The 72,089-nt window shown below is 48.1% G+C and overlaps 2 protein-coding genes and 1 pseudogene across 2 annotated transcripts; 1 reads left to right on the forward strand and 2 right to left on the reverse strand.

Moving 5' to 3' along the window:
• Nucleotides 1-27,465: 27,465 nt before the first annotated feature.
• On the forward strand, nucleotides 27,466-29,427 carry LOC124678507 (UPF0481 protein At3g47200-like). The gene has a single exon (XM_047214381.1). It carries the CDS (start codon nucleotides 27,541-27,543, stop codon nucleotides 29,197-29,199), a length of 1,659 nt encoding a protein of 552 aa, XP_047070337.1. The 5' UTR covers nucleotides 27,466-27,540; the 3' UTR covers nucleotides 29,200-29,427.
• Nucleotides 29,428-30,976: 1,549 nt separating this feature from the next.
• LOC124671746 lies at nucleotides 30,977-55,944 on the reverse strand (annotated as a pseudogene).
• A 7,968-nt stretch (nucleotides 55,945-63,912) lies between these two features.
• LOC124676983 (receptor kinase-like protein Xa21) lies at nucleotides 63,913-67,752 on the reverse strand. Its single transcript, XM_047212993.1, has 2 exons — nucleotides 64,501-67,752; nucleotides 63,913-64,401 (listed from the first exon to the last, which is right to left on the reverse strand). The coding sequence occupies exons 1-2, from the start codon at nucleotides 67,166-67,168 to the stop codon at nucleotides 64,040-64,042; spliced, it is 3,030 nt and encodes a 1,009-aa protein (XP_047068949.1). The 5' UTR covers nucleotides 67,169-67,752; the 3' UTR covers nucleotides 63,913-64,039.
• Between the last annotated feature and the right edge of the window lie 4,337 nt (nucleotides 67,753-72,089).

Raw genomic sequence — 72,089 nt, forward strand, 5'->3', positions numbered from 1 at the left:
CGACCCCTTCTACATGCGTGCCGTCCACTTGGCCAGCGCCGGTGACCGGAAAGTGGCGTCCGAGTACCTCAAAGGCTTCTTTCTAGCGAACCAGAAGAAGTACAACCTCCTCCTCGCTCTGTATTTCCCGAGTAAGTCATCCCCTCACCGGTCTTAACACGTGATTTTTTAAGATTTCCATCGTCCTGTTCTTAAACATTATGTGTTCTATACGCAGAGACAATACCTGCACACTCATCTCCATAACCCCGAAATATTCCACGGCCACATACTTTGATGCGGAGTGTAAGTCAAGAACGGACTACACGAATGTCAAGGCTGTACTTGATGATGCTCTCAATGGCTACGTTAGTCTCTCGTGAAGATCTACGAGTAAATGTTGAACAAATCATATGGCTCCCACGTCCTCCCACCCCTCTCCCTCCCTGCCGGTGATCTCCCTTCTCCGGCCGTTCTAGCCTCCACCTAGCCCATCACTCCTCTCTACATCCTCTGGATCTGCATCTGATGGCGGTCCGGACCTCCATCACCCTTGGTTTGGACTTCTCCCCTGGTCAGGCGTTTGCCGGGGAGATTTGGCGTTCATGGAAGTTGAAGGTTCATCCGACGTCTGGATATGGACATTTTACCATGGTGGTGTCCTTTGGTAGGTCTTCTTTTTGGCTTGATGAAGAATCTGTTGCTCTTGCTCTGGAGGCGGCGATTGGTGGTTTTTGTGGAGATCTGAAGGTGTCAGCCCTAAGGGATCGAGTTTTCTTGTTCACGATCTCTTCCATGAAGGTTAGTTTTTTGATCTATGATCGTAAGTTTTACAGCTGCCCGCATTTCAAATGTTACTATCATCTTTGGGGTTATGGGGGCCCCAATTGGGAAAGGGAGCTGGTTCTTTGGGAGAAGGAGTGTGCTGGAAAATGGATCTTAGCGGCTAGAAAGAAAAAAGCTTTTATGTCTCCTCCTCCACGTCGATCTCGTTGGCATCCACGAAGGGTCAATGTTGTTAGAGCTAGGCAGAGTTCCTTTGTCTCGCAGGGTGACAATCCTGGGGCGGCGCCGCCGTCTAGGGCCCCGGTGACCTCACCGACGGTAGCTCCGCAGTTTGAATTTGGTGGCATGCAATCTGGTTCCGCAGTTAGCGCTGTTTCCGCGTCTGTTTCGGATTGTTCCGTTGGATCTGAAGCTCTCCTAGCTTTGCGGGCTGCGGGATTGGCTTCTCCTGGCCCATCTTCTCCTCCAATTGCTGAAGCTGTGTTGGATTCTTCTCCTGGGCCTGCGGTGTCTCGGTCTGATTCCCTAGATGGCTTGGTGGGCCTAGTGGAAAAATGGGCTTTGGATGTTTGGAAATGTCGGAGTTGCCTGAGTATGTCTCATGACACAATTAAGTGTGTTAATAAAATCAGGTGTAAATCTTGTTATTCCTATGGTCATTTTGCTAAGAAGTGTTTAAACAGTAAGGCTTTAAAGGGAAAGAAATGGGTTCCGATATTAAAGGGATCGACTGCGGATATTTTGGCCGGTAGCGCTGCCCCCTCATCTTCCTCGGCAGTTCCACGAGTTAACCCTGCTGTTACGCCTCCCTCTGTTCCTCCTCTGCCGCCACGCGATTTCGAGACATCGGCTCTGCCGCCGCCACCACCTGACTCCATGGCCAATTTTGCGTTCGATCCGACGCCGTGGGTGCCTCCTGGTTTTCACATTATCGATGGCGGCCCTACTCATCTGCCTCGTACCTTTGTCACTCCTTCGGCTCCGATGGTGGATGCGCATGAAGGGTGGGCGGTGGCGATGGTCGATCCTCCTCCGCCTGAGCATCTGATGCAGCAAACTATGAATCAGGTTAGGGACTTACTACTGGATAGAGACATTGAGCTTGTCAATCATCTGCCTTGGTTTTGCGGGGTTGGTGCTTTTCAATTTCGCAATCCTGTTGTTCGTGCTGGTCTGGTAGATCATGGGGTTTGGCAGCTGGGAGAGTTTTCTCTGCGTTTCATCAAGCATAATGAGGGGCAGGGTTTTAGGGTGCAGCATGGTGCGTATACTGGTTGGCTTATGTTCATAGGCACGCCAATGGATTTTAGGAACACTGAAACAATTGCTGAAGCTATAAACACTTTTGGTGAGTTCTATTACTGGCAGCATAGAGATATCCAGAAGTGCAGAATTTTGGTGTATGCCACCTTTCCTTCGCCTGCCCTTGTCCCTCGTGATGTGGTTTTTCGTCAGCCAAAGGTGGCAAGGTTCTCCGGATTACGTCACTCATGGACTGCTCCTGTTTACATCCTCTCTGCTGTGCCAGGTGGTGTTCACCCTGCAGATGAAGACCAAATGCCATTGAATGGAAATCCGCATCCTATGCCTGGTAATCTTCACCCTGATAATCTGAATTTTGTGCAGCCTGAATATCCTGAAGTAGGTTGGAATGTTGCACCTGTTGAAGAGGTGCCTGCTTTTGTTCCCCCTGCTGACCCAATGCAGCATGGGCAAGTTGGTGTTTGGGATGTGCATGTGCAGGGATCAGATGTGAGTTCTGTGGTTTCGTCTGCTTCTGGTTCTGCTGACCCCCCCTGTGGTAGAAGTTATGGTGGCAGAGCCAGTGGATGTCCAAGCTCATGCTGTTGTGCAGGGTGGTGTTGAGATTCAGGTACCTGTGGGGCTACCTGTTGCTGCTGAGGAGCTACCTGTTGCTGATGTTGGTCTTGGTGCACAATTTGTTCTGGAACCTGTGCTTGGTGTTCACAATGTTTTGGATGAAGTGGTGGCTGTTGAAGAGGTACAAGATGTTCATGATGATGTGCATGCTGTTGCTCATCTGCTAGTGCAAGAGGTGGCTGCTGAAGAAATACAAGGTGGTCCTCGTGATATGGATGTTCATATCCCTGCTCATCTTGGGATACAGGAGCCTCTGGTTGCTCCTGATGTTGCTATCATGGATGGGGTGATGGAGGAGCAGGAGTTAGTTGCTGGGAATGTTCTTCATGACTTGGGAGTGGAGGATTCCCTAGCCTTGGTGCCTTTTGTGCCTAAGCGCTCTTGGGAGTCTGCTTTTGTTGATAATGCCCATTTGTCTGCTTTTGATGGATCTATGTCTGTTGCTGTTGAGCAGCGTAAACCTTGGGTACATGCCAGCTTAAAGAATATCAGGATTATTGATAGTGTGGGAGGGTCTGAGATGAACCCTGTGTTTGATGTTTCATCGGATAAGCGGTTGAGCCCTCCTATGGTTGCTCCTCGTCCTGTTGCTTCTGGCCCTTTTGCCATTGGGGTGTCGGCTGACAAGAAGCAGAGAGGGAAACAGAAGAAGCAAAAGACTGTGGTACAGGATGGCCCTAGGCGTTTCACTAGAAGTCAGCTGGTGCTCGATGGTCATAGGGCCCCAGTCACACCTGGACTGCAGACTCGTCCGAGGAAGAGAAGCAAGAAATCTGCTGTTGCACAGGGATCGTCTGTGGTTCCTGCCATTCCTAGTGAAATTCCTGAACAACATGTGCCTCCTCCTGTGCCTATCACGGTTTTACAGAAGATTGGGAGTATGTTGGAGATTGATGCCAACCTAATCTCGGCTGAGAAGCTTATGGCCTCAGGGGAAGCTGATGAAAACACCAAGTCCCCAAATGATAGTTGAAGACATTTACAGAGTGTGGGGTAGTGGTGTGGTGTTGGTCTTTATTTTTGTCAGTATGTCTTCGTTTGGGTGTGTTAGTGTTGTGTCTGTTAGTGTCAACTGCTGTCATTTTGTCTCCTTTGAGTATTATGCTCTGATGGTTGGTCTTGTTTCTAGTGGGTTATGCCTGCTAGTTGGTACTGGTTTATGTCAGTGTACTTATGGATTATAATATAAATATGCTGGTTTGGTAGATCCTTTGTTGGAATATCAGAGGATTGAATGCTCATGATAAACAGCTAGCTTTATTTAATAAGATTGTTGAGAGTGGTTGTTCTGTGGCATGTGTCCAAGAGACAAAAAAGGAGAATTTTGATAGAAACTTTATTAAGCAATGTTGCCCAAAGCAATTTGACACTTTTGCTTTTTCTCCCTCTGTGGGTGCCTATGGGGGCATTCTGGTTGTATGGAAATCTAGTGTTTTTAAGGGCTCATTAATTCAGACACAGAGGTTTGGGGTAATTGTTTAATTTGAATCTGTGCATACTAGGCAGAAGTGGAACCTGGTGGTTGTGTATGGACCATGTGAGGGGGAGCAGAGGGACCTGTTCGTGCAGTGGTTATATGATCTGAATATCCCTGATGATGAGTTGTGGTTGTTCATGGGTGATTTTAATTTTATTCGCTCACAGGATAATAGAAACAGACCAGGTGGCAATATTAATGACATGTTTCTTTTTAATGAATTGATTGGCCACTTGGGTCTGCTAGAGCTTCCTTTTAAAGGGAGAGCATATACATGGTCTAATATGCAGCAAGACCCCCCTTTTGGAGCAACTAGACTGGTTTTTCACAAGCAGTTCATGGATCTCTAGCTATCCTAATACAGTGGTCTCTCCTATGGCAAAACCCACTTCTGATCATATTCCTTGTCTTGTCAGTATTGACACAGTTATACCAAAAGCTCATCTATTCAGGTTTGAAAACTTTTGGGTACATCAGAGGTTTTTTTTTGAATGTGTCAAGGAAGTGTGGGAGCAGCCAATTCATGTTGGTTCTAGTGCTGCAATCCTAGCAAGGAAGTTAAAACTGTTAAGAGTGGCCCTCAAGCACTGGAAGATGTCTCTGTCGAAATTAAAGCTTCTCATTGACAAGTGCAACCTTGTGATTCTATTCTTTGATAACCTGGAGGAAGTTAGAACTCTATGCATTCATGAGTTTAATTTCAGGAAAATAGTGCAGCACCAGCTTCAGAGACTGCTTAAATCTTAGCATAATTACTGGAAGAAAAGATGTACTGTGAGATGGATAAAGATGGGGGAGGAAAACACAATTTTTTTCCATGCCATGGCTACAGAGAGGTATAGAAGGAACAATATCTCAAGCTTGAAGTTGTCGGATGGACACATTGTCACTGATCATGACCTCATGGCAGCTGAGGCATGGACTTGTTATAAAAACAGAATGGGTACTTCAGTGGGCATTCAGATGAGATTTGATTTACAGAGATTAATTCCCACTGTGGTTGGGCTCGAGGATTTGGTTGTTCCTTTCACTATTGAAGAAATGGATGCTGTGGTTAAGTCAATGCCCCCTGATAAAGCTCCTGGTCCAGATGGGTTTAATGGCTTTTTTATGAAGAAATGTTGGTCCATTATTAAGGAGGATTACTATACTTTAGCCAGGGATTTCCATCAACAGTGTACTTCTGTGGAGAATATTAATTCTTCCTATATCACTCTGGTTCCAAAAACTTCTTCTCCTGAGAAAATCAATGACTTCAGGCCCATCTCTTTGACAAATACTGGAGTTAAGTTTCTTTCCAAAATGGTTGCTGACAGGCTCCAAATTAAAATGGTTTCTTGTGTACATAAGAATCAGTATGGGTTTATTAAAGGCAGGACTATTCATGATTGCTTGGGGTGGTCCTTTGAGTATTTGCATCAATGTAAGATGTCCAAGAGGGAGATTGTGGTTCTTAAGTTAGATTTTGAGAAGGCTTTTGATTCTATTGAGCATGAGGCTTTATATATGGTGTTGAGGAAAATGGGGTTCCCTGAATTATTTATATCATGGGCCAAAAGTTTGCTTGAGACTGGCACCTCTGCTGTGCTTGTAAATGGTGTTCCTGGAAGAAATTTCAGATGTAAGAGAGGTGTCAGGCAGGGTGATCCTTTGTCTCCCCTACTTTTTGTGTTAGGGGCGGAGTTATTGCAGTATATAGTGAATGATCTTAAGGACCGAGGGATTTTACAGTTACCCATTCCTATTCATCAGCAGGATTTTCCTATAGTTCAATATGCGGATGACACTATACTGGTGCTTGATACGTCTGTTATCACCAGAATTTGACCGGATCAGAGGTGGGCCGCGATTGGAGATGGGCTTGGAGAATATACATAGAATGAATACGTGAATCGGCCTTGTATACCAAGTTTGGGCTAGTCTGCCCGTGTATCTGTAACATAGTAGGATACGTGTCGTTTAGAAGTTAGAGTTTAACCCGTGCACGGTTAGGTGCACGCCTGAATTAGAAAGTCCCCCGGACTATAAATATGTATCTAGGGTTTATGAAATAAACAACAATCAACGTTCACCACAAACCAATCTCGGCGCATCGCCAACTTCCCCGTCTCGAGGGTTTCTTCCGGGTAAGCACCATGCTGCCTAGATCGCATCTTGCGATCTAGGCGGCTACACGTTTATTCGTCGTCCATGCGTTGCTCGTGCTTGAAGCCTTTTGATGGCGAGCAACGTAGTTATCATAGATGTCTTAGGGTTAGCATTGTTCTTCGTATCATATGCTATCGTCGTGCAACCCTTAGGCATCTAGCCGCCTCTACGCCTACCACGGGTGTAAGGGCGGCACCCGCTTGATCATTGTTTAGTAGATCCGATCCGTTATGATTGCTCCTTGTTCTTCAAGGATTAGTTTAATATCTGCATTGTTAGGCCTTACAAACGGGTCGAAGGATCCGGTGGCGCGTAGGGTGTAGTTTGCTAGCCCTAGACAGGGATGTTCGAGGATCAACTTCGTGTTGGTTTTTAGGCCTTGTCTAGGGTCGGTTTACGATCACCGTGCGTGGCCGCGAGGCTCGATCACGAGTAGGATGTTCCGATTATGCGGTGAAAACCCCAAATCGTAGTAGGTCGCTTTAGCTTTATCTTGATCAAGCGGGACCACCATCCGATCGTACACCTCGTACGTATCATGGGTGGATCGGCTCCTTGAGCCTATTCACGGGACAACTCGAGAGCCGATCGAGGCTCGTATTTAACGTTTACGTGTATGCCATGCAGGAAACTAAGCGAGGCATCATCCAACACCTTCCCGACCAGGTATAGGTCGGGTGGCACGCCCTTGCATCGGCATCGGACGTGTGCGCGAAGGCTTTGCGGGCCGTCGCTCGGAGGGACCGGGGCCAGCCCGCGGTCCTGGGAGATTCCCGGCTCTACGGTGTTGCCCGTCGCTGCCCGCCGGTGGGTTTCTGACCGCAACACATTCTCGGCACGCCCGGTGGGACAATCTTCGACATCCACCGCATCGCCATCTACATCCGAGATGGCGGAAGGCACTCCGGTCAAGTACGAGGATCTGACTGAGGAGCTCAAGAAGAAGCATGACGAGATCAAAGCAGTCCTCGAAGCCGACCTCATCGGCTCTTTTCATAGAACCCGCTCACATGGCATCAGGTGGAAGGGGTTCTCACCTGAAGGCGCGCTCGATGGAGTGGACCTGTCCTCCCCGTCAGAAGAACGCACCAGGTCGCTGCGTCAGGAGATCGACTTCATGATGGCTCATTCGCTGCACCGCCATTCTGAGAGCCTGGTAAACACTTTAAAGCGTGTCACTCTGCGCGTGATCCAGGAAATCATGAGCCATCAGTATTCTCCGACAGGACCGGCTCTGGGGACTCACCGTGGAGAAAGGCTACTCCAGTCCCGTCAACCGCTGCCGTTCGCGTTGGCAGCACCAGAAGTGCCGATTTCACCGGCATCCGTCGTTAACATGGTGGAGCGCACTTACCCTGGAGGGTGCCTGCCAAGATTCTCGTTCGACATCAACATGATAGGGCTCGGGCACCACCCTGGTAAGGACAGAGATGAGGGCAGCTGCTCTCACAGCGAGGGCAAGGAGGAAGCTGTTCCACGCGATCGGCCCCAACACCTCCAAAAAGTCCTGGTTGCAATCAAGATGAAGGCCGATTCCAGCGATCAGCCCGCATTATACATGCTCTCCCTGTAGGTGGTGTCGACCCCACAGGTGACGGAAAGCTAGGACAGGGGTTCACGTCGGCTGATGAGCTGGAAGAAGTCAACACTGGTCCTAACAAAGCCGACGTTCACATGTGGTACCTTGGCTAACCATAGAGCCGATATCAGCAGATACCTGGCAGAATCGGCTCGGGGGGCACCTAGTCAGATGAACGTGGGCGACACCGATACATGTGCGGAGAAATATTTGGGGCCGATAGGGAAATCGGCCAGTAAAAAAAAATCGGTACATGCAACCAGAGCCGATGCACAGACATTGACTTCAGAATGTTAAGAAAGCCGATGCACGGCAGTCAACTTTAGACAAGTGCAGCGAAACAAGTTCAGCAAAACATGCATCAGTTTACACAAAGAGGCCCTACTGAAGAAAAGCGTTAAGGGCGTGAAGAGCATCGGCATGGATCCGATCCACCTCGGCGATCTCGGCCTCGTCGTCCTCGTCTTTCCCCATCACCAGCTGACTGCTCAGGGCACGAATTTCAGCCAGGTCGGTCTTCAGATCAGCTGTGAGACCTTTTGCTTCCTCTTGGGAGCGAGAAATGAGGGTTTCCTTGTCTTGGATAAGTTGTTTGGTCTCCCTGACCCTCTTTTCAAGGTCCTCCAGTTCCTTGCGCAAGGTCTCGAGTTCGACACTATGGGTAGAAGTGGCGGTCTTGGCATCTAAAGCTGCTTTCTTCTCGTTGAGCCGTTGACATTTGTCTGCAATATCGGCTCTCAACGGGAGTTGGGCGCGGCGAAGAGTAATCCTTTGACGAGCCGACTTGCACCCTTGACCCGAAAACCGACAAAGTCACTGCCGGCCAAAGCTTAACCTGCAGCGTCACTGGGAGACGGGGCTGGATGTCTTCGAGGATGCCCTTGATTGCCTCGGGGTTCTCGACCAGGGTTTCGACCGAGGAGGAGAGCAAAACTTTGAGACGCTGGAGCGGGCCATGGACCACGCTAGGGTCTGGCTCTTCACCTGCTTTGGAAGTAGCTGGCTCGATGGAGTCGGGGTCGAACGTCAGCAAGCTTGAAGGATCACACCCCTGACAGATTAACAAGAGCAGCATGAGCATACGACAAAGGAAAAAGGGTAGGCCCGAGAGATTGGAGCGTACCTCTCCCAAGAAAGGAAGGGCAGCCGATGTTGCGACAATCGGCTTTGCGGTAGACTGGGCCAGGTTAGCCACTTGGTCAGCCACGCTCGGCGAGTTGGATAGGCCGAGTGTAGCAGATGGCATCGGTACCTCTTCAACGTCCCCGCTAGAGGTCCCATTAGTCTGCAAAGGAAAGGGTGAGTCAATCCAATTAGTAACGGGACGGTGTGGAATATGAGCTGTTGAGGTAATTACATTTGAAACTTCCTGGCTCGGCGAGGAAACTTGTGGGCCTTTGCGAGCCCGTTTGACGCATCGACGCTTCATACGTGACCCCGTTTTGATCGGAGCTTGAAGGTCGGCAGGCTCGGGAGTCGACCTTTTCCTGGAAGCCGACGTTGGCGAGTCCGTCTGGCTCTGTGTGGTAGATCTCTCTGTATCGCCCGGGGAAGAGTCCCTTGGACTGGACTGTGCTCCCTCACTGGAGTTCTCCTCAGTGGAAGTCTGAAAGAAGAAGTACAACCACGTTACAAAGGTTGGAAAGGCAAATGTGTTCGGTCAAGACACGAGTCAGCTTACATGCGAGTTTGCTTGGACAGGAGCTTTGCGCTTCAGGGTTTTTCTGACAGCTACTTTCCTCACTGCCTTTCTCGCCTGGGTTGAGGCTCGGGGGGGGGCAACGGGCCCGGAGGATGCTTTACTCTTGGGAGCCGATTTCGGTGAAATCGGTTGGCTCTGCATGATGACCTTTTTTAAGGGCGGCGAGCTCTGACAGAAGAGAACTACCGGGGCTGGTGGGAGGAACTTGAATGGGGAACCGTCGGCTTGTGTGGGCTCTGGGCCATCCTGTTGCTGCCAAGGAATAAAATCAGGTTACAGATAATCATCATGAGCCATTGCAGGTAATTTATATGTAATGGTACCTGGTGTGCAGGGACGTCATATTCAGCATCAAGTTGCTTCAGCAACGGTCCTAGAACTCTCATGAAGGCGTGAGTCTTCCACATCGACCACCAGGTCTCGAAGCCATCGGTAGTAGTGGTAAAACGGAGGTTATGAGGAATTGGAATGGCCAGAGCGTCGAAGAAGGTATAACACCTTTGGCCAGTAATAATGTCGGGCAACTCAGCCATGCTTGCTATCAGGTGGTGGAGAAAGAAGTGTGGGGGCACTTGCCCGAGGCCAAGCTGCCGGGCTACTACCACCGGTTGGTAAGACTCGTAACCAGGCTTTATTATCCTGTTCGAGGTACTCATGCCAACTGGGAGAAAGCAAGGACGGATCATGATGGAGTACAGGGTCTCGGAGTGCTTGGCGTCATCGGCAAGACTGTCTAATCGGAAGGAAACTGGGTTCTCAAAGATTTCCGATTCATTATAGGTAAAGAACAGGGGGTTGTCCAGGCCTTGGAAAAAAATCTTGAACCACTCTGCTGCTTCTTTGGGGATCAGCCTGCTGCCTGGGAGACTGTACAGAGCTTGGCCATAGCTAGTGCATCGGATTTCCTTCCCGTTTGCGTCTAGGAAGGTGCAGGTGGCCAAAGGTGGGAAATTTGGGATTCGATTTTGAAAGTACAATTGAGCCCATAACTGAATAAACCACCAGGGGCCTCCTGTTTTGACTGTCCTTTGGGAGAACAGTTTGACAGACATCAGTTGAAGAGATCGATAGACTTCTCCAAGGAGCAGTTTTCCGAGGCCAAGTTGAGTACCTTTGGCGAGTTCATAGGCCAGGGAGAGGTAGTTCTTGGTTGGGGCGAGTGAAGGACCACAAAATATGAAGTGCTCCAACCAGAAGTTCAAGAAAGCCGTGTGCTCTCTTTCTGTCACAGGGCCTTTGGTTTTCATATAACGCCTGAGGTAGGCACCCCAACTTGTGCACTCTGTTTTGGAGGAAACGGTGAAAGGGACCTTTGGCAGTTTAAAGGCAGAGGGGCTTGGGGATGAAATGTCTAGGCCTGTGATCATGGCCACATCCAGCAGAGTTGGTGTCATGGGGCCATGGCCGAACATGAAGCAGTTCAGTGCATCATACCAAAAGTAGCCGATGGTTTTCAAGATGTTCTCGTTCTTTTCGAGAGGAGACAGTGATAATGATAAGGCATCGGCTATCCCTATCGAGTCCCAGGTAGCATAGTGTGCTTTGGACACTCTATTGTACCATGCCACCCAACCTTCGGGAGGATTAGGCCAGGCTCGCAGGCAGTCGGCCCAGGAAGTCAGATCTAGATTCTGATTCACGAAGGGGATCCTATTGGCCTCGCATGAGATTAGGTGAGCGGGACTCTCGGAAGAACGGGGGCCAAGACACATAGAGTTTGGGGGAGAAGGATGCGGCAGCAGGATGTCTGAAACCTAGAATTGATAATGGGATAGAACATTAATTTAGGTGTTTTCTGTTTACTCCTAACATTGATTCGCATGATGAGGAGGCGGTTGAGGATTACCTTCAGACCGGAGACCATGGCGTTGGCACTGGATGATTCCGCCATTTGGTGCGCTGAGGATTTGGGGCGGCGCGGTTGAGATCTGAGAATCGTGGAGCTTCTTGGGCGGCGATTTGGGGATCTGAGTTTACTTTCTCAGACGGAGGGAGAAGGTTACCGTTTAGAGGAGCAGTTAGGTTGGCCTTACTCTTGTTTTATCATAAAGGCTGATGTGAGACCATCGGCTCTTTTGGGGAGTGCTTGACTCTGACTATCGGCAAAGTTAAGTGAAGACATTCCTTCATTTTAAGATGGATTTTTTAGATTGGTGATAAAAGTTAAAGAGGCAAGACGCCACGACATGACCCGACGAAGAAAAAGCAGAGTGATTTTGGAAATGTCATTTCCAAAACCAGGGGGCATGTGTTATCACCGTAATTTGACCGGATCAGAGGTGGGCCGCGATTGGAGATGGGCTTGGAGAATATACATAGAAGGAATACGTGAATCGGCCTTGTATACCAAGTTTGGGCTAGTTTGCCCGTGTATCTGTAACATAGTAGGATACGTGTCGTTTAGAAGTTAGAGTTTAACCCGTGCACGGTTAGGTGCACGCTCTGAATTAGAAAGTCCCCGGACTATAAATATGTATCTAGGGTTTATGAAATAAACAACAATCAACGTTCACCACAAACCAATCTCGGCGCATCGCCAACTTCCCCGTCTCGAGGGTTTCTTCCGGGTAAGCACCATGCTGCCTAGATCGCATCTTGCGATCTAGGCAGCACACGTTTATTCGTCGTCCATGCGTTGCTCGTGCTGAAGCCTTTTTGATGGCGAGCAACGTAGTTATCATAGATGTCTTAGGGTTAGCATTGTTCTTCGTATCATATGCTATCGTCGTGCAACCCTTAGGCATCTAGCCGCCCTTACGCCTACCACGGGTGTAAGGGCGGCACCCCGCTTGATCATTGTTTAGTAGATCCGATCCGTTATGATTGCTCCTTGTTCTTCAAGGATTAGTTTAATATCTGCATTGTTAGGCCTTACAAACGGGTCGAAGGATCCAGTGGCGCGTAGGGTGTAGTTTGCTAGCCCTAGACAGGATGTTCCGAGGATCAACTTCGTGTTGGTTTTTAGGCCTTATCTAGGGTCGGTTTACGATCACCGTGCGTGGCCGCGAGGCTCGATCACGAGTAGGATGTTCCGATTATGCGGTGAAAACCCCAAATCGTAGTAGGTCGCTTTAGCTTTATCTTGATCAAGCAGGACCACCATCCGATCGTACACCTCGTACGTATCATGGGTGGATCGGCTCCTTGAGCCGATTCACGGGACAACCTGAGAGCCGATCGAGGCTCGTATTTAACGTTTACGTGTATGCCATGCAGGAAACTAAGCGAGGCATCATCCAACACCTTCCTGACCAGGTATAGGTCAGGTGGCACGCCCTTGCATCAGCATCGGACGTGTGCGCAGAAGGCTTTGCGGGCCGTCGCTCGGAGGGACCAGAGCCAGCCGCAGTCCTGGGAGATTCCCGGCTCTACGGTGTTGCCCGTCGCTGCCCGCCGGTGGGTTTCTGACCGCAACAACGTCCCAAACGTATCTATAATTTCTTATGTTCCATGCTACTTTATTGATGATACTCACATGTTTTATACACATTACATGTCATTATTATGCATTTTCTGGCACTAACCTATTGACAAGATGCCGAAGAGCCGATTGTCTGTTTTACGCTATTTTTGGTTTCAGAAATCCTAGTAAGGAAATATTCTCGGAATTGGACGAAATCAACGCCCAGGGGCCTATTTTTCCACGAAGCTTCCAGAAGACCGAGGGAGATACGAAGTGGGGCCACGAGGTGGCGACACACTAGGGCGGCGCGGCCCAGGCCCTGGCCGCGCGGCCCTAGCGAAACCCCCAGTACCGAGAGCCACGATACGGAAAACCTTACAGAGACGCCGCCGCCGCCAATCCCATCTCGGGGGATTCAGGAGATCGCCTTCGGCACCCTGCCGGAGAGGGGAATCATCTCTCGGAGGTCTCTTCATCGCCATGATCGCCTCCGGATCGATGTGTGAGTAGTCCACCCCTGGACTATGGGTCCATAGCAGTAGCTAGATGGTTGTCTTCTCCTCATTGTGCTATCATGTTAGATCTTATGAGCTGCCTATCATGATCAAGATCATCTATTTGTAATCCTACATGTTGTGTTTGTTGGGATCCGATGAATATTGAATACTATGTCAAGTTGATTATCAATCTATCATATATATTGTTTATGTTCTTGCATGCTCTCCGTTGCTAGTAGAGGCTCGGCCAAGTTGATACTTGTGACTCCAAGAGGGAGTATTTATGCTCGATAGTGGGTTCATGCCTCCATTAAATCTGGGACGAGTGACGTAAAGTTCTAAGTTTGTGGATGTGCTCGTTGCCACTAGGGATAAAACATCGATGCTTTGTCTAAGGATATTTGTGTTGATTACATTACGCACCATACTTAATGCAATTGTCTCGTTGTTTGCAACTTAATACCGGAGGGGTTCGGATGATAACCTCGAAGGTGGACTTTTTAGGCATAGATGCATGCTCGGATAGCGGTCTATGTACTTTGTCGTAATGCCCCGATTAAATCTCATAGTACTCATCATGATATATGTATGTGCATTGTTATGCCTTCTTTATTTGTCAATTGCCCAACCTGTAATTTGTTCACCCAACATCTGTTTATCTTATGGGAGAGACACCACTAGTGAACCGTGGACCCCGGTCCAATTCTTTACATCTGAAATACAATCTATCGCAATTGTTCTTTACCTGTTCTTCGCAAACAAACATCATCATCCACACTATACATCTAATCCTTTGTTTACGACAAGCCGGTGAGATTGACAACCTCACCGTTACGTTTGGGCAAAGTACTTTGATTGTGTTGTGCAGGTTCCACGTTGGCGCCGGAATCCTCGGTGTTGCGCCGCACTACACTCCGTCACCAACAACCTTCACGTGCTTCCTTGACTCCTACTGGTTCGATAACCTTGGTTTCTTACTGAGGGAAACTTACTGCTGTGCGCATCACACCTTCCTCTTGGGGTTCCCAACGGATGTGTGTCAACTGCACGCCATCAAGTAAATTTCTAGCGCCGTTGCCGGGGAACTGAAGAAAAGTTACACCATAAAGATTTCTAACTCCCACGTCAACTACGCGCCAGCATAAATTTCTGGCGTTGCCGGGGAGATCAAGACACGCTGCAAGGGGAGTCTCCCACATCCAATCTCTTTACTTTGTTTTTGTCTTGCTTTACTTTACTTTATTTTACTGCTTTGTTTGCTCTCTATATCAAAAACACAAAAAAATTAGTTGCTAGTTTTACTTTATTTACTGTCTTGTTCTCTATATTAAAAACACAAAAAAATTAATTACTTGCATTTACTTTATTTAGTTTGCTTTATTTACTACTGCTAAAATGGGTACTGTTGAGAATACTAAGTTGTGTGACTTCACTAGCACAAATAATAATGATTTCCTATTCACACCTATTGCTCCACCTGCTAGTACAATGAGAATTCTTTGAAATTAAACCTCGCTTTATCGAATCTTGTTATGAGAGAGCAATTTTCTCGGTGTTAGTTCCGATGATGCTACCGCCCATCTTAATAATTTTGTTGAACTATGTGAAATGCAAAAGTATAAGGATGTAGATGGTGACATTATAAAATTAAAATTGTTTCCTTTCTCCTTAAGAGGAAGAGCTAAAGATTGGTTGCTATCTCTCGCCTAGAAATAGTATTGATTCATGGACTAAATGTAAGGATGCTTTTATTGGTAGATATTATCCTCCCGCTAAAATTATATCTTTGAGAAGTAGCATAATGAATTTCAAGCAATTAGATAATGAACATGTTGCTCAGGCATGGGAGAGAATGAAATCTTTGGTGAAGAATTTCCCTACCCATGGACTAACTACTTGGATGATCATCCAAACCTTTTATGCAGGATTGAATTTTTCTTCACGGAACCTATTGGATTCAGCTGCTGGAGGTACCATTATGTCCATCACTTTGGGGGCGGCAACAAAGCTTCTTGATGATATGATGACAAATTACTCTGAATGGCACACGGAAAGAACTCCACAAGGTAAGAAGGTAAATTCTGTTGAAGAAACCTCTTCCTTGAGTGATAAGATTGATGCTATTATGTCTATGCTTGTGAATGGTAGATCTAATGTTGATCCTAATAATGTTCCTTTAGCTTCATTGGTTGCCCAAGAAGAACATGTTGATGTAAACTTCATTAAAAGTAATAATTTCAACAACAATGCTTATAGGAATAATTCTGGTAACAACTATAGGCCATATCCTTCTAATGGTAATGGTTATGGTAATTCTTATGGGAATTATTACAACAATAATAGGAGTGTACCCCCTGGTCTTGAAGCCATGCTTAAAGAATTTATTAGTACACAAACTGCTTTTAACAAATCTGTTGAAGAAAAGCTTGATAAAATTGATATTCTTGCTTCTAAGGTTGATAGACTTGCCTCTGATGTTGATCTTTTGAAATTGAAATTATTCCTAATAAGGATAATGAAAAAAAATTGTTACTACAGCAAATGCCATCCAAGTTCGAATTAATGAAAATATTAGATTGATGGTTGAATTGCATGCTAGGTGGGAAAGAGAAGAAAACGAAAAACTAGCTAAAGAGAATAATGTAACTAAAGTTTGGACTATTACCACCACTAGTAATGATAATGCTTCACATGTTGCTACACCTCCTACTATCAATGGTAAAATAATTGGTGTTGGCAATGTTTCTACTCCTAGTGCAAAGCGTGCAAAATTGCCCGAAACTGCTAAAACTGCTGAAACTGATAAAACTGCTGAAATTTTTCAAAATATTGGGGATAATGATCCCATTGTTGTAGATCATAATGGTTTAGATTTTGATGATTGTTACATCTCTGAAGTTATAAAGTTCTTACAAAAACTTGCTAAAAGTCCCAATGCTAGTGCTATAAATTTGGCCTTTACAAAACATATTACAAATGCTCTCATAAAAGCTAGAGAAGAGAAACTAAAACTTGAAACTTCTATTCCTAGGAAGTTAGAAGATGGTTGGGAGCCCATCATTAAGATAAGGGTCAATGATTTTGATTGTAATGCTTTATGTGATCTTGGTGCAAGTATTTACGTTATGCCTAAGAAAATTTATGATATGCTTGACTTGCCACCATTGAAAAATTGTTATTTGGACGTTAATCTTGCTGATAATGCTATAAAGAAACCTTTGGGGAGGATTGATAATGTTCGCATTATGGTTAACAATAACCTTGTCCCCGTTAATTTTGTTGTCTTGGATATTGAATGCAATGCATCTTGTCCCATTATATTGGGAAGACCTTTTCTTCGAACCTGTTGGTGCTACCATTGATATGAAGGAAGGTAATATTAAATATCAATTTCCTCTCAAGAAAGGTATGGAACACTTCCCTAGAAATAGAATGAAGTTACCTTATGATTCTATTATTAGAACAAATTATGATGTTGATGCTTCGTCTCTTGATAATACTTGATTCACACTTTCTGCGCCTAGCTGAAAGGCGTTAAAGAAAAGCGCTTATGGGAGACAACCCATTATTTTACTTCTGCACTTTATTTTATATTTGAGTCTTGGAAGTTGTTATTACTGTAGCAACCTCTCCTTATCTTTATTTTATTGCATTGTTGTGCCAAGTAAAGTCTTTGATAGTAAAGTCAATACTAGATTTGGATTGCTCGCGCGAAACAGATTTCTGTCGTCACGAATTTGAGCAGTAGTCTCTGTAGGTAACTCAGAAAAATCTGCCAATTTACGTGCTTGATCCTCAGATATGTACGCAACTTTCATTCAATTTTGGCATTTTCATCTGAGCAAGTCTGGTGCCTCTATAAAATTCGTCTTTACGGATGTTTTGACAGATTCTGCCTTTTATTTCGCATTGCCTGTTTTGCTATGCTTGATGGATTTCTTTGTTCCATTAACTTTCAGTAGCTTTGTGCAATGTCCAGAAGTGTTAAGAATGATTATGTGACCTCTGAATATATGAATTATGCACTGACCCTCTAATGAGTTTGTTTTGAGTTTGGTGTGGAGGAAGTTTTCAAGGGTCAAGAGAGGAGGATGATACAATATGATGAAGAAGAGTGAAAAGTCTAAGCTTGGGGATGCCCCGTGGTTCATCCCTGCATATTTTAAGAAGACTCAAGCATCTAAGCTTGGGGATGCCCAAGGCATCCCTTCTTCATCGACAACTTATCGAGTCACCTCTAGTGAAACTATATTTTTATTCCGTCACATCTTATGTGCTTTACTTGGAGCGTCTCGTTTGTTTTTGTTTTTGTTTTGTTTGAATAAAATCGGATCCTAGCATTCTTTGTTTGGGAGAGAGACACGCTCCGCTGTTTCGTATGAACACATATGTTCTTAGCTTTATCTTTAATGTTCATTGCGAAATTTGAACTACTTGATTCATTGTTATATGGTTGGAAACGAAAAATGCCGCATGTGGTAAATGGTATAATGTCTTGAATAATGTGATACTTGGCAATTGTTGTGCTCATATAGATCATGTTTAAGCTCTTGCATCATATACCTTGTACCCATTAATGAAGAACTACATAGCATGATTGATCTCTAGAGTCTAGATATTTTCTGGTTAAGGTGTTTGAACAACAAGGAGACAATGTAAAGTCTTATAATACTTACAATATGTTCATATGTGAGCTTTGCTGCACCTTTTATACTTGAGTTTGCTTCAAACAACCTTGCTATCCTAGCCTTGTATTGAGAGGAATTCTTCTCGTGCATCCAAATCCTTGAGCCAATAACCATGCCATTTGTGTCCACCATACCTACCTACTACATGGTATTTCTCCGCCATTCCAAAGTACATTACTTGAGTGCTACCTTTAAAAATTCTATTCCTTTGTCTTTGTAATATATAGCTCATGGGAAAATAGCCTAAAAACTATTGTGGTGAAGAATATGTACTTATGTGTCTTATTTCTTAATAAGTTGCTTGTTGAGCGGTAACCATGTTTCTGGGGACGCCATCAACTTTTACTTTTGTTGAATATCATGTGAGTTGCTATGCATGTTCGTCTTGTCTAAAGTAAGGGCGATTTTCATGATCAAACGGTTTGAGTATGCATATTGTTAGAGAAGAACATTGGGCCGCTAACTAAAACCATGATTCATGGTGGAAGTTTCAGTTTGGACAATTAATCCTCAATCTTTGAGAATTTTAACTGTTGTTGAATGCTTATGCATTAAAGAGGAGTCCATTATCCGTTGTCTATGTTGTCCCGGTATGGATGTCTAAGTTGAGAATAATCAAAAGCGAGAAATCCAATGCGAACTTTCTCCTTAGACCTTTGTACATGCGGCATAGAGGTACCCCTTTGTGACACTTGGTTGAAACATATGCTATGCAATGATAATCCATGTTAATCCAAGCTAATTAGGACAAGGTGCGAGCACTATTGGTATACTATGCATGAGGCTTGCAACTTATAGGATATCTTATACATAACACATATGATTTATTACTACCGTTGACAAAATTGTTTCTTGTTTTCAAAATGAAAAGCTCTAGCACAAATATAGTAATCCATGCTTCCCTCTGCGAAGGGCCTATCTTCTACTTTATTGTTGAGTCAGTTTACCTACTTCTTTCTATCTCAGAAGCAAACACTGGTGTGAACTGTGTGCATTGATTCTTACATGTTTACCTATTGCACTTGTTATATTGCTTTGTGTTGACAATTATCCATGAGATAAACATGTTGAAGTTGAAAGCAACTGCTGAAACTTATATCTTCCTTTGTGTTGCTTCAATGCTTTTACTTTGAATTTATTGCTTTATGAGTAACTCTTATGCAAGTCTTATTGATGCTTGTCTTGAAAGTATTATTCATGAACAGTATTTTCTATATGATTCATTTGTTTACTCATTATCTTCATCATTGCTTCGAATCGCTGCATTCATCTCATATGCTTTACAATAGTATGATCAAGATTATGATAGCATGTCACTTCAGAAATTTATCTTTGTTATCGTTTACCTACTCGAGGGCGAGTAGGAACTAAGCTTGGGGATGCTTGATACGTCCCAAACGTATCTATAATTTCTTATGTTCCATGCTACTTTATTGATGATACTCACATGTTTTATACACATTATATGTCATTATTATGCATTTTCCGGCACTAACCTATTGACAAGATGCCGAAGAGCCGGTTCTTGTTTTCTGCTTGTTTTTGGTTTCGAAATCCTAGTAAGGAAATATTCTCGGAATTGGACGAAATCAACGCCCGGGGGCCTATTTTTCCACGAAGCTTCCGGAAGACCGAGGGAGATACGAAGTGGGGCCACGAGGTGGCGACACACTAGGGCGGCGCGGCCCGGGCCCCGGCCGCGCGGCCCTAGCGTGTGGGGCCCCGTGACACCTCCCGACCTCGCCCTTCCGCCTACTTAAAGCCTCCGTCGCGAAACCCCCAGTACCGAGAGCCACGATACGGAAAACCTTACGAGACGCCGCCGCCGCCAATCCCATCTCGGGGGATTCAGGAGATCGCCTCCGGCACCATGCCGGAGAGGGGAATCATCTCCCGGAGGTCTCTTCATCGCCATGATCGCCTCCGGATCGATGTGTGAGTAGTCCACCCCTGGACTATGGGTCCATAGCAGTAGCTAGATGGTTGTCTTCTCCTCATTGTGCTATCATGTTAGATCTTGTGAGCTGCCTATCATGATCAAGATCATCTATTTGTAATCCTACATGTTGTGTTTGTTGGGATCCGATGAATATTGAATACTATGTCAAGTTGATTATCAATCTATCATATATATTGTTTATGTTCTTGCATGCTCTCCGTTGCTAGTAGAGGCTCGGCCAAGTTGATACTTGTGACTCCAAGAGGGAGTATTTATGCTCGATAGTGGGTTCATGCCTCCATTAAATGCGGGACGAGTGACGTAAAGTTCTAAGGTTGTGGATGTGCTGTTGCCACTAGGGATAAAACATCGATGCTTTGTATAAGGATATTTGTGTTGATTACATTACCCACAATACTTAATGCAATTGTCTGTTGTTTGCAACTTAATACTGGAACGGGTTCGGATGATAACCTGAAGGTGGACTTTTTAGGCATAGATGCATGCTGGATAGCGGTCTGTGTACTTTGTCGTAATGCCCTGATTAAATCTCATAGTACTCATCATGATATATGTATGTGCATTGTTATGCCTTCTTTATTTGTCAATTGCCCAACCGTAATTTGTTCACCCAACATCTGTTTATCTTATGGGAGAGACACCACTAGTGAACTGTGGACCCCGGTCCAATTCTTTACATCTGAAATACAATCTACTACAATTGTTCTTTACTATTCTTCGCAAACAAACATCATCATCCACACTATACATCTAATCCTTTGTTTACAGCAAGCCGGTGAGATTGACAACCTCACTGTTACGTTTGGGAAAAGTACTTTGATTGTGTTGTGCAGGTTCCACGTTGGCGCCGGAATCCCTGGTGTTGCGCCGCACTACACTCCGTCAGCAACAACCTTCACGTGCTTCCTTGACTCCTACTGGTTCGATAACCTTGGTTTCTTACTGAGGGAAACTTACTGTTGTGCGCATCACACCTTCCTCTTGGGGTTCCCAACGGACGTGTGTCAACTGCACGCCATCAGTGCTGCAGGCAGATCCTGTGCAGTTGGCAGTACTCAAGGAGGCTTTGCATGATTTCACTTTGTCAACTGGCTTGGCAATAAATTTTCATAAGTCCTGCATGTTACCTATCAATATTTCAGATGATTGTGTTAAGGACCTGGCTTTGAGTTTTGGTTGTGTGGTGGGTTCCTTCCCATTTACTTATTTGGGTTTACCAATGGGTACCACTAAGCCTAAAATGGTGGATTTTTTGCCTTTAGTGGATCGGATGGAGAGGCGTTTGACTGCTAGTTCTTCCTTTTTGGCCTATGGAGGAAGGATGCAGCTCATTGGATCTTGCCTTTCATCCATGCCTATTTTTTTCCTCTGTTCTTTGGACATTCCTGAGGGGATTTTGAAGCAAGTAAATAGAATTATCAGGCAGTGCTTGTGGAGGAAGCGAGGGGAGGATTCCACTGGTGTATCTTTGGCATCATGGGAGATGGTGTGCAAACCCAAGGACAAGGGAGGTTTAGGCATTCTGGATTTCAGCAAGTTGAATGAGGGTCTTCTGATGAAGCATCTGCATAAATTTTACAATAAACAGGACACTCCCTAGGTGCAGTTGGTTTGGAACTATTATAACAATGAGGTGCCTCATGCTTCAAAACTATGTGGTTCTTTCTGGTGGAAGGATATTATGAAATTGGCTATGAAGTATATTCCTCTCTGCAAGATCACTATTGGCACTGGGGATACTGCTTTGTTTTGGTCTGATAAGTGGCATGCTCAACCTATGATGCAAAGTTTCCCGAGATTATTCTCATTTTCCCTGGATGATAAGCTCTCGGTGAGGGATTTCTTGTTATCTCCTAATAAATCTGAGCTGTTTGAGTTGCCTTTGTCACAGCAAGCCTATCAGGAGCTTATCGCCCTGGAAATTGTCTTAGATCAGTGCCAGGTGCATGATGGTATATCTGATTCATGGAGCACAGTTTGGAAGGGAGGAGTGTTTTCCTCTCAATTATATTACAAGCATTACTTTAGTTCATTGCCTGATGTGGGAATTTTCAAATGGATTTGGAAGAGTAGGGTTATTTTGAGAATTAAAGTATTTGCTTGGCTGCTGGTCAGTGATAGGCTCAACACTAAGGATATGCTGAGAAGGAGGCATTGGAATGTGGCTGATGATTTATTTTGTGTCCTTTGCCCGACACATGTTACTGAAGATTGGATGCATTTGTTCTTTCATTGTAATTTCAGTGTCAGAATATGGAATTATCTTCAGATTGAATGGGAGCCTGGCCCTACCTTGAAGGTTATAGTTGAAGCTGCCATGAGGAAATTCAATAAACCTTTCTTCTCTGAAGTGGTGATTATTGCTCTTTGGCACATTTGGAAGCAGAGAAATGAGGCTATCTTCCAGGGTATAATGCCTTCTTTTAGGGGTTGGAAGAGTCGTTTTGTGTTAGATCTCTCTTTGCATAAGCATAGGGTGAAGGAGAAGCATGTTCAGAGCCTGTCAAGATGGATTGACTCTCTTTTGCAATTTTGTAGTGTAGTTTGTTGTAAATATTTGTACAGTGGTTGCTTTGGTTTAATAAAATACTGTGGGGCACACAGTTTATGCTATAAAAAAAAGCTAAAGGCATCATGGAGAGGCCAAATCGTAGGTACGGGAAGCACGTGTTCAAGCACATAACAAATTTCCCCTGTGTCAAGAAGCCGCCTTCTAGTAAGAAGGATGCCTACTACGCCCTCCACCACATGGAGGCGTTCATACGGGACCAGCAGCGGCTTACGGCTGCTCGAGCATCTCGTAGACTGGGGCAACGGCTTGTCGCGGATCCGGGACGATGGCATCAAGCAAGAGTTCTTTCGCATCCAAGTAGAGTTCTGTGAAATCATCTTTCAAGATGTCATTAGAAGCGCGGGGGAGTTCTATGCCGGCTATCGACCGTCGAACAATGACATAGACACAATGCTCCAAATGCAGGGTGACGACTACCGCTCATGGATGTGCTTGAAGAAAGGCGGCGGTTTTATCCACGCTCCTAAGTCCCTTTAGCCGAGTCTTGATGTGCGAGCCTAGTTATGTAGTTGTGAACTAAAGACGAGCTTGTGTTGTAATAAACTTTATCCAGCACTTTACTTGTATGTCTGTTTAATTAGTTTCGATGGTCGTTGAACTTATATGTAATCGATGCTATTAATTACTAGTTCGGCTATGTTTGTTTAATTTTGTTTGCATATGCCGATGATTATAATGGTTGGTCACCTGTACACTCCGCGAAGGCATCAGCGAGCCTGGTGTGATGGCACAAATATCAATCTCTTGTGCATCCTACCTGGTCTCGCTGACTCCTTTGCCGAATGTTAATATTTGTTTCGACCAACAATGTATGAGGCATATGCTATTTAGTTGATACCACTTGGCTCTTTCTTCCATTTTAGTGCCGATGATTAGAATGTTTGGTCAACTGTACACTCCGGGGTGACGCTAGTGAGCCTGGTGTGATGGCACAAATATCAATCTCTTGTGCATCCTACCTGGCCTCACTAACGCCATCCCGGGATGTTCATATTTGTTTCGACCAACAATGTATGAGGCATATGCTATTTAGTTGATACCACTTGGCTCTTTCTTCCATTTTAGTGCCGATGATTATAATGTTCGGTCAACTGTACACTCCGGGGTGACGCTAGTGAGCTCGGTGTGATGGCACAAATATCAATCTCTTGTGCATCCTACCTGGCCTCACTAACGCCATCCCGGGATGTTCATATTTGTTTCGACCAACAATGTATGAGGCATTCCATTTAGTTCATACTAGCTACTTTGTCTCTTATTTGAGTTGGCACTTCTTAATTGCATTGACCGATGATTAAATTTTGTGGTCACTACACTTGGGGGAGGCGTTAGTGAGCCTGGTGCGATGACACAAATATCAATCTCTTATGCATCCTACTTGATCTCACTAACTCCTTCCCTAAATGTTAATATTTATTTGGACCAACAATGTATGAGGCCCTTGTCATTCCATTTGCTTTGGTATCTCAAAATGCCGATGATTAGAATGTTTGGTCACCTATACACTTGGGGAGGGGTCGGTGAACTCTGGTGCGATGACACAAGTATCAATCTCTTGTGCATCCTACTTGGTTTCGCTGACCCCTTCCCTAAATGTTAATATTTGTTCCGACCAACAATGTATGACGCATGCCTTTTAGTTCATACTACTTGGATCGTTTTTGAGTTTGCTCTTATTCGTTGCAAACATCTATGAGCGTGCACTAATGTTTCTTTGGCTTGTTCATATATGTGCGGATATGACGTGGTATGTCGTGTACAAGGGCAAGGTTCCCGAGTCTACAACGACCGGGAGGAGTGTCGGAGACAGGTTCACCGTTTTAGTGGTAACAGCTACAAAGGGTACACCACTAGAGCGGAGGCCGAAGACAGATACGCACACTATCTGGCGGGAGAGAGGACGGAGCGGGAGGAACCGGATGAAGACCACTTTCATCGGGACAGTGCTAGTAGTGACTCTAGCTCTCTTCTATGTGATGGTAGTTTAGATGATCGACCTTGTGTAACCACTATCTCATTTGTGAATTTGTAACTCCGTAACTTGCATTGTAACCTCGTAACTTCTCTAATGTGAAATCTTGTGAATCATGTGGGGCTAATGTGAAGAACTATGTATGGATAAGTTGTGCTGTTGTTTATATGGTGTTATATATCCTGTATTGTGCTATTGTACTGTGATACACAACCTGTATAAATACCTGCCAGGATACAAAAAAAATTCGAAATTGTAGCAGTGGCGCACTGGAGGCTCATCAGTGGCGCACGACCACTAAGTAGCAGTGGCGCACTGCTATGGATCCAGTGGCGCACTGCTATGTGATCCCCTCCGAGCCTAGCAGTAGCGCACCAGGAAAGTCAGCAATGGCGCACGTCCTGGAGACAGCAGTGGCGCACGTCCACAGGCAGCAGTGGCGCACCACCTCGCTGAAACAGTGGCGCACACCAAGTAGTAGCAGTGGCGCACCTCGTCCAGACAGTGGTGGCGCACTGCATCTGACTAACAGTGGTGCACCACGCTGGAGCTTCAGTGGCGCATCGCTAGGCATCCTAATGGCGCACCAGGCAGTGCGCCACTGTTATCCAGGCTAGTAGTGGCGCACCCTTACTGCGCCACTACTAAAAGTTAGCAGTGGCGCACCACTGGTGCGCCACTAATGGGCATAAGTGGTGCGCCACTGATTGCCCTTTTCCTAGTAGTGTTCCAACGGATTTCAATCCTACAAATCAAAGGCACACATAGAAAAAATCCAAAATTCCTATTAAATTCCTTTGAAATGAAAGAACCTAAGCGGACGTAAATCTTGAAGGTTAAGATTGCAACTTGTTTGTGTGCTCAACTCTTACTCAAAATATTTTCAAACAATACACTAAAAATATCTTAATGTGGTTGCAAAGGCGGATCCCTAGTTTGAACACGTGGTTGAAGTGGTCGCGTCCCTAGTAGAACATGTGCTGAGCCTAGCGCTTGATAGATGAAACCGATTCCGATGAGTTAGAGCTTTATGGTTGTGATGTGTTATACACAATCTTTATTATTTATTGTGCATTATCTCTGTGTTTGGTTTGCCCTTACGGTGAACTTTGAACTTGGAAATTTTGAAGATTTGAAGTTGAAAAGTGGTTGAAATGTATATGACGTGAACCTGCAAATTTGAAACATTCTGGGTTGCTTTCAGATTTCAAATGGAGCTTGTATTTTTTTTTGTGTGAATGGAGCTTGTATGATCAACCATATTCCCCTAACATCTTTTAGTGCACAGATATATGTGAATTTAGACAAATCTGAGCAACTAACTTAGGACAGAGAGAGTACGAGAAATGCAGAAAAAGAAAGTGTAGAGACCCAAGTTTAAGACGTCTAACTTTGCACACAACTTGCAGAGTCAGCAATTTGGCCATGTAAACTGTTTTTAAAGGCTCAAAATTCAGGTCAATTTCTAGAGCCGCTGGCGTGTACGTGGGAGCACTCGACGGATAATAAAGAAAATTCTGTAGACAAGGATTATTAAGGGTTTAGAACATGGTAGCTCAACTTATTATCGAGCCGACAACGCAACCAACTCAAACGCGGCCTATTATTGCCACTGACAGCGATCTGGAAGAAGACCCAGGCTGGTCTTCTTCGTGCCAAGTTATTGCTCGCAGGCTGCGCGGCCACACCACCGTACCGTCCCTGGCTCTTCCCTGACCAACCGTACGTGCTTCTGCATGCAGTGACTAATCTTCAGTTCCAGTAATGGGGGCGGAGTGATCTGCGGTATCCTTTCTTCAGCTTTGAGATGGGTCTGTGCGTGCGTTCCACTAGCCCGTCACTCCCGAGGGATACCCAACGGCTAGGAATCTCACAGATCAGTGGTATGTGTGCACAACCTCTCGTGCACCACATCTCTTTCGGGTGAGAAAGCTTTCAGAGAAGTACAGTAGTAGCTTTTGTTTAACTGAACTTTGTTCGAAAGATAAAAGTTAACATGAGCTATATATGTCAGTAGCTTTTGTTAAACTGAACTTTTGTTCGAAAGGTGAAAGTTAACCTGAGCTACATGTCGCCGACGGCGTCAAGCGCACCGACCGTCGTTGACGCACAAGAAAACAAATGATCGTCGGCTAAAGAAAGTGATAACAAATGATTATTTTGTCTGAAGAAGAAACGATAACAAATGATCATCGAAAGGTTGTTGTTCATCGCGAAGAGCTCGCTAAATATACATGATGATCATAATGAGTATTAAACTGACCCTATCGTTCGAAGAGGTGGGAGCATAAACAGTTTAGATAATGATAGATGTGTCATCAGGATGAGACGTTGTTTCTTAAAGATTAGGATGACGTGATTGGCTGAATCTGACGGCAACCAAAACCGCGCGAATGAATTGCTTAAAAGCGATGTTTGGATGCCTTGTACGAAAATTCCTATGCCATGACCCCTATGATACAAACGTCTCACAGAGATATTTCTTGTGATAGATTCCTAGAGGCCTGAACACTTTTGCTTGTCGATCGATCGATCTAATCAACAGTAGCCTCTTCCCTCCCCATTGAGGCAAGCTGAAGCATGAATCACGAGGCCAAATCCGATGAATATTTGAATTTGAGCAATGCGATCGAAGGCGAGAAAACTTCCAAACTTCTTTTTTCTATAGAGGATAACTCCAAATAATTCAGCACGAACAAGCAACCTACAAGAAGCTGCACTCATGGGTCACTACCAGCGACTAAATTTTGGTACGCAGTATACTAACTAAACAATCAGCACGCGCTCTCATTGCGTCGCTTGCCCCACCATATGAATATGATCTGTCTATAACAGGGCCGGTGAGACTTGGCGAGCACGAGACGCTGCATCCGCCCATCCAAAGCTTCCAGCAGCAATGGTGGCCGTCTTCAACAAGGAAGTCCTGAGCTGGTACCTCATCACGCTTAAGATCAAGGAGACCGTCGACGCGAACCTCAGGAAATCCCCGTCGCCGCAGTGGCAGTCGCTCCCCTACAAACTGCGGCTCGCGAACGGCACTACATCGGGAGGAGAAGGAGAGGCATTGCCCCGCCAAACTCAGGCGCCCCGGCTGTCCCCGATCCGGGCGCAGTCGCCGGCGCACAGCCCGAAGCCGCAGGACTCGGAATGGGTGGTGACCATCCGCGGGAAGCTGGCGCAGGCGCGCGCGGAGGAGGCGGCGTGCCCGTGGGCGCGCCTCTCCGTGTACCGCGTGCCCAAGACCCTCCGCGAGGGCGACGAGCGCGCCTACATGCCGCAGGTGGTCTCCATCGGCCCGCTCCACGCCGGCAAGCGGAGGCTGCGCGAGATGGAGCACCACAAGTGGCGCGCGCTGCACCACGTCCTCAAGCGCACGGGCCACGACGTCACCAACTACCTCGACGCGCTGCGGCCCATGGAGGACCGCGTGCGCGGCTGCTACGACGGCCGCGTCGCCTGGATGCCCAGCAACGAGTTCGTCCAGTGCCTGGTGCTGGACGGCACCTTCGTGCTCGAGCTCTTCCGTGGCGCGCTGGACGGCGCCAAGGGGTTCTCAGACGACCTGGGCTACTCGCGGCACGACCCCGTCTTCGCCATGCGCGGCGCGATGCACGCAGTGCGCAACGACATGATCCTGCTGGAGAACCAGATACCGCTCTTCGTGCTGGACCTCCTGCTCGGGATCCAGCTCGGCCACCCAGAGCAGACGGGCGCCGTGGCGAGCCTCGCCGTGCGCTTCTTCGACCCGCTCATGCCGACCGACACGCCGATGCACCGCAAGGACCGGTGCAGGCTGGAGTCCTCCGTGAACGCCGGCGCCGAGGCGGCGGCGTCGTTCGACCCGCTGTCCGACCCGATGCTCCACTGCCTCGACGTGTTCCGGCGCAGCCTCCTCCGCGCCGGGCTGCAGCCCACCCCGCCCCCTGCGGCGCGGCTGTGGCTCAAGAAGTGGTCCGGGCAGCGCCGTGTGGCGGACAAGCGCCGGCAGCAGTTCGTGCACTGCGTGTCGGAGCTCCGGGAGGCCGGAATCACGTGCCGGCGGCGGAACACTGACCGGTTCTGGGACATCCGGTTCGACAAGGGGGTGCTCCACATCCCGCGGATCCTCATCCACGACTCCACCAAGTCGCTCTTCCTCAACCTCATCGCCTTCGAGCAGTGCCACATGGACATCGCCACGCCGGGCGGCAACAACATCACCTCCTACGCCATCTTCATGGACAACCTCATCAACTCCGCCGACGACGTCAAGTACCTGCACGACCGCGGCATCATCGAGCACTGGCTCGGCAGCGACGCCGAGGTCGCCGAGCTCTTCAACCGCCTCTGCCTCGAGGTCGTCTTCGACATCAACGACAGCTACTTGTCCGGGCTGTCGGACCAGGTGAACAGGTACTACGACTACAAGTGGAGCACCTGGGTCGCCAGCCTGCAGCATAACTACTTCACCAACCCGTGGGCCATCGTCTCCGTCGTCGCCGGCGTCTTCCTCCTCCTCCTCACCACGATGCAGACATTCTACAGCGCATACAGCTACTACCGACCGCCAACCTAGCTCATCGCCGCCGGATCGGCAACGGAGTCAGATTCTCCAAAATCTGACCATTTTTTCTTGGCTTGCATTACAGTTTTGATTGGTTATTTCATCAGGGGAAGAATCAGTATATCCCCATTTGAGTTGCATTGTTAATATATATATACTAGACTAGATCCTGCTGTAGGAAGAAGGATTTGATCACAAATTCATCTTCTAATTTGTACATTTAAGGGACTTCGATGTTCAGATGGCTGAGGACTTCAAACTCTATCAGTGAAAATTCTAATTTAGAACGCGGCACATTTTCTGTACCTGAGATTTGAGAATACAAGCCAGTTCTTGGGATAGTACTGTTGGAGATGCTAACAAGAAGAATGGCAGCATCTTAATTCTTGCAGGAAGCATCGGAGCTACGGGGATTCCTTTTCACCCAAGTCTGCATCTCTATCCATTTGGTGTCGATTCCTTTTCAATGTGTGTACTTGGGAAAATGGTGATCCTTTTCAGGCTACGGCCCAAGCAGGGGATGCTCATCCGGCACAAACTCTTGGTCAGAGAGCTATAAGGCTAGCTATAGTGCTACTATCATAGCTAGTATCATGCACATTGGTCCCACAAAAATGCTGATGTGGCAGCTAATTAAGGAGGAGAGAGGAGATTAGAGTAACATAGGTAGATACTGTATCATAGCGCATGTGACGAGAAAAGTTAATGCCAAACAAATCTAGTGCACAAATTTGCATTGAGATTCTAAAAAGCAATAAATATAGCATGACTATGATACTACTTCATGATACTAACCATTATAGAGATAGTATCATACACAAGTATCATATGCATGATACTACTACATGATACTTACCACTATGACTAGCCTAAACCTATAGTCGAGGTTCTCGTCGACAGAGTTCTCGGGTTCAGCTTCTGATTCTGACTCCTCGTCTTCGGAGTAGTACTTTCTCTTGTTTGGTGGCGTCGAGGTTCTCGTCGACAGAGTTCTCGGGTTCAGCTTCTGATTCTGACTCCTCGTCTTCGGAGTAGTACTTTCTCTTGTTTGGTGGCGGGGTCCCTGAGGAAACAGGGTCAACACTTCCAGGTTTTTGGTGTTGGCGAACAGGACCGTGACGGTCTCGGCGACATGATCGGCACCCAGGAACACTTGAGGACTAGCTGGCTGCTGAGGGCGAGGGCTGTGAACTCGCTGCTGAAGTGTGCCATTGATGGGCGCAGGGCGGGGTAAAGGTATGTCAGCTTTGTGCACCGGCCGATGAGCCCCGTGAGTGAAGCACAGCTTCCTTATTTTCTTTGCCAGTGAGGTCCTCGCAGATCCTGATGGTCACCGCCGCCACCTCTCGCGGAGAAGCCTGTATCTCTATCCATTAGGTGTCGATTCTTGTAGTAGTCAGCAACATCATGCTCCTACCGTAGTGCCATAGCATCAGTTTACAATGGGCCCAAACATGAGCAAATCCCTTGTTTCAGTACTGACATCAGTTGGTGGTTCCAGAGAAGCTATTTCCGGGCAAATATAGTTTTATTTTTAGTCAGTAAAAATGGCCAAACTACAGAGCACTTTTGAATGCATATGCTTGTCATGAATACAGTGAACACTCCATTCATATTTTTTTCAAAAGATCGAGCACTTCAGAGGCTAGGAATGAACTCACATGACAATGAAGTACCATGTTTTATTCCAATTATACAGCTACTGTAGAAGAATAAAAGCTCCAATCCAATTACATGCTTCATAGCATCTGGCATGGAAAAATAATAATCATACTACTTAACATTCACTTCAAGACATATAGGATATGTAGATTGCGTTCAATTCTGTAGCGGCTTCTCGCATATTCATTCGCTGATTTGGGGACTCGCTTGCGCAAGAAAGAGCCACTTTCAGCAGTGACATCAGGCAAAGGTGGACTTCGTTTTCTTCTTCCAGGTTAGCTCGAGAACAGTCCTGGCATTCCTCCACGAGATAAGCGTCAAGGATACCAAGTACCTGATCGGGAAAGTTCCCTTCTGACGAAGTTGACGATACTAAGCCCGTCGCAGAACATAGGATCGGTTGGCCTTTTTCCTGTTAGCATCTCCAGAAGTACTATCCCGAAGCTGTACACGTCTCCAGATGTTGATAGGTAGCTACCTCCGGCGTACTCTGAACACCGGGTAAAATGTGCAACATAAGTTATTGTTCACAGCCCCATAATCAAACTGCGAGGTAGGTGAGAGCAGAGCCAGGTAAGAGCTTCCCCGCCGCCGCGCCGGCCCTTCGCCGGCGCCCTTCCTCCCTCCCTTCCCCTCCTTTCCGGCGCTGCCATGGAGTCTTCCGCTTCGCGCCCCCCAGGTTTCTCCCAGAGGTGGGTGGAGCCGGCGAGCCCGGAGTCGGTTTCATCGGCTCGGAACGACCATGTGTCAGGCCTGGGTATCTCATCGTCTTCGTCGGGGCACAGCGTCGATGCTCCGCGTGCGGCGGTTGCGGAGCCGGCCCCGGCGGCGGTGCGTGGTCGTGTGCAAGATCGGCTCCGGTGGGAGCAACCAAGACCTTCGAAGAAATCGATGTGGCGCCGTCGCGTGGAGGCGAGAAACGACACTGTGGCGGGCCGGGGCGCGGTCGCGCCGGAGATGGAAGGGCTCTGCTTCCGATGCTACGAGCCAGGCCATCGGAAGCGAGACTGCACCAATGAGGAGGTCTGTGTCCGTTGCTGGCTCCGGGGTCATCCGGCGAGGGAGTGCAAGCGACCCCGTAGCCCGTCTTCTGAGGAGGAGCTCCGCACCTTGGCGCTGGCCAAGCTCGCGCGCCGCCGCTCGCCGGCTCGGGATGAGCCTGTCGGTGCCCGGAGGGGCCCTGGCAGGGAACTGCACGCGCGGCTGCACCGGTGTCACCCCCGCGGCCGCCAACGCCACCACCGGCGCCTGTTCCACCCCCACCTCCTCCTCTGCCGGCCTCGGTCGCGCCTGTCGCTCCCCTTCTCCTGAGCCTCCCTCCCTTGGGGGCGTGGCCGCCGTTGTGTGTGGAGCCGGAGGCGCCGCCGGTGGATTCGCGTGTGCATGAGGCGCCGGCGTTGTGCGTCGTGAGAAGGACCGCAGCCATGTGTGATTTGGAGCGGAGGCTCCGCTTCGCCATGGTGGCCTCTGTCGGAGGACGGAGGCCGGCGGTCTCTACGGAGCAAGTGGCGGCGGCCCTGAGGTGGCGCAGGATCCCGGCATCCGCGTTCTCTGTGCACTTGCACGCGCCCGAGGATTTCCTGGTGGTGCTGGAGTCTGCTGAGTTGCGGAGGCATGTTGCGGGCCTCCCGTCCGTGCTCGTCGCCGGTGCCCCCCTCGTTTTCCGGCCCTGGAACCGTCAAGCCCAGGCTAGGCAGGTTCCGCTGAGGACTAGGGGGTTCTTGGTCCTGGAGGGTATCCCGCCGCATGCGTGGGACGTGGGCGTGGTGGAGGACCTGCTCGGCAAGTCGTGCGCCGTTGAGGAGGTGGCGCCGGAGACACGCTCGCGTGAGGACCTGTCGCTCTTCAAGTTGACAGCTTGGACGTCTGAGGTGGACGCCATTCCGGTGGCGCGCATGCTCGCTGTCCCTGAGCCGGTGCGTGAGTTGGAGAGGCCGCTGCCGCCGGCGAGGGAGCTCCCGGAGGCAGTGGGGACGCAGGCGCCGCCCGCGGCAGTGTCTAACGAGGCCTAGGTCATTCAGACGCTGCAATACCGCGTGCTTATCCACCTGGTTGCTGTCGAGGAGGTTCTCTCTGAGGATTCCGGTGTTCGTGGAGCTCTTGGTGGCGATCGCGCGGGGCATCAGGGAGCTGGGCCGCAGGACGGCAATGGTGGCGGCGGCGGCGAGTTTGGTCGTCGCCGGGGAAGAACGCTTCCTTGGAAGAGAGGAGTCGCGGACCAGCGAGGTGGGGCCACGTCCTTTGCCTCCAACAGGCAGCTTCGGACAGCTGGTGGCACGCCAGAGGTGGAAGGACGTTCGTGGGGCCTACCTCCTTTGGCCTCAACTGGTCCCTGGGCGGTTCAAACTGGCCAGTCCTGGAGCGTGCCGGTGTCACCCTCTGTCCGTTCTGTCGGGGCGCAGTTGGAAAGGGAGAGTCAAGGGTCAGAGCTGCATGCGCAGGGAGCCGTTGGATCGAACGTTGCTGCGCCATCGGGTGCTGAGGAGGTGCCCGTTGCTCAGGAGGTGGCGCCACGCGCGGAGATCGTGCCAAGTGTGGGGCCGGAGATGTGGACAGAGCCTGCAGCGCATGCACCGCTTTGGCAGGATGCCCTGGAGACCCTGCCCCCTGTTGCAGCGGATCCCGAGGTGGACCATGGTCGGCCGCATTTGGAGACCCTGGCCTCTGTCGCAGCGGATCCCGAGGAGGTTCGCGGTCGGCCGCGTCTGGAGGCTTCCTCTCGTGCAAAGGGTGGGTCCCGCGGGGGCCTGGAGAGGGAAGTTGGGCCTGTACTGGTTGGGCTGTGCCAGGAAGTCTCTGCTGGGCCGCCTGATGGGTCCAAGTTGGAGCCCAAGGGAGCTGGCGAGTTGGCTCTGGAGGAGGTCTCATCGCATAGGGGTGCTCGAGGCTTTCAGCGCTGCGATACGCCACATATGATGAGTGCTGACACGCCACTGGTAACAACCTCTGCCACGTCTCTGAGCTCTTCCGTGGCTGGATATGAGGAGGGGGAATACATCCAGATCTCTGTGAGTGGGCATGAGAGGGCCTTGGAGTTGGAGGAGGGCTCAGATGCGAGGATGTCTGGAGATTGTTTGGAGTGCTCGTTGAGTGACCCTAGTGGCTCCCCATGCATGTCATATACGGGGCCAAATAGCGACTTCCAGTTGGTACCACGCCGCACAAGGAAGGAGCCTGTTCTGGATCGTATGCCGCACCTAGAGGGGGGGGGGGGGGGAATAGGTGCAAACCAATTTTTAGTTCTTTTTCAATTTAGGCTTGACACAAAAGGTAAATTCTCTAGATATGCAACTAAGTGAATTTACCTATATGACAAGGATAACAACTAAGCAAGATATAGAGAAAGAATAGGATAGAGGTAACCGAGAGTGGAGCACGCGATGACACGGAGATGATTCCCGTAGTTCCCTTCCTTTGCAAGAAGGTACGTCTACGTTTGGAGGAGTGTGGTTGCTACGAAAGCCAAACCAACAGCCACGAAGGCTTCACTCGGATCTCCGGTGAGCAACGCCACGAAGGCCTAGCCCACTTCCACTAAGGGATTTCCTCGAGGCGGAAACCCAGGCCTTTACAAGGTTCTTGGGGCACACATCCACAACCTAATTGGAGGCTCCCAAATCTGTTACAACACAACAATCAACAACAATACATCAACACAAATCAACTAGGGAACCAAATAGGAACACTAGCATGAGATCCCTCAAACAAGAGGGGGAAATGAAGAACGCTTCGGTGAGGATGTAGATCGGTGTCTTCTCCTTCGAATCTCCAAAGATCAAGAGATTTGGTTGGGGGAGGAAGGAGATCTTGTGAATCTTGACTTTCTTGAGGTGGCTCTAATGGAGGTGGCTTGGCAGAATTCTTGTGCAATGATTGAGCAAGCAACCAAGGAGGAAGAAGGGGGGTATTTATACCCCCTCTCAAAAAGGAGCCGTTGCTGTTTCCGGGGGGCCGGATAATCCGGCCTAAGTAAGGGCCGGATAATCCGCCCCCCCGGATAATCCGGTCTTCGGGGCAAAAGTGTGACATTGTCCGGCCAAATGTCCGGCCCATAGCCAGAGAAGCATTTCTTCCAGTCCTTAGCCAAAAATGGGGGGGCCGGATATTTCCAAAATATCCGGCCCGGATAATCCGGCCCTGGTACAATACCGGGACATTATCCGGGCAAATGTCCGGCCCCCATACAGAGCCGCATTTCCTCGAAGACTTAGCCAAAACCAGGGGGCCGGATATTTCAACAATATCCGGCCCGGATTATCCGGCCTGGCCAACTTTTTCTGAATCTTTTTGACAGACGATCAAATCCAACACACATGAATAAATATCTATGTAATCTCTGTACCACTTAAACAAACATTAGTGTAACATATATATTGACATCAAACACACAAAACATAATGTGAGAGATGTTCTTTCAATCTCCCCCTTTTTGGTGTTTGATGACAATATACGGATTTGCAAGAGAATCACTATAGAGACAAGCATGATGGCAAAACATAGAGGCACTCCCCCTACATGTGTGCATATAAGTAATTTGCATTTGAATACAAATACACAACACATAAGAGTATGGTGCCTCAACACAAGTAATATCCAACATGAGCTCTAACAAAAGACATTGACACATATGAAGTTGAGATAGGATGTAAGAAGTCATACCCATGTGTAGATATATAATACGGAGATATAGCATCACACATAATGTAATATCCTTGATCTCAACTAATAGAAATCCGAAAACCATACCAATGTCTCACACCACATAGCACATAGTTTTGAACGGCACACAAACAAACCAAATAGTTCAAATAAGCGGGAACACAAGCAATATAAGAATGATAAACGCATATGCTTGTGCCCAAACCATGCAAATCCCGAGAATCCTAATAGAACACTTCTCCCCCTTTGGCATCGAGACGCCAAAAAGGGGACAAGCGCGATGCTACACGTCCCATGGGAATCACTCGGAGGCATAATCATCATCGGACTCTTGGGCCTCTTCTTCTTCTTCTTCTTCCTCAGTGTCAGGAGCATCCGGAGAACGACGAGAGGTGTTGGACCTGTGAAGGCAATCATCAAGATCACTCCATGGAACTCGTGCGAGTGCCATCCATCGTAACCACTGGTGAGGCTGGAGGCTGAGGCGGGGGACCTTGATCACCACTAAGCTTGTGAAGAATAACCGCCTGAGTATGCTTGATCTCAGAACGCTCACGGCTAGTTGCATAGTTCTCCTTGTGAATCTCAATGTTCATGCACAGGATGTGACGCTGAAACCAACTAAGCCGAGTCACTTCCTTCCTCATAGCCGGGACATCAGGATGACGAGCAGGAGCAACACCACTAGAACAAGCATCATGCATGAAAGAGTCGAGTGCGAGTACGGCTGAAGAGGCGGCTTAAGCTTGTAGGCCTTCTTGACATGGTGCTTCACCAACGGATACCCACTCAAATCTTCACTCACGAGACACGAGTTGTTGATGAGAAGGCTGGATGTAGGGGGCATAAGGTATGGTGGTCAGGGAGACCATGGCATCACGGATCTCATGGAAGATAAAGTCCATGATATCAAGAGTGTAGTCCCGCTCCTCATTACCATCACGAGCACACTTAAAGCTGAGGTGCATAAGATCCACAAGGACTCCCCGGATAGCATCATTATTACCACCACTTGGGCAAATGGTTGCCCGAAAGAGCCGGAGCAGCGGCGTATATGAGGAGCAGCCCCTTAGTATAACCAATCCTTCCTGTCGAGGTATAGAGATTCGCAAGAGCATTCTTGTCAGTCTGTTGTGGTCCATGAAGACGACGACCCTCATCAATAGGAACTCCAAGAATACCAGCAAAGCGGCGCAGAGTGGCAGTGCAGTGAGTGGAGCCAGACATCCATTCCATAGTGCGTTCCTCATCGGTCATGATTGCCAAAGTGGCAAAGAATTGCTTCACCAACTCTGGGCTATAGTCACATTGAATCTTCATGATATCTTTCAAGCCCATTCTTCCAGCAACCCAGATAGCATCTTCAAAGTGGTTGTTCTCAGCCAGGATGTCCACATTGATAGCTTGCATGGGTCTCAGATTCTTCATAGGCTCATAGATGTCCTTGTAGATGAACACTTGCTCCATGCACCAGAACCTCCTGCCCTCTATCTCTTCATCCCTTGGAACATCTTCATACCAGTTCTTCAAGCGAATAGCGAGAATAAGACAACTTGGATCCATGGTCTTGTAGTTCTCCCTCACTTCCTTGTTCTTCCTCCTTGAGGTGACGGACTTGCGAGGTGCATTGGGTGCAAATTCGTCACTAGATCGGTCATGCCTTTGGCGTCTCCGACCACCCGAGAAGCACCACCGTGAGAAGCAAAGGCGGGAAGCAAAGAGAAGGTAATGCTCATGAGTCATGTAAGATATAGTAATATACTCGAGAAACATGCTATAAGTTGGTACAAGTCTAGACATGATAGATTGAAGCAAAACTGCAGCGGCGATGAAGCTCCAGGCCGGATAATCCGGTGTCCCACAGGGGCGGATAATCCGGCCCGGCCGGATAATCCGGCCTGCTCGGGGGCGGATAATCCGCCCTGCGAGATGTGCAGATTTCCAATCAAAAACTTGTCTAAGACTAGATCGGCCTCATAGCATGCAAGAGGAGTACACTACTCGTGATTTGGAACAACTAGACACCAATTCCACCAAGAAAATAGCACATATAAAACACAACATCTAGGGTTAGAGATTGTGAATCATACCCACATCCATTGTGGAAACCGCTTGGAGGAGAAGGTAGCTAGGGAGGAGATGCACCCGATCCACCCAAGAACTCCGAGAGGGCGGACGGAGCGTCTCCCGGCGAGGAGGAGGAGATCCGGCGGCCTTGAGAGGAGAAAGAGGAGAGAGGCGCGTGGGGGGGAAGGTCTGAACCGTTTTGCCCCCTGCGCCCTCGACTCAACCCTTTCAAGATCTGCCCAGGCCGGATAATCCGGCCCTATCTTAGGGCGGATAATCCGGCCGGGCCGGATATTCCGGGGTCGCCTGGGGCCGGATTATCCGGGGTTCTGAAAAATTCCAGAATCACCGGGAATCCGGCCCATCTTTCGTTGGTTATTTGCAACACCCATATATGATGTAATAAAGTATCACGTCACATATAAGGTGCAAATTTACCAATAAGATGAAGCACCCTAGATCATCCGACCGAGAAACCTCAAACTCCAAGTTTTTACCAAACATGACAAATGAGCAAGATGGAAATGGCTTATAGGAGAGGGTAGGCTTAGGTTTTAGAAGATACAAACTGTTAATGGTACATGATCACTCAAGTTTGCAAGATATGAGCAAATAAGGCCAAACTAGAGTGATTTCCCATAAGAACATGGAGATGTCAATAAAATCCAATGAAAAACCAAACAACTCCAACTCTTCACGAAGAAGAGTGTGGTGGCCTAGGCCACCATATATGAGTGTTGTGGTATGGCACCGCGAAGATATATCTTGGGTCCAAACCAATACTCATCATTTAAGCTCACATATCAACATATGATTTAACGAGAATGAAATCTTTAATGTTGGCATTATGGGGGAAGGGATAGCTCAATAATTTAAACCGCACTCCCCCTATTTCCATGCCCACATCTAAACCAAATAAAGTTTTGAGACGAAGGTGTGTTTGCAAGATGGTCAAGCTATACTCCTTGAATCGATGATATTTAGCTCATTCCTCAAATAAGTGAACCTTGCTTCATCAAGAGGCTTCGTGAATATATCGGCAAGTTGATCTTTGGTAGGAACATAGATAAGCTCAATATCACCACGGGCAACATGATCCCTAATGAAATGATTCCGGATCTCAATATGCTTCGTTCTTGAATGTTGCACCGGATTATAGGCAATCTTGATGGCACTTTCATTGTCACATAACAGAGGCACTTTGTCACAAATGACACCGTATTCCTTTAAAGTTTGCCTCATCCATAACAATTGAGTGCATCCACTTGCGGCGGCAACATATTCGGCTTCGGCGGTGGAGAGAGATATGCAATTTTGCTTCTTAGAAGACCAACACACCAAGGACCTACCAAGGAATTGGCAAGCCCCGGAAGTTGATTTCCTATCATCCTTGTCACCCGCCCAATCCGCATCGGTGTACCCATTGAGAATAAAACTTGAGCCTTTGGGGTACCAAATACCATATCTTGGAGTATCAACCAAATATCGAAAGATCCTCTTGAGAGCTATCATGTGGCTCTCCTTAGGAGAAGCTTGATACCTTGCACACACACCTACACTCAACACTATGTCCGGTCTAGATGCACAAAGGTAAAGCAAGGATCCAATCATGGAGCGATATACCTTTTGATCCACCTCTTTACCATTGGGATCAAGTGCAAGATGACATTTGGTAACCATAGGAGTGGCAACACCTTTCATCTCGGTCATCTTGAACCTCTTGAGCATGTCTTGGAGATATTTTGCTTGATTGATGAAGGTTCCTTCTCTCAATTGCTTGATCTCAAAACCAAGGAAAAACTTCATCTCTCCCATCATAGACATCTCAAACCTATCGGTCATAAGCTTTGAGAATTCATCATTGAAAGCTTTGTTAGTAGAGCCAAATATAATATCATCAACATATAATTGGCAAACAAAAAGCTCCCCATTGACCCTCTTAGTAAAAAGAGTGGGGTCGATTAGCCCAACATCAAACCCACGGTCTACCAACAATTCCTTAAGGTGCTCATACCAAGCTCTAGGAGCTTGTTTGAGACCATAAAGTGCTTTATCAAGCTTGTAGACATGGTTAGGAAAGTTGAGATCCTCGAACCCCGGGGTTGCTTAACATACACCTCTTCATGCAAAGGACCATTAAGAAAAGCACTTTTCACATCCATTTGTTGTAACTTAAAGTTATGATGCGATGCATAAGCAAGAAGGATACGGATGGACTCAAGGCGAGCCACGGGAGCATAGGTCTCTCCAAAGTCAATCCCTTCAACTTGAGAGAAACCTTGAGCCACCAATCTTGCCTTGTTCCTCACAATATTTCCAAACTCATCTTGCTTGTTCTTGAATATCCATTTAGTGCCTATAACATTGCGGCACTCCTTTGGCTTCTCTACTAAGGTCCACACTTTGTTGCGCTTGAAGTTGTTGAGTTCCTCATGCATAGCTTCCACCCAATCCGAATCTTCAAGGGCTTCAAACACTTTCTTGGGTTCCACTACGGAGATATAGGCATGATGATTGCTAAAGTTAGCCAATTGCCTTCTTGTGGAGACTTTTGCTCGAACATCACCGAGGACCTTATCATGAGTGTGTCCACGAATTTCAAGGGTCCTATCTCTTCTTGCCAAACGACGGGCCTCGATCTCCTCCTTGGTTCTTCTTGGCCTTGGAGGTGTCACTTGATCAACTTGATCATTTGGGTCCCCGTCTTGACCTTCAATTTGAGCTTCCTCAATTACTTGAGGTTGCTCATCCTCATGTGCTTGATCTTGGACATTATCCGGTGAGAGTAGAATGTTGAAAGGATATTCATCGGATCCATCATGAATCCGTGGTTGATCTTGTCCTTGATCTTGTCCTTGATCTTGCACACAAGGGGGAGGGTTTTGTTCTTGTTCTTGGGTTGGTGCATCATTTGCTTCACTTGATGGGGTTTGTTGATGTTGAGAAGATGAGGGCTCCACAGTGGTAGAGCATAGTCCTTCCCGAGACGCCACACCGTGTCCCTCAATGGGGCGGAAAAATCCCACACCCATTCTTACTATGGCATCTTGAGGTATTTCATCACCTGCACAAACATCAACTTGCCCCACTTGGGAGCCATCATTTTCTTCGAACTTCACACTACAAGATTCAATGATAATCCCGGAGGATACATCAAAGATTCTATAAGTGTGAGATTCAGCACCGTAACCAACAAATATACCCTCCAAAGCTTTAGGAGCAAATTTAGACAAACGAACCCCTTTGATTTTGTAGAAACACTTACACCCGAACACCTTGAAGTATGAGATATTAGGCTTGTTCCCGGTGAGTATTTCATATGGAGTCTTGTTCAAGCCCTTGCGGAGATAGAGCCGGTTGGAGGAGTGACAAGCGGTGGAGATGGCTTCGGCCCAAAAGTTATAGCGGGATTTATACTCCGCCATCATAGACCTTGCCATATCCATAAGAGTCCGGTTCTTCCTCTCCGCAACACCATTTTGTTGAGGGGTGTAAGCGGCGGAATATTGATGACGAATCCCCTCATCACTAAGAAAATCATTGAGTGTGTAGTTCTTGAACTCGGAGCCGTTGTCACTTCTTATTGCCATAATGAGGAGGTTGTGTTGGCGTTGCACCTCGGTAGCAAAATCAATGAATACTTGTTGAGTCTCATCTTTCGTCTTGAGAAAATAAACCCAAGTGTATCTTGAGTAGTCATCGACAATCACCAAGCAATGTTTCTTCGCACCAAGACTTGCATGAGTAACGGGACCAAAGAGATCCACATGAAGGAGCTCCAAGATCCTCTTGGAAGAGATGATGGTCTTGCTTGGATGCGGAGAGTCATGCATTTTGCCTTCAACACAAGCCCTACAAACACGATCTTTGGCAAAAGACACATTTTCCATTAGTCCCACAATATGGTTCCCCTTGTGAAGACTTTGCAAAGTTCTCATGTTGACATGGGCTAGGCGGCGATGCCACAACCAACCCACGTCCGCCTTTCCGAATAGGCACATCGCACTTGACGTGGTGGTCCCCGAAAAGTCCACCACATACAAGTTGTGTTCGCGATACCCAACGAATGCGACTTTTAGAGTCTTGCTCCACAAGAGGACCACAATATCATTATCAATAAAGACGGCGAAACCCATCTTGCCAAGGGTGGAAACGGAAAGCAAATTGTAACCAAGGGTTTTGACAAGCATGACATCCACAAGAGTAATGTTGTGTGCAACCACAACCTTGCCAAAACCCAATACCTCGGATGTAGAATTATCGCCAAAGGAGATGGTGATATCATTTATGTTAGGTCTCAACTCCTTGACGAGGTTCTTGCCGCCGGTCATATGACTTGTACATCCACTATCAAGTACCCATTTTGAACCTCCGGCGGCATAGTCCTACATGAGATCAATTCTTGGATTTAGGTACCCATTTTTCAATGGGTCCTCTTTTGTTAGCAACAAGGGTCTTTGGGACCCAAATAGACCAAGCAACATAACCATCATATGGACCAACATACTTAGCATAAACATCACCATAATAATCTTTAAAGAGAACATAGTGAGGATTATCTATTCCCGCACCATCATCATTAATGGTGTTGCCCTTTCGGGGTTCACCATTAGCTTTCTCATGTGCGGGCTTGGTCTTTTTCTTGTTTGCCTTTTTAGCCTTGGAATTAAAACCAAGTCCCTCCTTCCCATTGTTTGATCTTTGCTTACTCAAAAGATCATCCAAAGAAAGTTTACTTTGGGGAGAGGAGGTCCTAGCAAGTTCATCTTTCAACCTAGCATTTTCCTCAATAACATTTGCATGATCACATGAAGGAGTAGAGGAGCTAGGCACATCATAAGAGGCAAGCCTAATTTGAAGTTGCTCATAAGACTTGGATAAGAGAGTGAATTCACTCTTCAAAGCTTTGTGAGCTTTGTCTAGTTCATCTAGATTTTTCACAAGTTTCTCATGATCAACCTCAAATTGGGCCTTTTCCTTTTTAAGCACTTTGGACTTAGCCCTAGCAAGATCTCTAGCTTTAGTGAGCTTGTTAATTTTATCTTGAGGCTCTTCAAGAGTTTCTAGCCTCTCCTCAAGAGAGGCTATAGTTTCTTGACTTTCCTCAAGAGCATTTTTTAGAGCATGGATTTCAAGAGAGTCTTCTCTCTCTATTTGACCCTTTTTCTCAAGCATATCACTTTGTTGAGCTATACGAACCATGAGGCTAGAAACATGCTTCTTAGTGTTACCTTGTAGGTTAAGAATGAAATCATCAAACTCTAGCATTTCTTGTTTCACTTTTAGACTAGCATCATCAACCCCTAGATCACTAGATAAGTTAGGCATAGAGGGGATAGGGGATGATACCTCGGAGGATTTAGCCATAAGGCAACTTTCTTCCTCCACATGAATGACCTCATTGGGGGATTCACTTGGTGATGAAGAGTTGGTGGAGAGGGAGGCAAGAGCGACCAATCCATTAGAGGTTGCATCTTCTTCATCATCAACATCATCATCTCCCGGAGGTATACTCTTCTTGAGTTGATAGCACAATAGGTGTGTCCAAGGAGGACCTTGCCATGAAGCAATGTGCATTCTTGATTTGAGGGTTCTCATTGGGAGATTCAAAGAGAGATTAAGAGGGTGTGTTGGTGGTGACGATGGCGGCTAATTCCTTTGAGCTTTCTTCATCTTCATCACCACTAGAACTTTCAACTTCACGGTAGAATATTCTTCCCTTGTTACTAGCACAACTCTTGAGGGCCTCTTGCCCTTCTTGGTCTTGTTGTTGTAGAACTTCTTGTTGAGGGGCTTTGAATATTTGCCCTTTGAGTCTTTGCTCTTGTCCTTGGGAATGAGCCTCCCATTATGAAGCTCTCTATTCTCATAGGGGCATTCGGCAATGAAGTGGTGCTTGTCATCACAATTGTAGCATGATCTTGTCTTTGGACCAAAGCTAGTGAACCCATTTTTGTTGTTCCTCTTGATGTTGTCTTCCTTGGCCTTGGAGGGATCAACCCAAAAGGATTTTGCATGGAAGGCCATGTGATCATGGTAGTGGCATTGCAAATCTTCCGGATAGGTCATACTCCAAGATGCTCTATAAGATTCTTGAGGAACCACTTCTTCAACGGAGTTGACCACCAAGGCAAGGTTGGAACCTTTTGCCATCCCAATAGCACGATTGCGAGAATCATGAGAGGTTTCCTCAAGCACCTTGAGAGCTTGCAACTCGTGCACGACTTGTTGAGAGGTGAGAGAGGAATAGCATTCCCTTCCCACAAGAGTCTTGACATCAATGGGTACAAATGGCATCATGCATTCAATGTACTTCTCCTTGATCCAAGAATCATTGATGTGGGTGGTACCAACAAGCCGGAAGGCATCGGCAACGGTGAGAAGTCTTCCATACATGTCTTCATGATCTTCATCCGGTAGCCTCATGAACCCTTCGGCTTTATTCTTGAGAGCATTATACTTGTTCCTCCTTGTGCTCTCACTTCCAATGCAACTCGAGATCAAACCCTCCCAAGCTTCCTTGGCGGTGGTGTAGTTCCGGACACGATGCAATTCCTTTGTCCCCACACTAGTTTGAATCATGTACAAGGCGGTGACGTTGAGTTGACTATCAACCGCTTCTCTTCTAGTCAACTTGTCGGGGTTGTATGGCTTGAAGCCCTCCATGATGATTCTCCATAATTCATTGGAGGCACTACAAACATGAGAGCGGAACTCAAATCGCCAAGTATCGAAATTTTCAATAGAAAACTTAGGTGGGTCGCCCCGAATGTTCAAATGAGGATGGGGAACCGGTATATCAGGTGATTGGAAAGGTGGAGGTACTCGATTGTAGCTCTCACTTTCACTAGTTCCCTTGGGAGATGCAATGGGGGATTTGGTAGTGTTCAAGTTATCACCTTCCACGGGTTTGGTAGATGAGGGTAAGTCCGAAGCCTCTCCCTCATCTAACACACCCGTGTCTTTTACCTCTACACTAGGAGCCTTGGGAAGGGCCGGAGCCAAAAGCTCGGCAATCATCTTTTTCATGCTTTCCATTTGGGCTTCCACGGAGGACTTCAACGAATTGAAGTCTTCCACGGAGACCATCTTGGCGGCCCCTTCCGAGGACTCCTCGTCCGGCATACTCTTAGGCGGTTAAGCCCGAAATAAGAGCCGAGGCTCTGATACCAATTGAAAGGATCGTATGCCGCACCTAGAGGGGGGGGGTGAATAGGTGCAAACCAATTTTTAGTTCTTTTTCAATTTAGGCTTGACACAAAAGGTAAATTCTCTAGATATGCAACTAAGTGAATTTACCTATATGACAAGGATAACAACTAAGCAAGATATAGAGAAAGAATAGGATAGAGGTAACCGAGAGTGGAGCACGCGATGACACGGAGATGATTCCCGTAGTTCCCTTCCTTTGCAAGAAGGTACGTCTACGTTTGGAGGAGTGTGGTTGCTATGAAAGCCAAACCAACATCCACGAAGGCTTCACTCAGATCTCCGGTGAGCAACGCCACGAAGGCCTAGCCCACTTCCACTAAGGGATTTCCTCGAGGCGGAAACCGGGCCTTTACAAGGTTCTTGGGGCACACATCCACAACCTAATTGGAGGCTCCCAAATCTGTTACAACACAACAATCAACAACAATACATCAACACAAATCAACTAGGGAACCAAATAGGAACACTAGCATGAGATCCCTCAAACAAGAGAGGGGGAAATGAAGAACGCTTCGGTGAGGATGTAGATCGGTGTCTTCTCCTTCGAATCTCCAAAGATCAAGAGATTTGGTTGGGGGAGGAAGGAGATCTTGTGAATCTTGACTTTCTTGAGGTGGTTCTAATGGAGGTGGCTTGGCAGAATTCTTGTGCAATGATTGAGCAAGCAACCAAGGAGGAAGAAGGGGGGATTTATACCCCCTCTCAAAAAGGAGCCGTTGTTCGTTCTGGGGGCCGGATAATCCGGCCTAAGTAAGGGCCGGATAATCCGCCCCCCCCGGATAATCCGGTCTTCGGGGCAAAAGTGTGACATTGTCCGGCCAAATGTCCGGCCCATAGCCAGAGAAGCATTTCTTCCAGTTCTTAGCCAAAAATGGGGGGGTCGGATATTTCCAAAATATCCGGCCCGGATAATCCGGCCCTGGTACAATACCGGGACATTATCCAGGCAAATGTCCGGCCCCCATACAGAGCCGCATTTCCTCGAAGACTTAGCCAAAACCAGGGGGCCGGATATTTCAACAATATCCGGCCCGGATTATCCGGCCTCGGCCAACTTTTTTCGAATCTTTTTGACAGACGATCAAATCCAACACACATGAATAAATATCTATGTAATCTCTGTACCACTTAAACAAACATTAGTGTAACATATATATTGACATCAAACACACAAAACATAATGTGAGAGATGTTCTTTCAGCTGGGAGTCTGGATACGGAGAGACGGAAGTTGCAGCACGAGAAGCTTGCCCTCTGTCGTATTAGGATGTTCTGTTCCTCTATCCTCAAGAAGTTGGCACCACCGCTGCTTTGAGAGGTGGAGAGTTCGTCTGGCCTCTGTGCTGAGGCACAGCCATTCACGCCCAGACGTTTGACCAGGAGCACAGCGCTGGCGGCTCAGGAGAGAGGGAAGAAGGCGTCCAAGGCCTCGACGGCAGAGACGGTGTTACTGCGAGCGCTGGGCATCTGCCCTGAGGAGTTGTCAGTGGAGGAGGAGCACCTTGCGAGCTTCAACGAGATCTTCGATTCGCCGCTAGGTGAGCGACACGTGAGGGTCATGGCGTCTATCTTCGGCAAGATGGTGCCCACGAGCTTCGACCAGCAGGAGGGCTGCAGAGTGGCAGTAGCGGCGCATTAGGTGCGTTTTGGATTGGAGTTTTCTGTAGTTTTTTCTATGGATTGTAATCTAGAGATGCTTTTCTGGAACGTTCGAGGCACGAATGATCCAGCAAAAAGGAGTGCCATTAGGGAGTTCATTGCTAGCATGCATGTGAGTATTGTGTGTATTTCGGAATCGAAGGTTGCGGAGGTTGATGAGTATTACATCTCACAGTGCTTGGGACCGTCTTTTGATGGCTTTGTGTTTTGCCGGCGGATGAGACTAGAGGAGGGGTGGTGATGGCTTGGGACACCTCAGTGGTCCAGATTAACCATGTGAGTTTTGGTACCTACGCCATAACAGGGGAGGTTACGACGAGAGATGATTCCAGATGGTGGCTTACCACCGTTTATGGGCCCCAGCTGGTCGAGGAGAAAATCATGTTCCTACAGGAGCTGACGGAGAGGAGGACGCTTTGTCCTGGGCCGTGGATGGTGGCGGGAGATTTCAACATGATCCTAAATGCCTCAGAGAAGAACAACGAGAACATTGACAGAAACATGCTGCGGCGTTTCCGGGATTTTGTGCATGAGCATGAGCTCAAGGACCTATACATGCATGGCCGGACTTACACTTGGAGCAATGAGAGAGATAGAGCCACCCTTACACGCATAGATAGGGTGCTGGTCTCGGTGGATTGGGATCTGCAGCACTTTGATTCGGTCCTTCAAGGCCTTTCATCTTCGGTCTCGGACCATGCGCCGCTCCACCTGGCTCTCAATGCGGCGTTTCGGCCTATAAGAAGATTCAAATTTGAGAGCTTTTGGCTCAAGTTAGAGGGGTTCGATGAGGCGGTTAAGGAAGCTTGGGTTTGTGACCCAGCCATTGTAGACCCCTTTCGGAGGCTGGATACGCTTTTCAGGAATGCAGCTGAGCATCTGCAGTCCTGGGGGCAAAAGAGAGTGGGGAATGTAAAGCTGAACATTGCGATCGCCAACACCCTCATTTTACGCCTTGATGTGGCCCAGGAAAGGCGAGTTTTGACTCCCAGAGAGCTTTGGTTAAGGAGAATGCTCAAACAATCTGTGCTCGGCCTTGCGTCTTTAGAGCGGACTATGGCGAGACAAAGATCAAGAATCCGTTGGCTCAAGGAGGGGGACGCCAACACATCATTGTTTCCAGTGGCTAATGGGAGAAGAGTCAAGAATCACATTGCTGCGGTGAGGGTCGGAGATGAGCTTGTGACGGATAAAAAGCTGAAAGTGGAGGCTTTTACGGAGGCATATTTTCAGCTGCTTGGGAGAGCACAGCCGAGAGAACACTCTATAAACTTGGAGGAGCTTGATATCCCCATGGCTGAGTTGCACGACCTAGACGCCATGTTCACGGAGGAGGAGATCTGGGGGGTAGTCAAGGACCTGCCCCCGGACCGGGCGCCAGGACCAGACGGGTTCACAGGAGCCTTCTATCAGAGAGCATGGCCCATCATCAAGAGGGATATCCTTGCCGGCTTGTTCAAACTCTGCGTGGGAGATGGCCGTGGCTTTGCACGCCTGAACAGAGCCCTGATCACTTTGATCCCCAAGAAGTCGGATGCCATTGAGATTAAGGACTTCCGCCCTATTAGTCTGGTGCATAGCTTTGCAAAGCTGTTCTCCAAAGTGATGGCCAACAGGCTCCGTAGGAGACTGGGGGAGGTGGTGAGCACCAACCAGTCAGCTTTTGTCAGGGGACGGGCCCTACATGATAACTTCATCCTCGTGAGACAAGTGGCACGGAAGATAAACCAGCAGAGGCAATCAGGAGTGCTCCTCAAGCTGGACCTCACTAGAGCCTTCGATTCTATATCCTGGAGTTTCCTGTTTGAGGTGCTTCGGCGCATGGGGTTTGGGAACAGGTTCCTAAAGTGGGTCGCGCTGTTGTTGAACACGGCGAACACTAGAGTGCTGGTCAATGGAGTGCCTGGAGAGAGATTTGTACACGTGAGGGGACTTAGGCAAGGGGATCCCACCTCGCCTATGTTGTTTGTAGCGGCGATGGAGGTTTTGACGGCAGTCATCAAGAAGGCGGTAGAGGGGAATCTCTTCTCCAAGCTTGCAGGGATTTCGGAGCTGCAAAGAGTCTCGATTTATGCAGATGATGTGGTCATATTCTGTAAACCGCTAAGCACAGAACTGGAAGCAACTAAGGCTATTCTCCAGGTGTTTGGAGAGGCATCCGGGCTGCGTGTTAACTATAGAAAGACTTCAGCCACGCTGATCAAAGAGCTGGAGGGGGATGCTGAGAGGGTGGCGGAGACGCTGGGTTGCGAGGTGGTGGGGTTTCCACATCAAATACCTTGGCATGCAGCTAGCTTTGAGGCCCCTGACTAAAGCGGAATGGCAACCGCTGATTGACCAGGTTATACACTGTGTACCGGCATGGCAAAGAGGCATGATCCAGAAATCTGGGAGGCTTATTCTCATTAAATCAGTGATTGGCGCGCGGCCAATACACCAGCTCATGGTCGCAGAGGCCCCAGCTTGGGTGCATGAGGAGTTGGTAAAGTGGATGAGAGCTTTTTTCTGGGCCGGCAAGAAGGAGGTGAATGGTGGGCAATGCATGGTAGCTTGGGACACCATATGCAAGCCCATTCAGCTTGGAGGTCTCGGAGTAAAGGACCTGAGGTTGCAAGGTGAAAGATCGAGATGTCGCCTAGAGGGGGGGGGGGTGAATAGGCAATTACAAACTCTTGCGGATTTATCTTGTATGAATGCGGAATTAAACTATCGTTTAGTTTACAAGCACAAACCCTAAATATGCTAAGCTCAACTAAGTGTAACAATAGCAACTAGAGCTAAGCAAGATAGGCACAAGATATATGTAGCACAAGTGATAGCAAGATATATGTACTTCAAGCACGATGGCTATCACAAGGAAAGAGAGCTCGGGTATAGAAATAACCGAGACACACGGAGACGAGGATGTATTCCCGTGTTCCCTTGCTTTGCAACAAGGTACGTCACGTTTGGAGGAGTGGAGGTCCCACGAAGGATTCCCCGCGCCACGAAGGCTCACCCTATTCTCCGAACCACACCCACGAAGGATAATGGCCCTTTCCTTATGGTTAGCTTTTCCTCCGCTCCGGAGATGGCAAGCTCGACAACCACTTCACAAGCTCCACGAAGGAGAAGCCCGGGCCTCTTCACAATCTTCTTGAAGAGATCACCGGAGCACCAATCACCAAGCCAACTAGGAGGTCACCCTCCAAGAGTAACAAGCTCACGGTCTCTCACTCGAACAAATCGTGGTGGAGAGCTCAACACTATGCAATGATGCAAAGCAAGAACACCGGAGGTGTTCAAGTCCTTCACACTCAAATCCCACCAAAGCAACGAATGCTAGGATGAGATTGGAGAGGAAGAACAAGGGGGAAAGTCAACCAAAGACTCCAAGATCTAGATCCCAAGAGATTCCCTCACTTAGAGAAGAAATGGTTTGGTGGAAGTGTAGATCTAGATCTCCTCTCTCAAACCCTCAAATATGAGCAAGAATGGTTGGAGGAATCAAGGGGGAGAGCAAGTTCTTCAAATAGCAACAATGGAGGTGAGAGAATGGGAAGAACTAGTTTGGCTCAAGGTGGAAGAAGCCTATTTATAGCTAGGAGCAAATAAAACTGTTGGGGGGGAAAAGACAAGAAAAACGGGCAAAAAAACTAGCCAGAAAACGGCCCAGCCGGCTGCCAGGCCGGCCGACCGGATTTGGTGCTGAGGCGTCCGGTCGGCAGCCCGGTCGGGCCGGCCCAGCAGCCGGGCGGCAGCAGCGCGCGCGTGGCCAGCAGGTAGGCGCGGGGCGCGTGGGCGCGTGGGCGGCGCGGAGCAGAGGCGGCCCAGCTGGGCGCCCGGTCGGGCCGGAGGAGGCTCCGGGCAGGCCGGAGGCGGACCGGGCCCGAGACCGGTCGCGGGCCAAAAGGCCACTGGACACGGTCCGGATGGCACCGGTGCCCGGGCCGGTCACGACCGGGTGGGCCGGCGCGTGGCCCGGCAGACCGGCCGGCCGACCGGCAGCCCCTCCCCCCTTTTTCTTTTTCCTTTTTATTCTTTTCCCCTTTTTCTTTTTCTTTAATAACAAATGCTCCCGAACTCCGATTTGCATGAAACCAATTTTGTTGGAAAGATAACGACGAATAGAACCCCAACAAAAACTGGAAATATGGAGACTCCTCACAGAACATTTTTAGATGATTTTAGAGAGGAAGTCTCCCACCGTCAAGAACCGGTGAAGACGTCCAAACTCGAAAACGCAATAGAAGATGCATGCGGATTCCGTTTTCGATGAACTTGGGCTTGTTGTAAAGCTAGCAACAAGCTCAAGAACCTCACACAGAGAAACACCAAGAAGCAATAAGGATATGCAAAGTATGCAAAGGATTGAGCTCCCTAAGACGATGTGATCGAGTTACTCAATCGAAAGCCCCTCTTAATAGTGCGGCTATCTATCCTATAATCCGGTCTCCCATCAACCACCTCGAGACCGGTAAAAGGAAAACCTATCAAGGTCATACCTTTGCCTTGCGCATCCCATCACTTGATCATTGTCGCTTCGCGTATACTCATAAATGCTCCCCCATACACTATGATGGGAAAGCTTCATTGATGCACATCTTCACATGTCCACTATCACCAAATGGACGGCAAGCTTCAAGCATGTGATCCACTCAAGATGCTCATCTTGAACTTGCCCAACTCAACCTTGTATCTTCTCATACTCACTTAAGATAGAGCATGGCTAATATTGAGTTCCACATAAGAACTCCATCTTCATTTCTTCTTCTTGATCATATCACATATATATCTTCATACCGATGATCTTGATGCCAATACACAAGGTATATCTTTATCTTCATGGCATCCATACTTGAATCCAACACATGGAGAGCAAGTAGTACCTATGGAATATTCCTTCATATAAACTCAATGAAAACATTAGTCCATAGGGGTTGTCATTGATTACCAAAACCACACATAGGGGCAATATACCCTTACACAAGGGTTAGCTCTCAGAGTGAGGTGGTGTTGGTTGCGTCGTACGGACCCCGCAAGGCCGTGGCAAGGGCTGCCCGCCATCAAGGACCCGGAAGCTAATGAGGTGTTCCAGAGCTTGGCAAAATTTGTTGTGGGTGATGGGGATACGATCTTATTCTGGAGAGACCGATGGATAAATGGGAGGAATGCGGAGGAAATTGCGCCAGACGTGGCTGCGCTGGTCCCAACTAGAAGGAAGAACATGAGGAAGGTGCGTGATGCTTTGTACGAGGATGCTTGGCTTTCTGATGTGGTGGGAGAGCTGTCCATTGATGGATGGATGCAATGTACTGTGCTCTGGGAAGAGATAGGAAAGGTGCCACGTCAGGAGAATAGTCCGGATGTCATTACTTGGAAAGGATCGGCGTCGGACAGATATTCCACAAAAGCGACATACAACATGCTCTGCGTGGGGAGGCTGCCTTGGAGCATGGCTAAGCCGATCTGGAAGTCCTTTGCCCCCCTTAAGTGCAAAATCTTCGGATGGCTAGCGCTAAGAAGGAGGCTGTGGACGTCGGACAGGAGGGCTCGACATGGGCTGCAGGACCACCCAGATGCCTGCGCCACATGCCTCCAAGAGGAGGATAATGTCGACCATATTCTGACACAGTGTCCGTACGCCAAGATGGTTTGGTTTGGGTGTCTCAGAAGACTGGGCTCACAGTTACTGGAGCCGCAAGGTAGCACCGACCTAGAGAGATGGTGGACGGAGGCAAGGAAGAGGCTTCGGAGGGAGGATAGGAAAGGCTTCGACACGCTGGTTCTGCTGATTGCTTGGACGCTCTAGAAGCAGAGGAATGCCCGAGTGTTTGGGAACTTGGACAGACAGTTCTCCACGGCGCAGATCATAGATAGGGTGCTTGAGGAGTTCAGCCTCTGGGGGGCTGCGAGGGGAGGAGAGCGGAGAGTCATGACGCGAGAGTAGGTGTGTTGTGTGGGTGGTGTGTGAGTGGGTCGGCCAAGGGCAGATGTTCGCATCCCCCTTCGGTCTCTTGTAATTGTTGTTGCTCCCTTCTATAAAGATTTGGCACGCTTTTCGCGTGCCCGCGAAAAAAAGTTATTGTTCACATAAATACCCATTTCGGTACCGCAAAAGAAAATTTGCAAGAAGAAACATATTTGTTACCTGGAGCAATATATCTAATAGTCCCCTTCATAGTTATTGTACCAATTGAACTCGAATCCCCAACAGGTGCTGACTTGGATTTCATGTAGAACCTTGCAATGCCAAAGTCTCCCAAATGAGCTGTCATATCGTAATCTAGGAGGATATTGCTGGGCTTCAAATCACAGTGAATAATAGGGCTCTCACTGTCATGGTGTATGTATTGCAATGCATCAGCCATATCAACAGCTATTTTCATTCTTCGAGATAGGTCTAGTTGATTTTGGGCATTTCTATCTCCTGTCAGGTGCAGCCAAGTATCCAAGTTGCCATTGGGCATGAACTCGTACACTAGAGCTTTGAAATCATTTCCTCGATTATCAACTGTTGAGCATGCGGTCAGAATTGAAAGAAGATTCCGGTGCCGAATGTTTCTCAGCGCTTTACATTCTGAGACGAAACTCTTATCCGCACCTTGCATGTCAAGGTCAAAAACTTTCACGGCCACAATCATGTGATCTTGGGTTAGCCTTCCTCTGTACACTAAATCGCAGCTTCCTCTCCCAATCAAATTAGACTGTGCAAAGTTTTCTGTAGCTTGTGCTAGATCCTTATAAGAAACTTTAAAGAATCGTTCATCGGAAGAAGGCAATGATAACTGCATCCTTAACATTCTCTTTCTGAAGAAGGTAAAATAGACCAGCAATATGAGTGATATGATGCCTAATACGGGGACCAATACTATGACCAAATAGTGTTGCCATCTAGATCTTCTCTGAAACAGTGGGGCATGAAGGCATATGTAGATCCACTACACCTCCACAAAGCCTCAGATTGCCTTTAAGCGAAATGGCTGACGTATTTTTGAATACTCCATTTATTGGTACTTCTCCTTCAAGATGATTGTCAGACAGATCCAACTGGGTGAGAAGTTGAAGTTCGCTTAGAACAATTGGGATAGAGCCTGAGAGGTTGTTATGTGAAAGGTTGAGCACAATCAAGCTGCTAAGACTGCCCAGAGATATGGGAATGCTTCCTGACAGAATGTTCCAGCCCATTTTGACGGCTTGCAATTGCTGGCATGTGCGCAAAGTAGGAGGAATTTCCCCGGTAAGTTTGTTGGATGAAAGATCTAGATAGTTGAGTTGTTGAAGATTACTGATGTACAGAATTTGGCCTTCTAGACTGTTGTGGGATAATGCACATTGAATAATTGTGCCTACTCTAAAAATCTCTTATGGTATATGGTTTTGAAGATTGTTATAACTGAGGTCTAATAATGATAGTTGCTGAAGGTTCTCAAAACTTGATGGTATGGGACCGTGGAACTGGTTATTTGCTAGGACCAGTTCCGACAACCGGGAGTTATTGCCAATTGAACTTGGAATCTGCCCTGTAAAGTTGTTCTGTTGAAGATACAACCCTTGTAAACTAGCAAGATTTGCAATCCACCCATCAATCGGACCAGTAAAATTGTTGTCTTCTAGTCCTAGTTTAGTTAGTCTATGGAGGTTTCCTATGCTTGATGGAACTAATCCATATAGCATGTTTCTAGCAAACACGAGATTGTCAAGATTAGAAGAAAGGTTGCCGACAGAATTTGGCAAGACTCCTTGTAGCCGATTTCCATAGATTGAAAGCATCTCTAGAAGAGTACAGTTGCTCAATGCGTCCAGGAATTCCCAGCTCCGACTGTCATTTGCTTCAAGACTATTTCCATCGAGACCTAGCCTATTGAGCTTCTGAAGTTTACCAAGAGAAGGTGGGATTTGTCCTCTAAACCCACTATTATATGCCAAGGATATGTGCTGTAGCTCAGATGCATTGCCTAATGAGTCTGGGATAAGACCATCCAGCATGTTACCGCCCAAGAAAAGAAGTTGAAGGTTAGGGAGAGCATCACCCATGTTAGATGGTAGAGAGCCAACTAACATATTCAACTCCAAGGCTATTTGATTCAGCAGAGAAAGATTAAAGACAGCCTCTGGGATTCTACCCGATAGCTTGTTTTCACCAAGGAGTAAGTTTGACATCTTGGATAATTTCCCAAACTCATCAGGAATGGTTCCCTCAAGGTGGTTATACATCAGAATAATATGTTCTAGAGAAGTGATATTACCAAGGCCTGGTGGGATGACCCCGGTAAGACCATTGTAGGGAAGCCACAAACGTGTCAGATTGGAGAGAAGGGCTATTTCTGCAGGGATTTCACCCACCAAGAAGTTCCTTGAGAGGTCCAACACCCTTAAGCTGGAGCAGTTTGTGAGTATCACTGGAATACTCCCATGCAGTGAGTTGTAACTCAGGTCAAGAAACATCAGCTCTTGCAGGCGGCCAAGATAAGGAATCTGACCAGAGAACTTACTTCCAGAGAGGTTAAGAGAAGCAAGATATGACATGTTTCCAAGGGAAGGAGAGATTTGCCCAACCAAACTCTGCTCAGGTAGGTCCAGCGCCTCAACACGATCAGGTTGTGTGAGGCTGCACTTCACGCCCTGCCAGTTGCAGAAGTGGGTACTGGTGTTCCATGAGCTTAAGGCTCCTTTCGGGTCGTCGGTGATGGCGCGCTTGAAATCAAGGAGCGACAGCATATCTGTATCGTTCCCAAGGAGGACAGTGCAAACACTGCTCCCAGCTCCATAAGACAATAGCAACAACGCCAATACTATGAGCACAGAGAGTTCCATGGCATATCTTTGTGGCTCACTGCTTTGTATGGCAAAATTGGAGTTTAACTCTGCATGATTCGCTTATAACAAGATCTGGAAGAAGCGAAGTAAGGTAAATGAAAGTTGAGGAAAGTATCCATGAAGAAGACAAGAAGCAGTGCACCTCACCCAGCCACATATTGTTGACTTCAGTGGAGATGAGTGTTGTCGTTCACACTTCAGCAAGTAATTAAGTAGCTCAGAGACTGAGTTGGCGTTACAGACCATCCACCATTTAATTTTCATGCTTACATTGACAGCTTTGACTCCTTCACAAATACTAGTATATTCTACTACGGTACTGCCGGCCAGCCTAATTTGTTTTAAGAAAACTCAGCCATGTATGCATGGTATATCCCCATCCCATGTCGCTTGTACACTTTGTTTGGAACACCACGAGCTTTGCAACAGTAAACCTTGATGATGTGATGCCGTATAGTTCAAAATAAGGGTTTATAACAAGATCTGAGAGAAGCAAAGTAAGGTAAATGAAAGTTGAGGAAAGTATTCATGAAGAAGAGAAGAAGCAGTGCACCTCACCCAGCCACATCTTATTGACTTCAGTGGAGATGAGTGTTGTCGTTCACACTTCAGCGAGTAATTAAGTAGCTCAGAGACTGAGTTGGCGTTACAGACCATCCACCGTTTAATTTTCATGCTTATATTGACAGCTTTGACTCCTTCACAAATACTAGTATATTCTACTACGGTACTGCCGGCCAGCCTAATTTGTTTTAAGAAAACTCAGCCATGTATGCATGGTATATCCCCATCCCATGTCGCTTGCACACTTTGTTTGGAACACCACGAGCTTTGCAACAGTAAACCTTGATGATGTGATGCTGTATAGTTCAAAATAAGGGTTTATAACAAGATCTGAGAGAAGCGAAGTAAGGTAAATGAAAGTTGAGGAAAGTATCCATGAAGAAGAGAAGAAGCAGTGCACCTCACCCAGCCACATCTTGTTGACTTCAGTGGAGATGAGTGTTGCCGTTCACACTTCGGCGAGTAATTAAGTAGCTCGGAGACTGAGTTGGCGTTACAGAGCATCCACCGTTTACTTTTCATGCTTACATTGGCAGCTTTAACTCCTTCACAAATATATTCTACTACTACGGTACTGCCGGCCAGTCTAATTTGTTTTAAGCAAACTAAGCCATGTATGCATGGTATATCCCCATCCCTTGTCGCTTATACACTTTGTTCGGAACACCACGAGCTTTGCAACAGTAAACCTTGATGATGTGATGCCGTATAGTTCAAAATAAGGGTTTATATAAGTGCACTATGCAGTACTTCTGAACATCTCAAGTACCGTATTTTAGTACTATATTTCTACTTATTTATATGATTCAGAATGCGTGTGGGCTGTGTACTGAAACTCGGCGCAAACTTCAGAGGCCAGGGGATCAATAAAATCTAAAACAAAACTTGTCCTAAATCCTAATATTGACCTCTTCAAGGGCTGAGGGTTTCTACGATGCGCACGCGTGGAGCCAGGATTCCCCAAGTTTCAACCTGAATTTAAGAAGCTCTCGGCCAATATAAAATCCATCACTTTCAACTCGATTTGTAGAAGAAAAAAATCGCACCTCGGATTTTATAGGGTGCGGCGCCATCACCAGCGACGGAGAAGAAGGCTGCAACGCCCTAACTGCCGACGGAGATGGAAATGGTCCTCGCCATCGGCGGCCAGATGCGTCGTCGCCGTCGTCAGGCCAGCGGGATGGGAGTTGGGGGTCGCAGGATTGGCGGGGCCGCTCTGCCGCCTGCTGACAACGCGTCTCGTCGAACACCTTGACGCTCGCATCTCTGTCGCCGAAATAGGAGAACACGAGCATGAAGCCGGCTTCGAGGCGATGGTAGCGCGCGAACTTCTCCCAGCTGATGTGGAGGTACATGTTGCCGCGCGTGCCGTAGATCACGTCGACGATCCACGGCAGCAGTGACAGCCATCCTCCCGCAGATGCAGCGAGCCCGGGCGCTCGTCGTCGGCGACGAAGTCGGCGAAGTCGTCCGGTAGCCTCTGGATGTCGTGTGGGTCGCCCTTGAGGACGACGATAAACTCGAACAACACGGGCCGCTCCTCGTTCTACCTGTCCGACGACGGCGTCGCAGGCGACGACGAGCGTGCAGCTCTGTCGCGGCCGCGGCCACGACCACGACCACGGCCGCGAGCTCAGCCTCCGCCTCTACCAGTCATGGCGTCGACTCTTGAGATGGTGGCGGCTAGGGTTGGGGAGAGAGGCGCTAGGGTTTGTGTGTGAGAGGGACAATGAGAGGCGGCCCTTTTTTATAGGCCGAAGGGAGGCGGGGGAGCGGTGGCGCTCATTAACGCCGGCACGCAGAGCTAGGCGGCGACGAGACGCTTCGCTGCGCCTCTGCGGGAACTGCACCGTCGCTGCGCGCCAATAACTTCCGTCGCGAGTTAGGCGACGATTAGGTTAAAATTCAATTGTGCCGCTGACGGGTCGGGCCCGCGTCGCTTCGCCTCGCTTTTCGGTGTGTCCCCTGTGGGGAGGGGACGGGCTCGGGGCGCCGGACACCGTATCGGGGCGCGCCGGACAAAAAACGGCTTTGGAGGACGCGGCTGGGAACGTTTTTTTGTCCGGGGCGCCCCAAATCGCTTTCGGGGACGGTTTGGGGGGAGCGACTGGAGATGCTCTTAGAGCATTTGGGGGATGTGTTTTGTTTGTGCCGTGTTTGGGGGATGTCGCTCCCCAGCGCCCGTTTCCCAAACGCCACCCCCAAACACTAAAATACTCTTTTTTTGCATTTTTATTTCAATAAAGAGAAGAAATATTCCACAAACTAATACATAATTGGGTACGTGGTTTACATGAAGACATAATTTGGAACATGGTTTTCCACAAACTAATACAAAGTTTGAATCATGGTTGACACAAATATAAAATATTGCAAAAGAATTAAACCTAACTAGACCGGGCATCGAAGGTTTCGTGTGTTCGCTGCCAAAAAAGAACACTCGAGGGCACATCCAGTCACCCAAACTGGAAAATCCGGCTGGTGAGGGTGCCCCTGTTGGTTCTTCCGAGGAAGAACAACCAGAAACCTTCGTGTATGTATTTGCTACGAAGAAACAACACTCTTCAGTCGTCGTCCTCGTCGGTGATGTCGTCGTGGTAGTTCCGGCGGCAACGCGTTTCGTCGAACACATTGACTGATAAAGGAGCGACCCACTGGATCCTCCTTGGTTGATGCCCGATCTTTCACAACGAGAACCTGGGGTAGTAAATCCTCCCAACAACGCAATGAACGCAGCCTAGAGAAGATGGAACGAATCCAGCAAGCAACGGATCGGCGAACGATACGCCTCAAACCTGAGCTAGACAATCCTTGATGAACACAAGAACCTTCGCAGCGGATAATATAGATAAACGGCAGCGCCGTACCCCCGGAGGGATGATACACGTGAACAGACGCAATGGGGAAAACACTAATCTTTAGACTAAACTTGAACTATCCTAAACCCTAGCCATCCCACCTCCTTACATGAGGGGAAGTGGTCGGCCAGCCTTGCTAGGCTGGGGCGCCCCACATGGGCCCTGACCTGGTTTGGTTTGGACAGGCCCAAAACCAAACACAACACTAATTTAACCCTAATTGGCCCACCACATGACCTGGCTACATTATTTCCTAACATAGAATGAATGACACAACCTTAGACTTAATTATTACATGGCGTAGGTCGTCCTAGCGTGTCACTCCTGAATCCTCGATGGCGTACCACCTAGATTGGTGGAGTCCTGAAATTGGGCTCCACATAGGCCTCCGTGCCCATATCATCGACGCTCATGTCCCTGTCGCCAAAGTAGGAGAACAGGAGGACGAAGCCGGCTTCGAGGCGGTGGTAGTGCGCGAACTTCTCCCAGCCGTTGTGGAGGTACATCTTGCCGCGCGCGTCGTAGATCACGTCGACGATCCACCGGCAGCAGCCGCAACCATCCTCCCGCAGATGTAGCAAGCGCGGGCGCTCGTCGCCGGCGACGTAGTCGGCGAAGGAGTCCGGCAGCCTCTGGATGCTGTGCGGGTCGGCCTTGAGGACGACGATGAACTCGAACAGCACGGCCCCCTCCTCGTCCTGCATGTCCGACGATGAGGACGACGACGGTGTCGCAGGCGACGACGATCGTGTAGCTCTGCCGCGGCCATGACCACGACCACGGCCGCGAGCTCGGCCTCCTCCTCTACCAGCCATGGCGTCGACTCTTGAGATGGTGGCGGCTAGGGTTGCGGAGAGAGGCGCTAGGGTTTGTGTGTGAGAGGGACGATGAGAGGCGGCCCTTTTATAGGCCAGAGGGAGGCGGGGGAGCGGTGGCGCTCATTAACGCCGGCACGCAGAGCTAGGCGTGACGAGACGCTTCGCTACGCCTCTGCGGGAACTGCACCGTCGCTGCAAGCCAATAAGTTCCGTCGCGAGGCAGGCGACGGTTAGGTTAAAATTCAATGTGCCGCTCACGGGTCCGCCCCGCCACTCCCCGCCTCGCTTTTCGGTGTGTCCGGCGTCCCCGGTGCGTCCCCTGCGGGGCAGGGACGGGCTCGGGGCTCCGGACACCGTATCGGGACGCGCCGAACAAAAAACGACTTTGGGGATGCGGCTGGGAACGTTTTTTTTGTCCGGTGCACCCCAAATCCCTTTGCGGGGCGGTTTGGGGACGCGACTGGAGATGCTCTTAGGACGTTCAAAATATCCGCTTGTGTCCGTTTGCGTCGGTTCGTGGATGTCATGTGGCCCAAGATGACCGTTTACGTCGGGTATCCCAGCGGTGCGGACGCATTTTTTAGCGGAGACATCATCAAGGTCGTTAATGGCGGTTTAACGTCCCGTCGAGGCCTGCTGCCGGCGATTACCGGTCCCCGCGCAACGACGGTCGTTCCCATGCTTGCCCAACACATTGGCGTGTTTCTCCGGTGTTTCGCGCACGCGGGAAGCGACCTGCGCGACAACACAGTTTCCCGCCCCGCTGTGGCTATATATGGTGGACACCGGTGGAGTAACGGGCACACCTCAAGCTAAACCCTAGCATCCATCCATGGCCGAGCACAACTTTAGCTGGATCAGGTTGTTCAGATGTGTCGTTACCCTTCGGGTAACCCATATTATGTTACCTCTTACAGCCCAACCAGGGGTCAATGAAGATCATCCATGTGGGCCGCTACGTCGGTTCCGAAGAAAGATACTTGATGAACAAGGCAAGAAGACGAAGAACAAGGAAAGTTTAGACGTAGAACTCTTTGTAACCTAGTCAAACCCGGACAAGACTCTCGGGACCTGGCTCGCAATATAAGGGCCAGGAGAGGGTCTACCGAGGGACACACAATCAACTTATCCAGAATCACCGCAAGTCTACAGCTAAGTCGTAAGAAGTCTTAGCCTCTCGACGAGATCTTAGTCTTAGCCTTCGGCTACCCCATTGTAACCCGATAATTTCGATAATCAAGATCAGACAAGCATGAAGTAAGGGTTTTACCTCATCGAGGGCTCTGAACCTGGGTAAATCTCTCTCCCCATTTGTTTGGTATCCGATGTCTCGTGCCAGCTTGCAGGATTCCGTCAACCCTAAGCCCAAAAGGTGGGCATTGCTGAGGAGCACCCTCGACAATTGGCGCCGTCCGTGGTAAACCTGTTGGCGCAAGATTCGACATCGGCTGCTTCCGTCATGTCGTCCACGACTCCATCAACATCACCGATGCAATTGTCGGCCCCTTCATCACCAAGCTCTGGGAACTCGATTCGATTCGGGTCCTTCGAGTTTACTCCGCACAGCGACTCGTCTCGTCCGATCTTTTCGGACCTACAAGGCGGGTTGTGATAGGGATATGACCTAGGGGGTGTATCACCAGTCCCACTGGCCACGGAGTAAAGGGCCCAAGCAGGGCGCCAGTGGCCTGAGCGACTGGGTGACCGGGCCCTGCAGCGACTGGGCCAAAACCCTTGGGCGGGCCGACTGGACGCCATGCCCGTGCGACTGGAGGAGGAAGATTACTTGCAAGAGGAGCGACGAATCCCGGATTAGTAGCAACTGATATGTAAACCCTAGATCGGGGGTGCCTATATAAACCCCCGAGCTAGACCCTAGAAGGACACATTATCTGAGATCCAATCTCCCCTCATAGTCCTTGGCGTAGCCGCCGACTGAGCCCCCCCCCCCATTGTAATTCTCCACTGAGTAATAGATCTAGCAGGACGTAGGCCTTTTACTCTCCGGAGGGGCTGAACCTGGGTAAAACCTTGCGTCTTGTGCACCTCATTCCGCAGATGGCCATGTCTCCTTGCTCCCGCATCAACGAAGTGTTGCACCCTGTAGCACCTGCCATGGTCATACCCACGACAGTGGCGCCCACCGTGGGGCATGGGACATCTGGCTTCCGAGCTGCGGCGAGGCCCTACTCGCCTGTACGTCGGCCGGTCGCCTCCGGCAGGATGATCGCCACGTGCAGCTTCTTCCACATCTAGCCGAGCACCTACCGCCCGGCTTCATCGCCCCTCACCCATGCTTGGATGGTGCCAGTCGGCACGATCAACCTCTTCGTCGGGCTCGCCGGTGTTAGCGACCCCACCGAGGCCCGCCCGGATCGGCTACATGATCCCTACGCGTCGGGGCAGCTCCTCACCGCTACTCTCCCTCTCTCCGGCAAGGCGTTTCTCGGAGACAAGTCGGCCACGGAGGACGACGCCGACTTGGCGGCCGCGGCATCAGTCGCCGGTTCCATCGTCGCAGCGTCGCTCGGGGACTCCATCACCCTAGTCACCCACCCGAGCGACTTCGAGGACAACACCATCCTCCCTCTCTTCGACAGCGACTCCGAGTTCGACAGCCACATGGACATCGCCACGCCGGGCGGCAACAACATCACCTCCTATGCCATCTTCATGGACAACCTCATCAACTCCGCCGAAGACGTCAAGTACCTGCACGACCGCGGCATCATCGAGCACGCGGCTCGCGCAGCGACGCCGAGGTCGCCGAGCTCTTCAACCGCCTCTGCCTCGAGGTCGACTTCGACATCAACGACAGCTACCTCTCCGGCCTCTCCGACCATGTCAACCGCTACTACGACTACAAGTGGAGCACGTGGGTCGCCAGCCTGCAGCACAACTACTTCACCAATCCCTGGGCCATCGTCTCCGCCGTCGCCGGTGTCTTCCTACTCCTCCACACCACGCTGCAGACATTCTACAGCGCGTACAGCTACTACCGACCGCCAACCTAGCTCATCGCAGCCGAATCATCAACGGAGTCACTATGATGATCCCTTCAACAAGATTCTCCAAAATCTGACCATTTTTTCTTGGCTTGCATTACAGTTTTGATTGGTTATTTTGTCATATACTCTCATATCCCCTTTGAGTTGCAGTTGTTAATATCTATGGAAGAAGGATTTGATCACAAATTCATCTTCCAATTTGTACATTTAAGGGACTTTGATGTTCAGATGGGCTGGGCCAGCAAGATTTGTCATATACTCTCATATCCCCTTTGAGGACTTCAAACTCTATCAGCAGGGCTGGGCCGGCAAAATTGGGGGCCTGTGTGAAAACTTAAAATGGGCCCTCATATCATAAGAAAAATGAAACTAATGGACAATTATAGTGTATACCGGCTTAGACTGGCGTTTAAACTGAAGAACTGCTTTTACCACATGTAGATTCTATTGTAAAATTGTCTTAAAACCCATTTTAAGAGGAAACATATTTTAAAACTTGATCAGACTGACTACCGGTCTGACCGTGATTACCTACGTCTAATGGTTTTCATAGATTTGAACTGTATGGGTTTTCAAAACTAGAACAAAGACTTAGCATGTAAAGATATGCCAACAAATACATGCACACAGACAATCCCATTATAAGAACTACCCTCCGAGAAACAAAATAACACTATATTTGAAACTAGAATATTTTTCAAGAGTAGGCTGCAATCGGGATAACAAAAGAATGTCCTACTTTTGATCAATGCTAATCAAGATTTTATATCTTGCAATCGGAATAACAAAAAAATCGGAGAAAGATTTTATATCGTAGGCTACAATCAGAATAATAAAAGAAGAAAATAAACAAAACAAGCTGCATCATAGGCTGCAACCGAAATAACAAAACAAAGAAAATAGTAAACCAAACGGTTCAGCAAGGATCATACCTGCAACGTCTGACCCTTCAGAGCTTTAGCATGTAAAGATATCCCAACAAATACATGCACACAGTGACACAGACAATCCCATTATAAGAACTACCCTGTGAGAAATAAAATAACACTACATTTGAAACTAGAATATTTTTCAAGAGTAGCCTGCATCTCTATCCATTTGGTGTCAATTCTTGTAGTAGTCAGCAACATCATGCTCCTCCCATAGTGCCATGTCTGCACACTTGCATCATAAGTATCAGCATTATAGCATCAGTTGACAATGGACCCAAACATGAGCAAATCCCTTGGTTCAGTACTGACATCAGTTGGTGGTTCCAGAGAAGGTATTTCCGGGCAAATATAGTTTTGTTTTTTGTCAGTAAAAATGGCCAAACTACAGAGCACTTTTGAATGCATATGTGTGTCATGAATACTGTGAACACTCGATTCATATTTTTTTCAAAAGATTGAGCACTTCAGAGGCTAGGAACGAAGTCACATGACAATGAAGTACCATGTTTTATTCCAACCATACAGCTACTGTAGAAGAATAAAGCTCCAATCCAATTACATGCTTCATAGCATCTGGCATGGCAAAATAATTAATCATACTACTTAGCATTCACTTCAAGACATATAGGATATGTAGATTGTGTTCAATTCTGTAGCGGCTTCTCGCATATTCATTCGCTCATTTGGGGACTCGCTTGCGCAAGAAAGAGCCACTTTCAGCAGTGACAGCAGGCAAAGGTGGACTTCGTTTTCTTCTTCCAGGTTAGCTCGAGAACAGTCCTGGCATTCTTCCACAAGATAAGCATCAAGGATACCAAGTATCTGATCGGGAAAGTTCCTTCTGACAAAGTTGACGATACTAAGCCCGTCGCAGAACATAGGATCGGTTGGCCTTCTTCCTGTTAGCATCTCCAGAAGTACTATCCCGAAGCTGTACACATCTCCAGATGTTGATAGGTAGCTACCTCCGGCGTACTCTGAATACCAGGTAAAATGTGCAACATAAGTTATTGTTCACATAAATACCCATTTCGGTACCGCATAAGAAAATTTGCAAGAAGAAACATATTTGTTACCTGGAGCAATATATCCAATAGTCCCCTTCAAAGTTATTGTACCAATTGAACTCGAATCCCCAGCAGGTGCTGACTTGGATTTCATGTAGAACCTTGCAATGCCGAAGTCTCCCAAATGAGCTGTCATATCGTAATCTAGGAGGATATTGCTGGGCTTCAAATCACAGTGAATAATAGGGCTCTCACAGTCATGGTGTATGTATTGCAATGCATCAGCTATATCAACAGCTATTTTCATTCTTCGAGATAGGTCTAGTTGATTTCGGGCATTTCTATCTCCTGCCAGGTGCAGCCAAGTATCCAAGTTGCCATTGGGCATGAACTCGTACACTAGAGCTTTGAAATCATTTCCTCGATTATCAACTGTTGAGCATGCGGTCAGAATTGGAAGAAGATTCCGGTGCCGAATGTTTCTCAGCGCTTTACATTCTGAGACAAAACTCTTATCCGCACCTTGCATGTCAAGGTCAAAAACTTTCACAGCCACAATCATGTGATCTTGGGTTAGCTTTCCTCTGTATACTAAACCGCAGCTTCCTCTCCCAATCAAATTAGACTGTGCGAAGTTTTCTGTAGCTTGTGCTAGATCCTTATAAGAAACTTTAAAGAATCGTTCATCCGAAGAAGGCAATGATAACTGCAGCCTTAACATTCTCTTTCTGAAGAAGGTAAAGTAGACCAGCAATATGAGTGATATGATGCCTAATACGGGGACCAATACTATGACCAAATAGTGTTGCCATCTAGATCTTCTCTGAGAAACAGTGGGGCATGAAGGTATATGTAGATCCACTACACCTCCACAAATCCTCAGATTGCCTTTAAGCGAAATGGCTGACGTATTTTTGAATACTCCATTTATTGGTACTTCTCCTTCAAGATGATTGTCAGACAGATCCAACTGGGTCAGAAGTTGAAGTTCGCTTAGAACAATTGGGATAGAGCCTGAGAGGTTGTTATGTGAAAGGTTGAGCACAATCAAGCCGCTAAGACTTCCCAGAGATATGGGAATGCTTCCTGAGAGAAAGTTCCAACCCATGTTGACGGCTTGCAATTGCTGACATGTGCGCAAAGTAGGAGGAATTTCCCCGGTAAGTTTGTTGGATGAAAGATCTAGATAGTTGAGTTGTTGAAGATTACTGATGTACGGAATTTGGCCTTCTAGACTGTTGTGGGATAATGCACATTGACTAATTGTGGCTACTCTAAAAATCTCTTCTGGTATATGGTTTTGAAGATTGTTATAACTGAGGTCTAATAATGATAGTTGCTGAAGGTTCCCAAAACTTGATGGTATGGGACCATGGAATTGGTTATTTGCAAGGAACAGTTCCGACAACTGGGAGTTATTGCCAATTGAACTTGGAATCTGCCCTGTAAAATTGTTCTGTTGAAGATACAACCCTTGTAAACTAGCAAGATTTCCAATCCACCCATCAATCAGCCCAGTAAAATTGTTTTCTTCTAGTCCTAGTTTAGTTAGTCTATGGAGGTTTCCTATGCTTGATGGAACTAATCCATATAGCATGTTTCTAGCAAACACGAGATTGTCAAGATTAGACGAAAGGTTGCCTACAGAATTTGGCAAGACTCCTTGTAGCCGATTTCCATAGATTGAAAGCATCTCTAGAAGAGTACAGTTGCTCAATGCGTCCAGGAATTCCCAGCTCCGACTGTCATTTGCTTCAAGACTATTTCCATCGAGACCTAGCCTATTGAGCTTCCGAAGTTTACCAAGAGAAGGTGGGATTTGTCCTCTAAACCCACTATTATATGACAAGTTTATGTGCTGTAGCTCGGATGCATTGCCTAATGAGTCTGGGATAAGACCATCCAGCATGTTACCACCCAAGAAAAGAAGTTGAAGGTTAGGGAGACCATCACCCATGTTAGATGGTAGAGAGCCAACTAGCATATTCAACTCCAAGGCTATTTGATTCAGCAGAGAAAGATTAAAGACGGCCTCTGGGATTCTACCCAATAGCTTGTTTTCACCAAGGAGTAAGTTTGACATCTTGGATAATTTCCCAAACTCATCAGGAATGGTTCCCTCGAGGTGGTTATACATCAGAATAATATGTTCTAGAGAAGTGATATTACCAAGGCCTGGTGGGATGACCCCGGTAAGACCATTGTAGGGAAGCCACAAACGTGTCAGATTGGAGAGAAGGGCTATTTCTGCAGGGATTTCACCCACCAATAAGTTCCTTGAGAGGTCCAACACCCTTAAGCTGGAGCAGTTTGTGAGTGTCACTGGAATACTCCCCTGCAGTGAGTTGTAACTCAAGTCAAGAAACATCAGCTCTTGCAGGCGGCCAAGATGAGGAATCTGACCAGAGAACTTACTTCCAGAGAGGTTAAGAGAAGCAAGATATGACATGTTTCCAAGGGAAGGAGAGATTTGCCCAACCAAACTCTGCTCAGGTAGGTCCAGTGCCTCAACGCGATCAGGTTGTGTGAGGCTGCACTTCACGCCCTGCCAGTTGCAGAAGTGGATACTGGTGTTCCATGAGCTCAAGGCTCCTTTCGGATCGTCGGTGATGGCGCGCTTGAAATCAAGGAGCGACAGCATATCTGTATCGTTCCCAAGGAGGACAGCACAAACACTGATCCCAGCTCCATAAGAAAATAGCAAGAGTGCCAATACTAGGAGCACGGAGAGTTTCATGGGATAGCTTTGTGGCTCACTGCTTTGTATGGCGAAATTGGAGTTTAACTCTGCAGGATTCGGTTATAACAAAATCTGAAAGAAGCGAAGTAAGGTAAATGAAAGTTGAGGAAAGTATCCATGAAGAAGAGAAGAAGCAGTGCACCTCACCCAGCCACATCTTGTTGACTTCAGTGGAGACGAGTGTTGTCGTTCACACTTCGGCGAGTAATTAAGTAGCTCAGAGACTGAGTTGGCGTTACAGACCATCCACCGTTTAATATTCATGCTTACATTGGCAGCTTTGACTCCTTCACAAATATATTCTACTACGGTACTGCCGGCCAGCCTAATTTGTTTTAAGCAAACTCAGCCATGTATGCATGGCATATCCCCATCCCTTGTCGCTTGTACACTTTGTTTGGAACACCACGAGCTTTGCAACAGTAAACCTTGATGATGTGATGCCGTATAGTTCAAAATAAAGGGTTTATATAAGTGCACTATGCAGTACTTCTGAACATCTCAAGTACCGTATGTTAGTGTATTTCTACTTATTTATATGTTTCAGAATGCGTGTGGGCTGTGTACTGAAACTCGGCGCAAACTGCAGAGACCAGGGGATCAATATAATCTAAAACAAAGCGTGTCCTAATATTGACCTCTTCTGGGGCCGAAGTCTTCTACGATGCGCACGCGTGGAGCCAGGATTCCCCAACTTTCAACCTGAATTTAAGAAGCTCTCGGCCAATATAAAATCCATCATTTTCAACTCGATTTCTAGAAGGAAAAAATCGCACCTCGGATTTTATAGGGTGCGGCGCCATCACCGGCGACGGAGAAGAAGGTTGCGACGCCCTAACCGTCGACGGAGACGGAAATGGTCCTCGCCATCGGCGGCCAGATGCGCCGTCGCCGTCGCCGGGCCAGCGGGAAGGGAGTTGGGGGTCGCTGGGCTGGCGGTGCCGCTCTGCCACCAGCCCTTCTGAACATCCTGGGCCAAACCACCCGTGTGCGGGGTGACAGCGTGGGTACCTGCGTTCATCTCCATGGATACGTAGTAATAAGTTAACTATGGTTTTTTTTTTCTTTCGAAAGGTCCAGCAATAGCTGGCTCCATATATTAGCAGACAATTTACAGAGTGCCCTAAGGGCATGTACATTGATTTAGACAGATGCTGTCTGTAATACTACTCCACGTAATCTATAAACAATGATATAGACAGTGTATACAATAGTCTGTCTGTAAGTTATCTATTTTTAGTCATAACTCTATGTGAGTATAAGTTATAGACATCTTTCATACAACAGCAAAAATGGTGTCTGTAAGCTGTCTGTAAGAAGCCTACAGACTGTCTGTAACTTTACAGACAGCCTCCTTCTCTCTCCTCATTATCTTTCCTCCACATCACCAAAATCACCTGTAACTATCTCTTACAGACAGCTGAGTCATCACCATTGTACATGCCCTAAGGCCAGAAGTAATCAGAAAAGAAAATGTAAAAGAAACAAGGAAGATGAAAAAAAAAGGGGACAAAACGGCTCAAGGAGGTTCCGAGAGCAGCTTGCGCAAAGCCTTGGCACCGGCGAACGCCCACTCCTGAGTCTCATCCTTGATGCAGCAAGAAATCTGCGAAACTGAGCACTCCTTGTCCCTGAAAATCCTGGGCGTTGCGCTCTCGCCAGATGCTCCAGCAAATCAGGATTAACAGCGAGCCCACATCCTTCCTGTGTTCCGCCGGTGTGGCCTTCATCCAACTCTCTCTGAAGGCGGAAATGGAGCCAGTTTCGCTCTGTAAAGCGGTGGTCACCCCCTCGCAGTGTTCCCAACCCGCCAAAGAATGCCAAATCTGCTTGGCGAAGGGGCACTCAATCATCAGATGCACCGAAGTCTCGAGGTTGCGCATGCAAAGCGGACAGAAGTAATTGTTGGGCCACTCGCACCGTTGAAGACGGTCGGCACACCACAAACGATCCTGGAATAGAAGCCATGCGAAGAATTTGTGTTTTGGCGGCCCCCAGGTTCTCCACACATCCATCTTCAGCGACGAGCGTGCCCGACCCTCAAACTGAATACGGTAGGCTGATTTTGTTGAGTATTGACCATCCTTTGTGAGAATCCATGTGATGGACTCTGGAACGCCTGTTTGCAACTCGATCGGAGCCAGGCTGATCATTCTCCAGGCATGGCGGAATTCCTCTAGGATTGGCAGCGAGAGGCGGTGTCTGAGATCGGCCACCCATTTATTGCCATCTAGAGCTTGCGCTACGGAGCGTTGTTTGCGTTGGGAGTGAGCAAAGAGGAGAGGGAAGGTATGGCGCAGAGGAGCATCGCCGAGCCAATTAGATTCCCAGAACTTCGCCTTATTTCCGTCACCAATACGGACGCGAGTAGCCGTCGCGAAGAGGTCACGATCCAGCTGATCGCAGGGCGTGGGCATGCCAACCCATGGCGCTCCGGCTCAGTCCATTCAAACCACAACCAGCGCAAGCGCAAGGAGCGACCGAATAGCGTGAGGTTTGGCAAGCCCAAGCCACCGTGGTCGATGGGTGAGCACACCTTGGACCAGGCGATCTTGCACTTGCCGCCAGCAATGTCGTTCTCCTCGGCGCCTGTCGTTGCCTATTCGACGGTACTCCAGAGGAGGGATCCTCATGGAGGGAAGAAGAAGTACGGGCCATAGGGCGGAGAGCGGGACGGTGGTACGCGATTTACCCAGCTTCGGAACACCTGCTCGAGGACAGGGCCTACTGCTGCTTGTCTGGAATTATCTGGGCGCTTTCGCGTTGTTACAATGAGTTGTGGTTGTGCCTCTAGGGCTCCCGGGATCCGGCTTATATAGGCGCACGGATCTAGGGTTTACATGGAGACTCCTAACCGGAATACAAGTTGCCCAACTACGGTACAATATCTTGCCGTGTACGTCAAAGATCCGCCTTCCTTCTAGGACGTGCTGGATCCGGATACTTCATGGGCCTTCACGGATCCGGCCTCCTTCGTAGGTCGGTTGGGATCCGGCTTCCTGCTCCTGGACTGGACTCCATCCTTCAGGATCTACAGCAACTGGGCCGCCCAATGGGCCACATGACACACCACCGTCTGTGGGCCACCCGGGCTTGCCGGATCTAGGCCATGCCTTTGATATACCCATAAAGTATACCCACAACAGTAGCCCCCGAAGTTCTCCGAGATTCATCATTCCTCCGACTTCATTCAGCTCGGATCCGAAGAGAATCTTGAAGAGCTTCAAAACCTTTACTTGTTTCCGACATCATTTTTTCGGAAATCATCTGTCCTTCAGTAACGATAATGTAACGGAGTTTCCATCTTTCCCGCGCACAACTTCCTCCTTTCCCGCGCTAAATTTTCAGAGATGCGAATCTTTAGCCGAAAATTTCGGGAGCGCACGGTTAAGTTACCTCCACGTTGTTTTACCGCTTTTAACCTAAGACACGCGTCATGCATCCAACGGCGAGACCGTTCAGTTTCCACCGCTGGATCTGAAACACGAATCTCCACGCGAGGTCTATAAATATCCCTCACGAGCGGTAACTTCCCATTCTTTCACCGCATCTTTCTCTTCTTCTTCTTCCTCGCGCCGCGCCGCCCGCCAGATCTGAACTCCGGCGAACTCACGCCCGGGGAGCTTCTCCCGCTGCCACTCCAAGGTCTCCCTCGACCTGAGATCTGCGTGTTTGATCGGGATTTTTCCTCCGCCGCCGTTTCGTGGTCTTCTGAAGCGCAACGCTGCTAGTCCGGCCAGTACAACCTCGCCGGCGTCCCACGGAACCACCGCGCCATTAACGGTAAGTGCACCGGCCCTGTAGAAGAAGAAGTGTAGCGTAGATTCCGATTACTCAAATAGTTTGCATGGGTGTAGCCGGAAGCATGCCACTCGATTCACCACCTTTGTACTGATAATTCTCCGAGTAGCCCAAATCTCAGTTCGTTAGAACCAATCTGTCCGGATCCCATAGCATATCTACCACCATATGTTTCCGACATCCGGCTAGCTCAACCATTTTCCGCATCTTCCAGCACCACTCCAGGCCGGATCCCCTCCCTCAAAGAGCTTCAAGAAGAACTCGAGGGTCAAGCGAGAATGGCGGCCAAAGTGCGGGAGGCGGAAAACAAGAGAGCTTCCAAGGCTCGGATCCGCGAAGGAGAATGGGGTCAATGGTGGCCCTGTGAAACCACCGAGCGTGGAGCTTAGAGAGCTCCGAACGAGGTATGATCTCCGCCCACTTGGAGCTTCATACGCGACACCGACGTCCCCAAGCCCGGAGCCGGTGAAGTAGTTATGACCAAGGCTTGGGTGGAGCGCGGGCTGTCGCTTCCTGCTCGGAGTTTTCCTCTCCATCCTCAACACATATGGGCTCCGGCCTCACAATATCTGCCCAAACTCATACCTCCTCCTCTCCAACTTTGCAACACTTTGCGAAGGGCATCTTGGAATCCGACCGGATGTCAAGTTATGGCAGTTTTCTTCCGAGTGAAGAAGGAAACGAAGGACAAAGCAATGGTGAGCTGTGGGAGCATGACGTTCATGCTCCGACACTGGACGCATGTATCCACCACATGACTCGCACGAATCCGTCCGGTGCTTGGAACGCCGGATGGTTCTATGAAAAGAACGCTTCAGTTCCGGACATCCACGACGGTCTGCCCAAGTTCGTCAATGAGCCTCCGGAAGAACTCGCGAGCTGGAGCTTCGTTCCCTCACTCGCTCAAACCCCTATCCTGGAGAAAGCGGCGCGGAGAATATCTTGGTTAGTCCACGACGGGCTAACCGGAGCTCAACTTACTCTTAGCTGGTTCACCCGGCGGATCCAGCCACTGCGGCATAATGCGCGGTTGATCTGCGCATACACCGGGGCGGACGACCTGCTCCGGGCTACCCGCCACGACCTTCCGGCTGACTCCCTCAAAAGGAGAATCAAA

Source organism: Lolium rigidum, chromosome 7 (genome assembly GCF_022539505.1).
Source record: "Lolium rigidum isolate FL_2022 chromosome 7, APGP_CSIRO_Lrig_0.1, whole genome shotgun sequence".
NCBI classification, from domain to species: domain Eukaryota; kingdom Viridiplantae; phylum Streptophyta; class Magnoliopsida; order Poales; family Poaceae; genus Lolium; species Lolium rigidum.

What these genes read in the sequence shown, in the direction of transcription:
- LOC124678507 (XM_047214381.1), top strand. Translation starts at nt 27,541, where the DNA reads ATGGTGGCCGTCTTCAACAAGGAAGTCCTGAGCTGGTACCTCATCACG.
- LOC124676983 (XM_047212993.1), bottom strand. Translation starts at nt 67,168, where the DNA reads ATGAAACTCTCCGTGCTCCTAGTATTGGCACTCTTGCTATTTTCTTAT. An exon ending in TATTGGATATATTGCTCCAG is followed by an intron (nt 64,402 to 64,500) that starts GTAACAAATATG and finishes CCTGGTATTCAG; the next exon opens with AGTACGCCGGAGGTAGCTAC.